Below are 72,089 nucleotides of genomic sequence, written 5' to 3'. Positions count from 1 at the left end.
AGAGCACAGCAGATACCAATAAAGGATTTCAAACCCATATGATACATGAGCTTTATGAATTCTGTCATTGACCCTGAAAGCTCCATGTTATTCTCGCATTGTCGTTGAAATTGAGGGTCAGCAGTAGTTAGTAGTTTGTCACGGTTTAAGTTGTTCAAATAACACCAATAAGCTTTTAAGGTTTATCTCTGATTGTTCAAAAGTTTCACTTTATATTATGCCAAAAGATGTAAGTCCCTCTGGTACATTTCTTCAAATGTGAAAACTATAGGACACATCTAATCAGAGAGTCTACGTAAAGAAGGTCCAGAGTCTCACCTTTTCCATCTGAAGGGGGTCCTTCCTTTAACCTCATCTCCTGGGGCAAGATATCACCAAGGGTCCCCTGTACTTGGGATTAACTCCAGAATAAGGGGGCAGTGGGGAGAGAGAGCACACCAGGGACCAGTCCTGTCACTTGGGAATTGTCTATACTGTCTCTCAGCTTTGATGCTCCTTTAGTGAGTGTGACCGACTGGGCAGACTCCAGGGGGGATTATATGCACTAACAGGCATACAATTCCTGGCACCTGGTAGACACTTAGAAAACCTAAGGTCCATCACCCGATACAATCTATTTCATTTCATCACCATCTCAAAAGTTTGCTGCAAAGTAAAGTAAATATTCATTTATATGTATTTACATATCAAGCATAAATATTAAGAAATACCATGTATTTCTTAAAAGTACAGGTATTTTAAAAATAAACTTTATAAATAATAATTGCCTAGAATCAAGCTATATGCTGCCAGAAACCTTTAGAGTTTTAAGTTGATTTTTTTTTAATCTAGAATAAACAAAGAAAAAATATCCTGAAATACTGAAATTGGAGAGGCAAGTGTTGCTTTTCCGTTCTTTGGACAATAATTGTTTCTTAGTAAAACCCTTAAGGTTTATTCTTAATGGACAGATAAAAATGCCTTGTAATTAAATACATTGTATTAAATGCTTTCTTGAAAATGCTTTTTCTAAATCAGTTTTTTCTTAAATAATATTAGAAGTTCTCTCAATTCTATTTTCTTTGCTACACAAATATTTTTTACATAGAGCAAAAAATATGTAAATATATTTAAATGGGAATTTAATATGGCTTATTTTGCTTCTATTGCCTGCTAAAGACATATTACACCACATGAAAATTCTTTCTTAAATACAGTGTGCTTTTCCATAGAACGAAATTGTAACGTGAATGAGGTTAGAACAATTGCTTATGATTTTACAATAAAAACATAGATTTAATTTTATGGTTAAATTTGAAATTTGAAACCACTATGACATAACTGTGTGTATTTTCCAGTTTTATTGTTTTGAGGGCCTAGTGAGTATATCTCTATGTGCAGATGTATACAGAGAGATATAATCTCAGAACACAAGAAGTTCTCAGCAGATACAGATGTGCACCTCAGTTTCATAATCAAATAGAAATATTTAAGCACTAGGAATCAATTTAACCACCTTCTCTGGGAAAGAAAACTGTCAAAATTGGTAAAACTCTTTGAGACTGTCTTTAAAGCTCATTGATGCTGTAAAATCTTCCGTAATCACTTATTTGATCTCTAAGAACTTTGATAATCTCTGCATCACTTTTTTCCCCCTCAAGAAGGCAATAATTTACAATTGTCAGTTTTTAAACAGGCTTTAATGAAGGTAAATGTCTTTACTAAAATAAAGGCATTAAATTAAAACTTCTATCTTAAACCACATGCTTCACTTGAAGATGTCCATGATTTCTAATTTGTTAGGACTTCTGCTTGATTATATAACTACCCTCCTAGAGAGTAAAATCTCCTTGCATCTTTTGACAGTTTCTAGCCTGTGACACAAAATGAAGAGTTAAGTGCATTCTGTTTATTGTTATTGTTAGCATTATTACTCAGGGTGTTTTTCTTCCTGATTAGCGATGGCTCCTGACAGAATCTGACGTATCACGCTGTCAGGAAAGGGGTAAACAGGTGCTCAGGGGACAAGTCGCAGACTCACTGAGGCAAATTGGCAGAGGGAGGCCTGTCAGAAGCAATCACGCTAACGCCCGCGTCTCTATTCACTGTGAGCGGAGACGTTCGGCAGACAGGGCTGGAGACTTCTGGTGACACTGCTCGTGCAGGGGACAGTGGCAGAATTCAGCCACACACACACCAACATCCCTGATCATGATGTGGGTTGGAAGATTTCACCCAACTGGACCTATCCCAAGGTCACATTCCAACGAGGCGGCTTCCGTTCATGCAAAACCCAGAGCCCTCAGCTACACACCTTCTAAGGGAACCGTGCTGTCCAAGACACCAGAGCCCCGAAAACACTTTCTGAACCAGCACTTGCTTTATAAAGCCTGTAAAGACAGCTCGTGAGCACAGTTTTTGTTTCTTCGGGTGGAGCATTCCCACCTGTCAAGACAAGCACTTCTCGGCCAAGATTTGAGCCCCGTGCTCTCAGACTGATGTAAAACCATCGTGAGGGTCAAGAGGGTGGCTGTCTGGCAACAGCCATGCATTGAAGACCCCAGAGCCGCGTGCCACGGGCTGCAACCTGGTCAGAAGCACTTGAATGCGAGGAATGTGACAACAAGGATGCCTGCTTGTTGGATTGGAAGAAGATGGTTTATCGGTCCCCGAGCCCCTGCCCTGCTTACGTCCTGCCCTCCTCTCTTCTCCAGTGCTCACTGGGCCCCCAGCGCTGGGTGTGTGAGGTGTGTGAAGGGGGACACGGGTACCCAGGTCTGCGTGTAGACAGAATTGGGTTCCTGACGTGGTATTAAATTTATGCAGCCATACAATTACTACAGTGAATAATAACAACATTATTTTGAAGTGTATTACATTCTGAAATAGTCTTTAAAAAAATTCCCTAGAAAAAAATAAAATTCCATTTCCCACTTGCTAATACAATTCCAACACATAATTTGCTCCGTGATAAATATAAGCTATGTTACACCAAGGGTCCTCCACTTGCAATAATTCACAAATTATTTATAATTTACACAAGATAGGCTCTTCCTGTAAAACTTAAATGCCTCATTTTTAGCTAAAGAACATAAAATCATTTATTTATAGTTTACATTTACCCATCCCCTTTTCCAGAAATAGATGATACGTCTTTCTTGTGATGCAATGTTTCCCATATGCATAAATGGTTTAGTAGCAACAGTAAATCAGAAAAGGATTAATAAAATATTTGGGAAGGGGGCAAGAAAATCGATCTCCTTATCACTCGTGGTTGCATTCATCTGATGTAACTGCTGTTATCCAAGACACAGGGCACTCCTTGGAGAGGATGGGAAATGCTTGCTTCCCTTCACTGTAGGAGCAGGGGCACGACCAGGGCACCTCCATCAGCCACAGGACCTGGCTCGCCCACCCTTCTCGGGAAACATGGGGGTCAGGGTGTGTCCTCCATGCAGCAGGACAGAGCCAGGCTGAGTCCACCCATGCGAAATAGTTCAAATAGTCCAAAAACCTATTGAAATAGGTTTTTCTTTGTTTTTAAGCTTTGGGATTCATGTTAAAAAAAAACAAAACAAAACAAACAAAAACAAAAAGACACTTGGGATGGACCAAGAAACTAAAACATATCAACCAGTTACTACACTGAGTGCAGGGCTGCAGGATCTGTTCACACTTTTTACGTCTGTGAGCACTAAGGGAAAAGACAACACTTGAAATGCTTCCATTTCTTTCCACACCACATGTGCATCTCATTGTATAAGAAAATTCGTGCTGACAAGTAGCATAATAGTTTAAGAAAACAACACTTTTGACCTATATTCCAATGGTTTTCCCTTTTTCTTGGTGAATTTTTTAAACAGGCTAAAAACTCCTAGCTTCCTGAACTTCAAATATTTTCTTCTCTAGTTCTCTTATTAAATTAAATTGAAGGAGCTCACTATTTAAAACAAAATCCTTCTTTTCATTAAAGAAATCATACTTTTGTTCAGCCACATTTTAAGTTTTATTTTGAATACATGAAGCTTTTTGTGAAATGCCTCTTAAATATGTGATAAAAATTTTTAATCATGATGATCAAAGGATGGAAGCTATTGTTTTATACCTTTAGCTTTTTCAAAGTGCATTGAGAATCACAAACCCTGTAGATGGACCACCGTCTTGGAAAAGAGACAGAGAAATTGGATTGTAAGAACAAAGAATAGAAGCTTTCTTGTAAAAGGAGAAATTTCCATGCACAGCCCTGTCCCTAGTGAATCAATGTGTTAGACTCTGGAAGGCAAGTACATCTTATTGGGAGATGTTCTGCAGCCCCAGTTATAACCCCAGAGCTGCTTGGAGGGAAACAGTGTTTATAGAGTAGACATGAATTAAAAGTAAAACTTATCTGTAATGAAGAAAAGAAAACTTTCTATTAGAAAAAAAAGGAAAAATTAATTCAAAAATAACGTTCCATTCTAGAACAGGAAGATGTTGTTGTGATTCTAAGGGAAGCTTTTTGGGCTAATGTAGTATGGACAGTTTCTCAAATGCAACAGGACAGCAGCTAATTGTATAATTAGTCTTTGTTCATTATACCTGTGTGGTATAATCAGATTTAGGGATAATATGAAACTATGGAACTGCAGGTCTTGTCACATTAAATTGATGAGAAAAATTATTGCTTAAAGAGACCTTATGACATGTTAATAAATGGGTATAGTCTGTAAGGAATATTAACAAAACCTGTCTGAACGAGATTATAAATCTCCAATGAGTTTTCAAATTACTCATGCCTCCAGGACACAGAAACACAAACTACTGGATTGGAGCCATGTCAGATTTGCAGCTACAAGGCTGAAAAAAAAAAAGCAAGATAAAAGGCAATGCTTAATTAAATGTGTCTACAAATAAATTCCAGGTTAGGTTAATTTAATTGTGTCTGTGTAATGCAGTGCACCTCTGGACATTTCAGAATGTCGTTGGCTCAGTCCTAAAGCATCGGGAAAGCCCGGTATGCCCTCAAAGAGTGTACTCTAAGAACAAATGCGTCTATTCTTTATTTAATATCTTATTGGACATTTTTTTGCAGGAAGAGCAAGCTTATTGAGACATGGGTGATTTATAATTTAGGTTAGAAACTATTTGCTCAGGAACTTTGTTGATCCTTCAAACACCAATTGCAGTGAACAAAGAGCAAATAGTAAGATGTTCCACATACCTTGGATTCATTAAATCAGTTTGTTTTCACAAATGAAGAAGCTCAAGCCCACAGAGATTAAATCCCTTGGACTAAGTTACTTATGTGGCAGATGCTTCTTGGACCACGGGTCTGAGCCCAGGCAGGAAATTGACTCTAATTCAGTTTTACACGCATAACCATGCTGGTGTCTACGGCCTCCCAACAGTTTCTAAGAAAACCTGTTTCATTAAACAGGAGGCGACTTAAACATAAGGTTAGCAATGAGAACATCAGCAGATCATCTAAGAATGTGAGGCGTAACTTAACACCTATTTATTTTAAGTCTTTCACTGTATCATTTTCCTTGGCTCTGCTGAGAAATAGTTAAGTCTAGATTCACATGTATGAATGAGATTCCTGAGAAAATGGCTGTTCTTCTCAACTTCCATCACTTAAGGGTGAGGTTAAGAAGACGTGCAATTGACAAATGTGTGGAGAGCAACGATGACAGCTGTTTCAAGTGGTATTTCCAGAAAGTTGCGCTAAGGCCCATGAATCCACTCCTACTCGGAAGGCAGCACTGCTTTGGCTTTCGTGGGTGTTCTGGTTTTGGTGCTAGATCAGGTATATTGAGTGACCTTGGATGGTGTTTCATCAGCATGGTTGTCGAGGAACAATGGCTGTGATCCATCCGCCGTCTTCTAGGAGAAAGCCTTGGATACCCTTGGGCGGAAACTGGACTCACATCGCCCTTGTGTGCATCCAGCAGAGGGATGCACATGGGGTTAAGTCCAGCCTGCAGACCAGACTGCTGACCTCTGACTCGAAATCCCTTCTTGGAAGCCTCATGAAATAAAGTTCAAAGACACCATTGGCAACTCAAATATTCTTTCATCTCGATTTGTTTAACGTACCAAAAAATATACCAGCATTTCCATTCCTTCACTCATTCATTCATTCCCTCTAAGTTTACAATATTTGGAAAAAGATTTCCTATGTTTTTTCCAAAATGCACAGCAGATTAGAGGTGTTCAGTTTAACTACATTTTCTTAGAATGGGTGGGCAGGTCCTTAAATCTCCATCCAGAGCTCCCATTTCCATTTTAACTGATGTTTTATCTAATGATACTGCTTGGAAGAAGCCAGGACAGGACCCCTTTGCTTAAATAAAAGTTTTTGCTTAGGGATTTTAAACAACTGACCCAGATCCTTCCAACCTCAAATCCAGGTTTAAGCATGACAATACCAAATTGGTATAAGTAAGCATACAGCTGCCAATATTAGTAAAAGTGTTAGGATAAAACATTTTTTCACAGAAATGTATTACCTTGAGTATTATTTAAAATTATTCGCTTTTGTTATTTCCCTCGGAGATCTATTGTGTTTTATTTTGTCATATCTAATTACTCCTCTTCTGTTTATGTTTTTAATTGAGGAAATAATAGTCAAAATTGAAGCAATTAAAATTATTTAAAGTCACCAATAAGTTTTATTGTGAAAAAACTGCTAATCTCTTTCTCCAGGAGGTATCGGGAGAAAGAATTGGTGAGGGAGTTGAATACAGTGGTGTATAGAGTTGGGGATGTTTGAAAATAGCAAGAGGAAAGAATTGGTTCATGCTTCAAATAATTAGGAAAAAATGTCTAGCGCTAATCAGTTTCAAACTGGGTAGAAGTACTTATCTCCTGGCTTCAATAAATATTTAAAATGCTATCCATCATATTATTTTGAGCTCCTTACTCAATTTAACTCTACCCTCTTCCATCCAATTCTGCTTCCTTACTTTAAATATTTTCTTCATGGACCAGCTGTGTAGTTTTAGAGCATCATCCGGGCCCCATAGCCAAGAGTAAGGAAATAGGTGGGCTATGGAGATAAATAAAAATTAAATTCATGTATTTACTCTCAGTCCATTCCATCACAAACGTATTTCTTAAGTATTTCAACTACCTATATTAATGCTCTTTTCTTTTATTATTGAGGTATAGTTGACATGTAACATCATATCAGTTTCAGATGTACAACATAATGATTCAATATTTGTGTATATTGTGAAATGATCACAAGTCTAGTTAACACCCATCACCATACACAGTTACAGTTTTTTTCCTTGTGATGAGACCTTTTAAGATCTATAAGATCAATATTCTGTGCTTAATGAAGAACTCTACATATTTTTTCTAAATATTCCTGTTTACATAATTTTGACACTTCATTTTACTTGTGCTTAGAAGTTAGAGGATAAGGTCTCCCTATATTGTAATACTGGGGTTCTCTGCACCTTAGTTGTGAGATTTCTAAGCAAGGTAGTGAGGGATTTACTACCTAATCAAGACTAAATTTTCAGGTCCAAGAAACTAATTAACCAGAAACCATTGCCCTCTATCTTTTACACCCAAAGCAGGTAAATGTGCACTTATAGGTACATCAGTTTACTTCCTATCTTTCCTCACTAGAAGATAAAGCCCAAGATAGCAAAGACTTTGTTGTTTCCTTCACTAACACATCCCCAGAATGTAGAACAGTGCCTAGAGCATAGTAGCTGCTCAGCAAATATTTTTGGAATGAACCAGCGGATGGAAGGGGGGTGTAGATGCACAGAGGATGGGAGGGCACAGATGTGTAGGTAGATGGAAGTGTAGATGGGTGAACAGACAGATGAAAGGGTGGTGGGTGGATAGGAGGGTAGATGGATGACTAGCATAGCTTGTTCCAGTTCCAAGGCCATCTGCAGGAGAATTCCCCCTTTCTCGGAAGAGGATCAGGCTTTTTCTTGTATGCAGGGCTTCAACTGATTGGACGAGGCCCACCCACATTATGGAGAGCAATTGCTTTACTCTACAGCTTAAACTATTAATCTCATGCAGAAGCACCCTCACAAAAACACCCAGAATAATGTTTGGCCAAATATCTGGGTACCTTATAGCCAGTGAAGTTGACACATAAAATTAGCCATCAGAGTTGTTCTTATCAATGCTATGAATTTCTGTCCTTTAGTAAGATTTTAATTTTTTTTACATTATGACTAAGGGTAAATTTATGATCCATAAAGTAACAGCTTATTAATAGTTTATTGCTGTCATCTTATGACCACTATGGTTTATTCATTTTCTCTTCTCTGTTTATTGTCTCTTCCCTTCCTTCATTTGAATGCTCCAGATGCCTTTACTTGCCATCTTTCTTCCCTATGGTTTCAGTACAATCATTCTCCTTTGTAGTCCCCTATCATGAGTTTTTATATGCATGCTTTTAAAAGTATCTTTTTGCATTTACTCTTACATATCAATATTCATCCTTATCTAAATAATGGCTAAAGTTAAATAATATATGTATCATTTTCCTGAGTAACACAAGATAGACCACTTTTATGTCAATCATTTCAATCTCGTTTTACATGTTACTTTAGTCAGATATTTTAATGCCACTTCATTATAGAGACATCAAATTATTCATTGCTATTATTGTTGAATTTCATAGTCCATGCTTATTCAGAATTATTATCATAGTTACAAATTTATTTGCTCTCTTTTTCTTGTTAGTGATATATTAGAGCCTCTCAATGTATCCATCACATCTTTTGTCTCTTGGTCATGTTTTTGTGGTTTTTTTTGTGTGTGTGTCTTTTTGAATCTCTGTGCTGTATTTTAGCCAAGGGTCACTATTTTGTTTTTTCCTATAAAGGACCAAATAGTAAATATTTTAGGCTTTTTAGGTCACACAGGTCTCTGCCACAACTATTCAACTCTGCCATTGTAGAGTGAAAACAACCATAAGTAATGCATAAATGAGTGGAGTTGGTTGTGCTTTGATAAAACTTTATTTATAAAAACTGCTGTCAGTGGCCATAAGCTTTGGTTTCTGATACATGTTCTAGATGAATTTGTCAGTTTTCTTCCAGTTTCTGTTTAATCATGTCCCTTAGATGGATTCTAGAGTTCATCCTACATATATTGTGTCACATGACAAAATTTTTGAAATTCAAGACTCAATTGAAAATAATATGAAATATTGAAGGCTCTTTTGTTAATTAAGTCGTACATTGTGTATGTGATATTTATACCACATCCATGGTAACATCTCAATGAACTGTTGCCACATTAACAAAAATGCTGATGTTTCCTTAGATGGATTCTGTAGCCTAGTGTTGGTTTATAAAACATCTTCCTCTACTTGGAATTTTGGGTAATATCTGGAAATCTAACATATTTTTATTTGTTTCTTCTTTTTTTCTGGTAGAACCTAATAGTAAAGGTTTTGATGTTGGTTACGCCAAAGGAGGGCAAATGGCAGATGATAATACATTTAAAAACTTAGGCCATGATTGATGGACAATTTTCTTTAAAAGTAAATAAAATGACTAGTCTGAGACATTATTGAAAACAAAAAACTAAAATAGTTATGAATAAGAGGAATGTCAGTGTACTTTAATCCAGCTTTAGTTAAACCAACTTTTCTTCCTCACAGTGTGGATACAACGTGCACTCTTTTGATAATTGTATCCTTTTTACTCTCAAATTTCTAGTGCCAAGAAAAGATCTTGATTGCCCCAAGCTTCTCCTTTAATGACATGATCTGTGCCAAATCGGACATGTCTCTCAGCCCTGCTTGGGCTTATGTCTAAGTACATACTGGAAAACCTTGTTCAGCCCCTCCTTAGCTTTTCACAATAATAATCCCATTTACTGAAAACCCATTTTAGAGAGTGGAGTTTGATAATGTCATGAAGCCGCCGGTCATTAGGGTGCCTCTAGTGGTGCCTTTGTGCAATTTGGTGAGTAACGATGTGTTTGCCTTGTGTTATTCTCTTTAGCCTAGTTGAATTATGAATGATTAAGAAAAGCTTTGGCCATCATAGGAAATGTTGGATACAGACATGCACTCAGACAGAAGGCTCAGAATCAATCAGTAGATCATGTTATTTGTTCATTCATTTTAAAATTTATTGTTTCAAAAGTATTCATTGAGCATCTACTACATACTAGGCACTGAGAATAGGTCAGTCAAGTTTCTTGTTCTCACGGAATTTTGGATATTTTTTTTTGCATTGAATCTACAATAATTACATATCCTAAACAAATAGTTACCATATGGGTTTTTTTCTGAGTACCTGATTTTTCTCAGGAAATAAAGAATAAAATGGAGCAAAGTGAGTATTTTTATTCATTTCAAGCAGGAATTAGTATATTTCCTCAGATGTACATTTAATCAGTTGATTTTTGATCCACACATGAATGCGTAAAATATTGTTAATGCTCTCTGAAAGTTGAATAAAAACAAAGATAAAGCATTAAAAAGGCAGACAGTCTCAATGTATTTAGAATAAATAAATGAATCATATATGCTCTACAAAAGCTCATTTGCAGGAACAAACCAACTTATTTTCTGGGATTAAAAAAAAAGTCTTTTCTGAGGACAGTTGATAAAATTTCATTGCTTTTGAGTTTTCCATCGTTGTTTCATCCCTTTTGAAGGCTACTGTAAACTTACAATTGTATTTTCAACTTTATAGGTAAGTAATACCTAACAAGTATATTTGCATGAAAGTGCATATTTTTGCTCGCTTTGACAAAAAAATATATATATATGAACTAAAAAAAAAACCAAGAAACTTCCCTTCTATTTTGGCTTTAAATATGATATTCTTCATATGTGGAGCTTTGGACCCACCATCACCAGGGTTTGAATCACTCTCTTCATTAGTTGTGATGAATGCGCGCCTGTCCCTTCTCGTCAGGTGATCCCAAAGAATTTATAGGATGTTTCTGGCAAAAGGAGTCTGTGATTAAGGAACGTAGCATAGCTTGCTACCCAAGGAAGCTGTCAAAAATCATGATTTTTCATACCTTCGGTAGGAGCTTTGTAACCCAGTTAATCAGCCAGAGTCAGTTTTAGTTACGCACTTAAAATAATACACTGAATTTTCCGCACATGGAGGAGGAGGATTTGTAGTCAGATATACCCTGTTTGCTCCCATTTACATGTGAAGCCTGCCCCATGTCCCCACCAAGCCTTTACTTCTGGTGCTTAAAAGTGTGCTCTCCCCACTGCCCAGCATTTGGTAACCCTTTGCCTACAGCTGTTGTCTTTGTACCTTTCCCACTTGGGAAGTATATGCACGCTCATTGCTTCAACTACCATTTGAGTGAAATCTCTAATCCGGATCATCCACCCACACTGAGTGTCGATATTTTAGTGTCAATTTAGTATTTCTATAAGAATGTCTCACTTTCATGTCTCACACGTTCAAATTCTGCACAGCATTTTCCTAACCAAGCTAGAGACCCTTTCTGCTTCCTTTTGGCACAAACATCACAGTGGCCCCCTGGGAAGTTGCCCTTCCTTCCCTCCTTCTTCCCTCCCTCCCTCCCTTCCTTCCTTCCTGCCTTTCTTCCTTCCTTCCTTCCTTCCTTCCTTCCTCTCAACTTTTCTGTTAACCTGCCATGGTCTGTATATAATCCTATATTACTTCACCTTGGCCCCTGGGTTTCTACATCTGTCCCAATGACCAGTAGGTGGACTCCTTAATATTAGGGACTTAGTTCTCTCTTTCTCTTTTTATTTTTCAGAACCTAACATAGTGCAGGATACCAAGTAAGCCCTCAATAATCTCTTCCTGAACAGATAAAGAAGGAAATAAACATCTGCAATCACAACCTCTGTTCACTCTTCCTGTATATTTTTTTTACCTGGTTTCTCACTCTTCCTTGCCCACACTTCTCTAAAATGACTCCTGTTTGAATGACGGTAAGTAGCATCATTACCTGTCTCTTTCCCACCAAAATCAACGCCTTGCAGTCCTGTTCCATATGCTAATTTTTTTTTTTTTTTTTTTAGCGGTACACGGGCCTCTCACTGTTGTGGCCTCTCCCGTTGCAGAGCACAGGCTCCGGATGCGCAGGCTCAGTGGCCATGGCTCACGGACCCAGCCGCTCCGCGGCATGTGGGATCTTCCCGGACCGGGGCATGAACCCGTGTCCCCTGCATCGGCAGGCGGACTCTCAACCACTGCACCAGCAGGGAAGCCCCCATATGCTATTTTATAACCAATGATGGCTGTTGCTGTTTAGAGACCTCACAGTAATACGAGCTGATATATAACAATACAGTTTGTTGTATTAAACTAAAGCTTCTAAACAGGCAGCATTTTACCCGTACATTCACTGGGGGCACATATTAATTAAGATACTCAGTGGGTCCAAGAGGAAGGAGAGAGGCACTGGTTTCACTCAACTTTTCTGAGTTAGTTGTTAAGGAAAGCTTACATCCCTGTCATTTTCCCTGGAAAAATTCTCCCAGGAAAGTACACAGTTTGTATGAGCTTCTCTCTTCTCCAAGAAGCCTAGAAAGTTGCCCTCTTAAAAGAGGGAGGGAGTTCACACTGACTTTCAATACTTCCAACAAACAAGAGTGAAAGATTACGTCTCCCATTGGGATTACAACAAAACTGCCTACAAATATGGGTTTGTGTGTCTCCAGTAGACACCTGTAAAGTGTCAATTGAAAACATCTTAAAGATAATCATGCATAATAATTGAGGCATGCTTAGTGTTCAAATGGATATCTTATCTTTGAATATCTTTACAAATATTAACTAAATAATTCTTACAACATCAGCCTTATGATTAAATATCAGTCCCCTCCATATTATGTTTCAGGGAAAAATGGATCAATAGAAGAAGTAATATTCTTATAGAGAGACGGAGGAAAAATATAGGGTTTTTGAGAACAATTTAAAATGGAAAATCTAAGTAAAAGTGAACTTGAAGGCTTAAAGATATTAATTCATTGCTGCCAGACCCTTTGGGGGTTATCAAGATCGAAACAAAGCTGGTTTCGTTTCATATCTGATAAAATTCAGTTTCAATCTCCGCACGACATGCCAAGCAATAAGGGTCTTTTTGGAAGCAACCAAGTGGACAGTGGCCTTGGACTGAAGGCAGTGACTGCATGGGCACCTCACAGCCACCGGACCTGTGAGGCTCTCCTGAGCGGCCAGCTGCTTGGCCTGGGGACCCAGGCAAGGCCGGAACGTGTGAGCGTAGGACTGTCTCACCCGGAGATGTGTGTGGCGGGCAAATGAGAGAGGGAGGTAGAGTACTAACAAACAGTCCTCTTCCACTGCTTTTTTTTAAAGATAGAAATCATGTATATATATTTTTTTCTTTGTTTATTGATATGTAATTGACAAACGTCACTGTATAAACTTACAGTGTACAGCATAATGATTTGATTTACATATATTGTGAAATGTTTACTACAAGAAGTTTAGTTAACATCCATCACCTTGTACAGTTATTAAAAACAGAAAGAAAAAGACAAAATGTATTTTCCCTCATGGTGAGAACTTTTAGCACTGCTTTACTCTCACCGCGGGCACCGATGGTCCGTGTGGAGACATTCAAGGGCCTCCCTCCTTCTTGTTGATGGAGCCCCCAGTAGAAGAAAGCACAGGTGAGCTCCCTCACGTCCTTCCTAAGCTGGGAGGTCCTGGTGTTTACCCTGAACTCCAGCACGGGCATCAGGACAAGGGTAGCACCAGCTGCAGACCTCTGTCTCCGATTCACAAATGGGCTCGGCACAGATCCACAGAAGCATCCAGCTCAAGGCCTCAACTGCATAAACAAAAACATCAGACTTAAATCGCATGCTTAAAACTCCAAAGGTTAACCAGGAAGCCATCATTTCTCTCTCGACCCGGAGGACAATATAAATAAATCACCTGATATTGGTAACAAAGTTCCTCTCCATCACAATTGCACAGACTCACGGGTCAAGGGTCAGAAAATAATGACCCAGGAAAGCTTGTAATGATGGAGCACAGTTGAAGGGGCCTGATCTCTGATGGCCAAGGTGCTTCCAAGTCAATGAGATGTGTTTGACCCAGAAAAGCTAATGACTTAGAGAATGTCAGCTGGCGGCACTGAATAGAGAAGCTTCTGATTGTCTGTAAGACAGAGCCTGGTTTTGTGCACGAAGGCCCCTGAGCATGACGCGGAACATGCCCCCACGAAAATTGCAGCTGGCTGTGCATCAGAAACATGTGCACTTAGGCAGGGATTCCTCCAGAAGACGTTTTCCGTAAATGTTTGAGGAAAGATTCAGTCGTGGATTTATTGTCGGTTTGCTGCATAATATTGGCAAGTTGCCTTCCCCTACGACTGTCTCCACTCATGAAGCACGGAGAACACCCTGCTGAATTCAGGCATCCCCGCACTCCCAGCATCAAAGTGAAATACTAGGAAATTACAAGTGAATCAACACAACTTCTAAAATTTGGCAAATTCAAGCACTACATTTTTTTTTTTGAATCTTTAAAATCACCCATGTTTGGAAGATGGTTATTTTGATCGTGAAAAATGTGAAATGTCGTGTTTAAAACATAGAATGAAAACGTATCTTATGCCTATTTGGTTCTCCTTTCTTAGGGAGGGCAAAATATAAAACCTCACAAAGATTCATCTTAGGGAGAAAGATGGATGAGTTTTTTTTTTCTTTTGCAGACACTGTCCATTTTATCAACATGAAAAAAAAGCGAAAATGCATATTTAAAGATTGGGCAAAACCGTAAAGTTGATTAAGAGCACCTCTAACTGTTATTTTTCCCTTCCTTCTTCTTGGTCCAATGCCAACAATCGTCAGTTATTCCAGACGGAGTTGTTGAGTAGAGCAGCTGGACCCCACTGTGCAGGATGGCATTTTTGTCCTTTCTGTGTGAGCTGACTTAGGCTGGAGGAGGAGTAAGGGATAAAACGCTTCCTTGAATTCTGACTGTGGTGTGCACTAGCTTGAGAGGATTTTCATGACACTTTCTAGTGGAATGGACCATTCAGTTGGCTATCAAGATGTGTGTTCTTGACTCTTTCTTGAGCTAACCCGTGTATTTGCATATCTAAAATTGCATTCATTTAAAAGATGTATGTTAATGAATAACATCATTAACATGAAATTTTAGATTCTAATGGGTGCTGTTTAGGGGCTTACCAGTAGACAAAGGACAGACACAGTTTACATCCTATTCAAGAAGAGAACATTAGATTATTAAATCTGACCATCCACAACTGCCTGTAACTTTAGAGGGAAACATTAAAATAACCATGTTTAATGAGATTATTAGTTAAGGATATGCAATTAGATCTGTTTTGTATCCAGTGAACCACTCTTAAATATGTCAACATTTTTATTACAAAATACACTATTATGATAATCCTTTAAAATAATTCTAATTCATATCTATATGAAGTTCCCATTTTGTGAGTCACTGCAATTAAGTTGGTAATTGGAATAAGATGGTTGCTCCCATTGGAAGGAGACTGTACATTAGAATAAATCAACTGCTTCTTATGAGCTTGTAAGAAGTATGTGATCCATTTTGCTTCCTGTTCCACTCTGTGCAAACAATGAAGATAGTTATGAATACAGTGAATTCTGTTGAGTAACTGAATTGCATGTAATCAGATAAGATATGATTGAGAAAAAAAAAGGTAGGAAGAATAAGGAAACGACCTGGGTGAATATGTGATATGGACACATGGGTGGGGCAGGGGCAGGATAAAAGTCCAAATTATAACCAACTAAAGGATGGTGCTAAGGCGGCGCTGTCTTTTTAGTTCAGGATCGCTTATGTGAAACCTATTAATAGGATCTCAGGGCTGTGAATCTGGCTGGAAAAAGCAGCTCAGTCTGTGGAAGGCAGGTTTGCTCAAGTCCATTGTCTCAATGTCTGTCTCCGGGTTTGAGAATATGAATGAGAGAAACAGTTGATGGTGGAAAGATTTCATCTCCCCTCAGCGGCTGGAAAAATGAAGGACTTGAGACCAGCACAGCAAATGCTCACGCTGAGATTTGAAATCAGAAGCTTTCCTGCAATGCCTCTCATGCTGATCTCTGGGACTGTCTTTGTATCCCTCAAAATAGCTCTGTAATTTGTCTCTGGTATCTAATAGAGATGGAATGGGTGGCTCTCACCACACAGTCTAAAAATAGAATCTCCCATTTTAGAGAACATCCAACAGAACGCAGGCTATAGGTACCCTGGTTTATTTGCAAAACAAAGCCTGCTTGCTTCCTCAGACAAGCTTTGCATCATTGCAGAATAGCTCAGAGTGGGTAAGATGTGCTTAAAATGCAGTAAAAGACAAGGAGGTCACAGAAAAGGGGAAAAATGGAAATCACTCCGAGGATTGGCAGGAAGTCGGTTTCTTCTTGACCCTGTGGACCGACCGTGGATTACTGAATGAGACTCAGAACAACATATAAAAAAACAAAAAGACTCAGGAAGAGTCAACAGGCTCTTTCTTCTCCTTGGGAATGATAGACACAGCAGGAGAATTTATCCCTAACATCAGTTGTTTGAAAGGCACACAGAGTACGGCTTCTCATGCACAACTTGAAAGACACTCCCTAGTGTTTCTCATTGTTTCATTTTTTCCTGTGTTTATCCCAAGTTGGCATAAATAAACTAGTGAAACAGCAAATTTGTGCATCTGGTAATTATGTCTAAGCCCCAGAACTAGAATATATGAAATTGGCCCGACTCTTACATTTTAAGATACTCTAGAAAGAAATAAAGAAAAAACGAGAGGAGGGAGGGAGAGACAGAGAGAGAGAGGGAGAGACCACAGCCTTATTACTGAGACGATATTCAATTCTATAAGAAATCTTAAGTCATACACAAACCCAGAATAGGAATCCCTATTCAAATTTAACCATTTTAAAGTAGCTACTATGGGGTACAGTAAGAGAACATAAAAATAATATTAAATGAGACCAATGTTTCATTAAGTTCAAAATCTTCAAACAGCCTCAGCTTATTTTCTCTAACTTTGATCTCAAAAGATGAGAAATTTAGCTAGGATAAACCTTTTCTCTCTTGGCCAATTTTCTAAAATCCTAATCCCTGGACCAACAGGGAGTTTGGAGAGAGTAGTACTCAGTGTACAATTTAGCTGGATTGGTGGACAGGCTCTGCCACTTCATTATCTGTTAACTGGGGAAAGTTGCATAACTTCTCTGTGCCTCAGTTTCCACATCTGTAAACTGGGAACAATTTTAGAATTTATATCATAATGTTTGTTATGGGTTGAATTGTGTCCCCCGCAAAAAATTCATATGTCAATGTCCTCAGAATGTGACCTTATTTGGAGACAGGGTCTTTGCAGAGGTCATCAAGTTAAAATGAGGTCAGTAGGGTGGCCCCTGATCCAATATGACCAGTGTCCTTATAAAAGGGGGAAATTTGGAAACAGACACAGACAGAAGACCCCAAATGAAGATGGAGGGGAAGATTGGGATGATGTGTCTACAAGCCAAGGCACACAAGAGTTGCCAGCAAACCACCAGAAGTTGGGGGAGAGGCCAGGAACAGGTTCCCCCTGGCAGCCTCAGAAGGACCCCACCCTGCTGACGCCATGATCTCAGACTTCAAGCCTCGGAACTCGGAGATGATAAGTTTCTGTTAAGTCATCCAGTCTGTGGTATTTTGTTACAGCAGCCTTGAAAAACTAATATCGGGTCATTGAGAGGTTGACGGACTGATAAATGTAAGAAGCTTGGAAACATGCCAGAAGCAAGATAAAAGCTCAGTAGAAGTGAGCTAGGATTATTGTTATTATTACTGCTACGACTCGGGTCATTTTAAATTTTAATGAAATATATTCTGTGACTATTTCCTCTAAATAGCGTAACTACCTTGAGTCGATGACCACGGGTGGCTCCTTACCGACTTGTTTGATTGACACAACTGGCCAGTGGATTTGGTGAGGAAAGACACGTGGAGCTGTTTGGGGGACATTCATAGTCGGCCTGACTCCGTGTTCTGTGCCTTCCAGCAGCTGAGTCCAGGCTCTCCCCATTGCCCTGCACGTGTAGGAGGGCACCACCCAGACTGCTCCGTACACATGTGCAAACACACAAGCATGCCCACCCCTACATAAAGCCAATGCCCTCTCCTCCTTTTCAAGGAGAGACCATCAAATGGGGAGACGAAATGGAACAGAGCAGAAAAGCAGCTTCTGAGCCCTCACTACACAAGCGCTGTGCAGCTCCAGGTTAAAAACAGATGGTCCGGCCCGATAGTTTTCACTCTCAACTGCAGAGCATAAGTGGGAAAGCTCATTTCTAGATTTGCCCAAGAACGGAGATCACTTTGGAAAGGTTGTTCCATGGGTCGTGGTCCCAGCAACACTTCCCATTGGTGCTGAGTCTTAGAATATTCTGCGGCTTCCTGTCTCTATCCAGGGTTCACACCTTTCGTAAGCAGCATGGCCGTTATCTCTGAGTCACTTCCTGACACTCAGCTACGCATACCTTACATGCCAATACTTGTCTCAAAACTTGGGCCAAATTGCTCTGTCTTGGGGATTCTCTCTTTTCACGTCTCCCAGACTTTAACTTGAAGATGAACTCTCCGGGGCTCGCAGCTCACACATAACAGATGCCTTCTGTAGGAGTGAATGGAGGCTACTTGCCAGCTAGGCCCAGGAGGAATTCTGCACAGCCAGGAGGTGCTAGCTCTCCTACCCCTCTGCGTCCCCACCCAAAGGAACGTGAGCCCCTCTTTCCTGAAGAGGGGGGTGCAGTGACTGACGGGCACCAGTCTCCCTGCAGGACCATCTGCGGGGCTTGGAAGGAGGGTCCAATTTCCCAGATTCTTGAATACCTTGTTTAGAACTTTCCCAAGCAGTTTTCTTCTTGAAATACGTCTTTAGGCAAAATGCAGTCTAAACATCTCTCAGGTGATTTAACACAGATATCCAGATAACCCGTTGGCTTTTGAGGAATTTCAACCTGACATACAGGTGGCATGCAAGTGAGTTTTGTTACTAGAACCTTGAAATAATGCAGTTACTGTGACCAGTCTCATAGAATCCCCCCAAATACACCTATATTATTGAAGTACATGGAAGGCTCTTACATTTGCACATTTGTGTGTGTGTGTGTGTGTGTGGTACGCGGGCCTCTCACTGCTGTGACCTCTCCCGTTGCGGAGCACAGGCTCTGGACACGCAGGTCCAGCGGCCATGGCTCACGGGCCCAGCCGCTCCGCGGCATGTGGGATCCTCCCGGACCGGGGCACGAGCCCGTGTCCCCTGCATCGGCAGGCGGACTCCCAACCACTGTGCCACCAGGGAAGCCCGACATTTGCACGTTTTAGAGGGTAAGTCACCATTTAGCTTTTTAATCTTAATAGCAGTACTAAATAATTGGTGTATATATATATATATATAGAGAGAGAGAGAGAGAGAGAGACAGAGAGAGAGATTTAAGACACTATCAAACAGTATTTCAAGGGATGTGGAAAATTGCTTTTGCTATCAAACAAAGGAGGGCATTTCACGGACAGCCAAATAACTCCTGGGTTGTCTTAGGTCAAGCTGAGTTCTCAGATCCGCAAATGATCTTCAAGTTTTCGTGGTGCATGTCAAACACCTGGGGCACTCACTGTATGCCAGGCTTCTTGAAGCTAGAAAGTGAATAAAATAACATTTGCTTTTCAATCTGTCCAAAAATATACAAAATACAGCACCATATAATGACTGTTTAATGGTGGTTACCTAATGAATTTAAAACGAGTTACATAGACACAGGCGATTTGAGGTTTTCCAGGAACACGCACATGTAATGCACAGAGGCAGTTGTGTCGTTAAGCTGGTACCCAGAGAACAGGTGTGGGCAAGATGATCAAAGGCAGCATATCATACCTATTAAATCGTTAACCTAATATTGTGCTTCATTCAGTACATCTCCTAAAGATATAAAATTTAATTTATAATTGTAAGTGAATATTTAATGTATGCTCATTGCCGTGATAGAAATATTTGCAGAGGATTATGGAGCAGAAAAAAGATAAATAATTTTGCTTGCAGGTGAAGAGAAAGACTTGTATTGAGCTGGGTCTTGAAGAACGAGGAGACTGTAAAATGTGAAGTTCAGGGAACCAGTGAAAGGGCAAGGCGTTCTGGGAAAAGGAAGGACAGGGGTCAGGCACAGAATTGTAAATATACAGGAGACGTGCAAAGAGAGGTGAGAATTTCCACTTGGAGGATGATAGTGCAGGCGGGTGTCTGACATCCTTGTAGGTCCTTTATGTTCTACCTACCTACCCACTTACCTACCTATCCATCTATGCCTGTCTATCTATCTATCTCATCTATCTATCATCTATACATCCAGTCCGTTCGTCCAACCATCCATCCATCCAACCATCCATCCGTCCTCTGTATGTATGTATTTACCTATCCATCCTATTTATCATCTCTCTCATTATTGGACATGATTCCTGAAAGCCTCTCCAGGTTTTTGTGTTTTTTTTAAGTATTTTATAAATTTAGTTATTTATTTTTGGCTGCATTGGGTCTTCACTGCTGCGCGCTGGCCCTCTCTAGTTGTGGTGAGCGGGGGCTACTCTTCACTGCGGTGCGCGCACTTCTCATTGTGGTGGCCTCTCTTGTTGTGGAGCACAGGCTGTAGGTGCGTGGGCTTCAGTAGTTGTGGCACTTGGGCTCTAGAGAGCAGACTCAGCAGTTGCTGCCCACGGGCCTAGTTGCTCCGTGACAAGTGGGATCCTCCCTGACCAGGGCTCAAACCCGTGTCCCCTGCATCGGCAGGCAGATTCCTAACCACTTCACCACCAGGGAAGTCCGGAGGTTTGTATAATCTCTTAAGGATTCAGTCTACCTTTGAACTGGTAGCTATAGTGGAATATTAAATCATAAATGATATGAAGGAAGTATTTTAAAACATTTCTAAAGATCAGTAATTTCAGAATCTGGTCAGCTTCTTTTGGATTCAAGCAGCGCACTGGACAATATTAATTCTGTTTGTGTGGGAGCGCTACGCCCAAACTGTTCTGAGAGCTGAAGCTGCCATTCTGTTTTGCGCCATTTTCTCTCAATCCAAGGGTGTGGCTACACACACAAACGGGTCTCACCAAATTAAGCATTTCATGGGATTTTAAAGGTTGGATTCAGTTGAGAGATTAGGTTGCTTTCTTCCAGCTGCAACATTTCAGATGGAGGCGGCTTGGAGACTTCACTTTCTAATGCTTGTTTAAGTTTGTGGACGTCTGGTTTGTTCTGGTGGAGGTTGCCTAGGTGATGGGACCCCAGGTCACGTGAAGTCAGAGGAGTGGAGGGCAGGGAGGGTGGGCGCCTTTCTGCTCTGAGGCCCAGGCTCGGTGTGAGAGGCGGCCTTCTCCGTGTTGGCCTAGTGTCTTCATTTTGACTCTGTACGCCATTCCCGTGCCTCTGCCTGATGGTGCTATCAACGTGCCTTCAGTGTGCTAGTGTAGGCCCTGTAGGGTCACTGCTAAAAGGCCATTTCCTTTTACAGTCCAACCATATTTAGTGTCTCTGTCTCTCTAGAACAACTGGGCTTCCTTCAGTCGTATAAGGATGCCCAGCTGTCCTCTGACAGGCAGGCCTTACTAAACTCACTGCTGATTTTTATGTGTTAAAGCCAGTGGCACCACAGCCTGTAACAGGCACCCATGCACTGAAGAGTGATCTATAATCTTGCCCGGCAGGGGGGACGGATAATTGGTTCCTCCCTTTCCTTGTGGGCAAGCTTCCAGCACGTTTAGTCATTGAGGGTAGATAAACACAACTGCGTTTCAGAGATTTTTGCAGTTACCCCCAATATATGCCTTTATGCAGAGGACCTTTACCTTAAAAAGTCATAAATTAATTCCAATGTTTTAAGCAGATGGCATCTATACTCCTCTTTCATTTCTTTGAAAAGAGTTTCACAGTGTTTTTAATTTTGAGTTTTTTAAAGGATGCATGGGTTAAAAATCTTTTTGAATCATTTAGTGTTCCATAAGCCAGTCCTGTCTTGTGGTAGCTTGGTTTAATAATAAATGAACTTTTAAAATCTAATCCTGGGTAATTCAGGAAACAGAATGTCCTCCTCCTAATGTCTTTTTCTGATAATGATGGAGATTTACGTTGATAAAATTGCTTGCATGGAAGATGAAGTGGTCCTGATGGCTGCTTTCAATCGTAGACGGGCCATGCGAGGCCATGAGGTTCCTTGGGTGGACAGAGCGGACGCATTCCTCAAGGGCGCAGGACCAGGCTGCATCCACGTGGAGGCTTCTGCCAGAGGGAGACCCAGGTACACGGACAGGAACTGGGGGGCTGGCCCACAGGGAAAAGGGCCGAGAGCTTGGCTTTGCTGGCCCTTTCATTCAACCAGTTGGTTGATAAATAGTCACTGAATGTTGACTCAGTATCACATATTTTCCTGGGCAGTGGGGATAAAGCAGTGCAAAACACCCAGAAATCCTTGCCTTTCTAGGGTTCTCATTTTGGTACCTAAAGTCAGAAATGATGTAGATGAATGGAATGTATAATAAATTAGATGAAGGTAAGCGCTGCGGGGGGAAATAAAAGCAGAAGGAGGACAGAGGCTGCTGCCGGGTTCCTGCTGGGCGGAGGGGCCCCTTTTAAACAAGGAGGAGGAGGAAGACCCAGAGAGGAAATAACATTTGAGCAAAGTCCTGAGCAGAGTGAATCCCAGGAGAAAACGTTCCAGGTGGACAGAGAGAAGAGCAAGTGCAAAGGGCGGGAGCCAGTGAGGATGTCGGTGGAAATGCAGTCTTAGGGGAAACAGGGGGCTTGCAGCCATGGGGTATTTCGGGTAGAGAACTGGCATGATCTGAACTCACTGGTTAGACCGTGGGGACCAAGGGCATAGCCAGAGCCCAGCTGGGAGGCCGTGCAGTGATCCTGACAAGACATTGCGGTGGCATGGACCAGAGCAGTGCCGGCAGAGATGAGGAGAAGTAGGCAGACCGTGAACGTGTTCTGGAAGTTAGGCAGAATTTGCTGTGGATTAGACACAGGTGTGAGAGGGGGAAGTGAGGACTCCAGTGTGTGCTGTCTGCATAAATGAAGGGGAGCTTGGAGTGGAGCTGGAGGGCATCAGACTGAGCCCAGCCACCCTGCGGGTGAAGTCCTGCCACAGGGGACACCAAACAGGGTCTCTCCCCTTCACTCATGGATGGTGCAAAAGCAAGAGAACGGCTGCTGTGATGTGGATGCCCTTTGGGGCAGAGCTGAGGGAAAGGGTTCCACCCTAACCATTTGTAGGGAAGGAAAAAAGTCTTTTTCTTTTTACCCTTCTTGGTAAAAAGTAACAAAATTACTTTGGGAGGAGTAAGTCATTAACCGGCTCTCAAGTAGCCCTTCCATAGCTTCATTAACAAAACACACATGAACAAGAGAAAAGCCTACACATTTATTGAATATGTTTTACTTGACACAGGAGCCTTCACAAGGAAATGAAGACCCAAAGAAGCAGTCAGAGCTGAACGCTTATATGCCAGCTTGGATGAAGAATAGTAATTGTGAAAACCTGACAAGGGAAATGGGTCCGGGCCAGGGCAGTTGACGGTGACTTAGTCATTACGAAGATGTGGTTCGTTTTCCAAGCTTGGCTGTTTCTCTGGGCTTTCTTCCTCCCGGTACAGGGGGTGCCCTTTCACTCGGCAGTTTCAGCTCCTGCTTTCAGGAAGGAGGAGGAGGTCAGAGGGCCCTACTTGCACCTGCTGTTTTTCAAGAACCTTTAACTCAAAATAATACGTCAAATCAGCGTATTTGGGGGGTGGTTGGCGTGTTCTGGATCCCTCCACGTGCAGGGCTGCTGGCTCAGGACCACGGCTGGTGGGGAAGCGTGCCCTGCCTGAGAGCTGCTTAGGAACAGTGAGGGGGAAAATATCGTTGTTGATGATGACCTCAGGACATGGCTCTTTTCCCACGGGGGGTGAAAGCCACGCCTTCTGAAAGGGCACTGGCAGAAGCTATACTTAGGCATCAGCTCCAAGGGCAGAGCAGGGCTGTACACGCATTGACCCCTGGGCGGTGCACCTGGGGCCCCGGCAGCAGGACGCTCTCTTGATGGGCACCTGCTACACGGCTGCGTGACAGCAGTCTCGTGCGGGGCTGCACGACACGGGACTTCTTGGGACAATACGCCGACCTTGAGAAGAGGCCCTGTGGAAGCTAGCTGTTCCCCAAATCTCTCTTTCTCTCCCTTCACAGACGGTCTCACTGGGGGAAATTATAGACTTATTCTTTTGCAGGTCTGAAAGGATTTATGGTTTTTGGAAAACTTCTTATGCGAATGAAAATTACTTTGGGAGGAGTAAGTCATTAACCGGCTCTCAAGTAGCCCTTCCATAGGAATTGACTTCCAAGGTCAGTCTGAGATAAATTCGGATTTGGGCAAAGGCTGTGTCCCCGCAGGGGGCTGGGATCAGCTGCCAGCAGCAGAGGAGACAGACAGCTGATGGGGCAGGGAACAGGGCCCGTCAGGCCTGTTTAGGTACTTTTTTTGGCCACCTCCTTCCCCGTTGCAGGCCCAGGTGGACCCTCCAGCCCTACCTTGCTTACTTGTCTCTAAAGCTGACCCAAGGAAACATCTTTAAAATTGGATCTATCCCCTCCTAGATTTTAAAAGACACCAAGAGGAGGAAAAGTCCTCTGTAACAGATAGAGCTGAAGGGGCGGCCCCAGGACAAGCAAAAGAAAACCGTCAGCCGTTACACATCTGCAGCTGTGCTTACAGCAGTTCAACACTTGAAGCAAAATATTTCTGTTACAGAACACAGAGCTTTCTTCATCTGTGCTCCATAGTATGCCCCTGGCTACCTATTAACATCTGGGGCCAATTAAAGCTGTTGATTTTACTCTAAAATCCGCATGCAAAAGAGGGTTTCTGATTATCTTGGAGTTTTCCTCTCCCTAGTTGCTCTCCATGATTCCCTGCTTTTCACTGAAAGTCCTTGAGACATTGTATTTTTCTCTAAATAGGCCAGAACAGGATTTTACTTTGCATTGGGTTCAATTTTTCTCTTGGTGAACTTTGGATGGTTATTTTCACCTGCCAGCTACTGTACCCCAGTGCCTGGCAGTGCTGAGGGCTTCCTGTAGCAGCGGAAGGCCCACTAGGTGTCCTCCTGGTAGGGCCCAGTCCACCGTTCTGTTGAGTGGCCCTGAGACTGAGGGGCACTTTTTATCTCAGTGTCCGTGGTTGCCTCCAGGGGATTTCGCCGTTGGAGAAATGCTTAGCACATCACGCTTTCCTCTTTTTTTTTTTTAACTAGAAGCTCAAAAATCTGTAAACCAAACTGATCTCAAACATATTATTATTATTATCATTATTTTGCGGTACGCGGGCCTCTCACTGTTGTGGCCTCTCCCGTTGCAGAGCACAGGCTCTGAACGCGCAGGCTCAGCAACCACGGCTCACAGGCCCAGCCGCTCCGCGGCATGTGGGATCTTCCCGGACCGGGACACGAACCCGTGTCCCCTGCGTTGGCAGGCGGACTCTCAACCACTGCGCCACCAGGGAAGCCCTCAAACGTATTTTTAATGAATCGTGTACCATCTTAGTGTGGTGGCAAGAGCATCAGCCCCGAAGTCTCCCTCCACAGCTGGAAGCAATCCCAGGAGCCTTTCTGACCTTGTCTCCCCACATGGAAAGTGTGAGTTTGGGGAGAAGTCAATAGTTTTCACATGAATTGTGCTGCAGACCCTTTTCCATTTGTAAACTGAGGCCTCAGGCTTCCGCACTCATAGTTTGAAAACCTCATGACTAAGTGATTTCTGAGATCCCCCGTTTCCCCAAACCCCAGTTTCCAGAATCCTACTGTAACTCCGCATCTCCCAGTAACTCAGAGTGCACAGTGTTGGCAGCTGCCCTTCAGAAGCACTGCTTCTGTCCCTGGACGACAGCCTCTTGTCTTATTTGCTGGGTGGCCCTGAGCACCTTGAGTCGCATTTCACATCCTCCATTTTCTCTTCTGTAAAATGGGACTATTCCAGAATGGTTGGGAGAATTGATGAAGTGTAGTGTGTAAACCACTCAGCACATCGGCGGGGAGGGACCAAAACCGAACAGGAAGCTCACTGCCTTCTCCAGCCTGACTTATCTAGGGTCCTTAAGTTGCATAAGATCTGCTTTAAAAACCCTTTGAGGCAAATTGCTTTAGTCACCAAAAGATTTAAACCCGAGGGAGTTTTCTCCTGATGATTTTGGGTTTTTCAGTGCCTTTTCTGCAACAAATGTATTTTAAAAGTATTATTTTTAAATGTAGCTATTTTGGAAATTTCTCACTTGGAAGCAATTTTCTGCTGTAGGTCAAAGGATTAAGAGGGGAAAAAAACAGGTTAGTCCACCACAGGATATATTGTATATGCTTTCTAGCAAAATTTTTTAAGGAAGCAGGAGAAGTGTAAGCTAAAGGCAGAATTTAAATTTGAAGCATTCATTCAGCAGCTGTCTTTAGAAGGAGGGAAGACTGAATTGTGTCCAAATCAAGCATCGGATCCAGGGGAAGCAGGCGAGAAACTAGAAAGTGTGCAGAAAACAGCAGAAATGGCTGTTAAAAGGTCATAGCCTTTTAAAATTGGCAAGACTTTTTGCTCAGATAACAGACCCAAGAGCTGGAGGTCTTAATTCAGGCATGAAGATGGGGGGAGGAAGAGGGGGACTCGCAGGAACGATGGGTTTGAACCTACTCGGAGTTGTCCGAAATCTACTTTGGGTAGAAGATTAAAAGTTAGAAAAAAAAAGTGCAAAGCAGTTAGGGGTCATCCGGAGAGTTCTTTGGGTGAGGAGTCCCTTGGCCCAGTATTATTATCAGGGACTCAAGTTCTGGGGACTTTTCAGTTTTTTCAGCATCAGGAGGGCAGCCTGGGACCTCCGGGTCAAGTTTTCATCCCAAGCTTGGGCATGATACAGACCCTCTCCTAGACCAAAGGAGAGGAGAGTCAGGGCCTCTGGGCCTCTTCTCAGCTGGGCCTCCACCTTGGCCCCCATCCCTGCTGGGCCTTAGCAAGAATTCTGCTAAGTCACTTTATCAAGAATCCCTCCACCCCCGGCATCTGATCACCCCCTGTATCTAATCATATTCTTCATCCCCCGCCCTGGATGCCTGGTCCCTATGGCCTGCCTTCAGCGAGAATCCTGTTGAGCTGGTTTAACAAGACTCCTCCCCCCACCATGTCTCCTCTTATTCCCATCCATCCACCGGCCCCCTCACTCTGCTTGTCAGTATAAACCCCCAGCTTTGTCTTTGCCATAAAGAGTTGAACCCTGGGCTTCCCTGGTGGCGCAGTGGTTGAGAGTCCACCTGCTGATGCAGGGGACGTGGTTTCGTGTCCCGGTCCGGGAAGATCCCACATGCCGCGGAGCGGCTGGGCCCGTGAGCCGTGGCCACTGAGCCTGCGCGTCCGGAGCCTGTGCTCCGCAACAGGAGAGGCCACAACAGTGAGAGGCCCGCGTACCACAAAAAACAAAACAAAAAAAAAAGAGTTGAACCCCCGTCCTTGGTATCGTGCCAGGGCGGCCCGAGCTAAGACAACATCCCGTAGCCCAAAGCCCCAACCTCAGCGAATCTGAAGTGTGCACAACGATTCCATCTTTGTGCTTTGGTTGTCGTTATGGTTGCCTGCTTGCTTCTGGTGCAGCATGCTAGATTCTAGCCTCTGTCATTAGATGACAGAACACAGAATGTGGGCCGGAATATTCCTCCATGAGAACCAGGAGCCTATCTGACTTTCGTTACATCCTGCGAACATCTGTGGCTCTCTCAAGGCACTGTTACATCATCTTTTGACCAAAAAATCAAAAATAATGTGACTTTGGGGAGTGTTTTTAAGACTTTCTCTTTACCTAGTGTAACATCCATCATGTAATGTCTCCTTCTGCCAATTCAAGGCAAATGTCTTTCCTGCTTTTTCAAACTGTCTGACATGCTACAGTTAATAAAACCTATCCAGATCTTTATTCCGTTGGATCTTTGTGTGATCTTTTTAGGGTCATGTCACTGCTCCTTAAACCTCCCCAGCTATCAGCACAATCTCTCTAAGAGCAGTTCGACTGCCCTGGACGCTCTACCACCCCACCCCTGGGGGGCAGTTCCTGCTCCCAAAATAGGCCAAGGCTCCTGAACTATGTCTTTCACCACCCCGCCCCCCAGAGCTTGGAGCAGCTATAAATTGACAATGGGTGTAAACGCTACCCCCAAAATATGTGGAATTGGCATATTGATTATTTTGCGTTGAAGGCATTTGAGAATCAGCAGGTGCAGGGAGTGCTGTCTGACCTTCTTTTTCTACCATAAAGCAGGTCATCAAATTTCCCATGAGAAGGGTGTCCTCCCTGGACCAGGACGACCAGAACACTCTTGTCCGTGCCAGATGGATCTGTGCAACCTATGAAAATAAGCCCAATCTTTCATTCAACCCCCCGCCATATCTCCTAATCCTTGTCCCACAGTTTACTGGCCCTACCCCAAGTCTCTTTGTCTTGTGACATCCCCATGATTTATCATTCTTTGTGTAAAAGTCACATAAGTTTGGGGGCCTAATGGCTTCTGTGTTCATTTTCCTTCTGAGGACTCCCATGTACTTGTAAAAATATTAGCTAAATTTGTATGCTTTTCTCTTGTTAATCTGTCATATATCAGTTTCATTTTTAGGCCAATCACAAGGGCTAAGAGGGTAGAAGGAAGTTTGTTTTCTCCCCTACAGGTGTTAATAACTAATGTCACCTGAAACTCTTCTCAGATCCTACAAATGCTTTAACTCAGACGGAAATGGTTCATTACACCCTTGGAGAGGAATATTAATCTTGGCATTTATAAGGAACTGCAGCCAGTTAGTAAGAAAGAGACATTTCTGTCCAAAGGGCATTCATGGCACAATATGCCAGCCTCTTTGTGAGATGGTCCCGGGCCAGGCGAGATTCAGCTCTCAAGGAGCATAGGGAAGGATCCCATCTGTCATCTTCTGTGTATACAGGTGGCAGGTGTCAGGGGACAATTGAGTGGGCATCCCTATTTCCGAAAGAAAGACAAACAAGCCAGCGCCTAGTTTTAAACTATGAACTCTAAGCGTACTCGAATGTGAATTACAATCTAGCAGCTAGAAGAACACAGGTGAGGGTATTTGGACTCTCTCCTTGGCTGTGACATGTGGGGACAATGGGGGCGAGAAGGAACCGGCACCTGATGGCAAACTGTGCGCTCCAGGAACTGTTTTGAGTGCCTTATGCACCAACACAATCATGTCACTGTCACTGCTGTATGGGGAGAAAACTTGGGTTAGCAGAAGCTAAATAATTTGCCAAAGACCACATTCATATGGAAAAGCCAGGCTTCCAATCCGTGTATCTGATCGTCCTGGGCTTGGGTAATACATTTAGTTCCTTTTTCTTAAAAATGAGGAGTTTGGATTAAACCATCTCATCAGCTCCCTCCAGCTGACGAGGTGTATGATTGTAGGAGCTATGATCCTGACTTTAAAGCAGTGTTTATCAAAGCTTGTATGAATCATTATTCCCAAGAGGCGTTAATATAATTTGAAAAACAGTGTTGGTTGGTTAACTATCTTAGAGGAACAATGAAAACTTCTTCCTTCCTTTAAAAGATTAATGATGTAATTAACATATGAAGGACTCTGAGAAATCTTACTGTAAGGAAAACAGTTTAACTTTGTTCTGAAGTAATTAGAAAAAGAACTTTAACGTAGTATTTATTACTTTTTTTTCAATGAATGTTCCATAAAACATATTTCCCAAAACCTGTATCAAACTTTTATTTTTATTCATAATATGAAACAAGTGATTGAGACACATGACATTAAGAAAGCCAAAGATATTTGGTATTTGATCAGTCGTCTTATTTCATCTACTTTACCGTAGTAATCTCGTGCTCATGGGGATATGGTCTTTGGGTGTTAGTGGTCTATGCTAAGAGAGTTCTTTTGGACCAGACTTGGTGGTCTTGGTGGCTGTTGACAAAGAGTTGTAATTATGATTACTTTATGATCATTCACTGCTCCAGGTCCAAATAGTCTATTTTTGAACTCTCAGACTTAACCAGCATCTGATGATATAAATACTTCCTATTCTTTGGCACTTTTTGCATTGTCTTTTTTTGTTTTGTTTTGTTTTTGTTTTTTTCTTTGCGGTACGCGGGCCTCTCACTGTTGTGGCCTCTCCCATTGTGGAGCACAGGCTCTGGACGCGCAGGCTCAGCGGCCATGGCTCACGAATTGTCTTTTAATATCTCTTGTGTGGCAAGCTCTTCCATGGCTTCAGTTCCTCCTGCAGTGCTACCTTGTGGACTGTCACTAGGAGTATAATACCAACCCCTGGGTGAGTCAACGCACCTCATCTAAGCAAATGGTACAAACGTGCACGAGGGAGGAAGCACACCGGTCAACTCTCCCAGTCACTCCAGGACCTGGTGATGTTATTTCCCTGTATGTAATGCCTCCAAGGTCATGGGCAGAATCTTCTGTATCTTTACTGCAGATGACTATAACGGGGGGAAATGGATGTGAGTGAAGTGAGTCGGCCGGCACATGAAAGAGAATTCCACCAGAGTACACAATATTCTCACTATTCTGAATGCAGTCTCCATTTTTTGATGCGTGGGGAACCATCAATGTGATCCACACATGGAACCCCAAAACTTCACACCCTGTTGTTTCTAGGTGTCTAAACTAAACTTCAGGATGAAACTATATAATGATTTCTATGCCTTATGCTTCGGAGGACATCTAACACACTGTCTGAGACAGTTATTATATTTCCATTTCTTTCATTTTGGATTAGGCCCCCAACCTTTAATTTGATGCTCCCCAAAATTGCAGTATGTATTTGAACACGTGTGATCGTGTATGTAAGACTTTAAAATTGTGGAGTATTTGCTTTTCTCTGATTGGTGGAACAGACATGGAAGAATGAAAAATATATAGTAAATGTATACAAATCTATCTACCTGACATATCCATCTATCAGCCATATCCATCCTTCCTCCCTCCATCCCCCACTTCCTTCCTTCCTTTCATCTCAGAAAAATATTTAAATGACCAGCAGCCTTTCCCGTGATCTCTATTTTCAAACGTTAAGCCTGTATCATTTGGTTTTATCTTCTCTTAATTTGGAATTTGGGGAATGCCATAGGGTGGTTGTGTCAGTTGTCATTACGGCTAGGTGTCTGGTTAATTTTTTTCTGTTCGACTTAAACTCAGCCATCCATATAAGTAAAGAAAAGTGGGTTCAGAAAAGTCTCAATTCAGTTTCAATGGTGAAATACATAGCAAATACCACTGGCGGTTTATTATATCACTGAATATATTATTATTAATATATAAATAATAAAATAGTACAATAATAAAAATTAAATAATATTCACAAGTATATAGTAATATAAAATAAATTCGTTATTTTATATTATCATTTATTATATATTATTTGTATGTATACAAATAACATTTTATGTATTAATTAAATCAAGCGCAGTGTTTCATAACAAATTTAAGATAAAAATATATGCATTATATAAGGATTAAATGTTATTTTTAAAAGTGAGTGATGCTATTTGGACAATGGAGAATAAGGTTTGGAGAGAAAATGTTGAAAGAAGTCCATAAGATGTATGCCATAATGGCCTAAGTCCAGCCTGTGCTATTGGAGAGCCACAGATTGGACTAGAAATCGTAATGAAGACAAATAAGAAGCATGATCAGTCACATGATTTGGAGATTACATGACGGAAAAGAGACACTTTTTCACTTAGGAGAGACGCATCTATTTCTAGTTCACTGGAACATTTTCCCAACTGGTCTCCCTAGAAAGGACAGCGCACAATCTAGAAAACATCATTCACAAGAACAGCCTCCCCAGAAACACAGCAGGGATTTTACCCCTCAAGGTACGGCAAGGGCAGGATGCCAAAGCACAGTTTTATAGGAAAAGCTGTGGGTGGAGGTCAGGGGTGCAGAGCCGCTGGCAGGCTGAAGGGTCCTGTCCTGTAATGCGGCTCCCTCCCAGTCTAACATGGAGCACCCTGGATTTCAGGATGGACTAGATGCCTGAGGCCATTTTCCATGAATTTCTTTCAGTGAATCTTTCTTAGGTGAACCTCTTAATAAATAATGTACATCAGTCAGCTACAGGTTAGAGTCCATGAAAATACCCAGAATGCAGCTATTCTCTGGCCTTGGCTTAATGTAGAAGCATGTGCCTTAATTGGATTTACAGTCTCTTAAGAAAGCAGAGGTGCCTGACAGGACTACAGGGCTCTGTAGGTAGCTGAATGCCTGACTCATGCAAGGGGGCAAAGGGAGGGAGGCCTGAGTCCTGGAGAAGCAACATGGGGACCCCTCTTGCTTACAGACTAATGGACCCCCAAGGATGCAGAGTTCTAGTTCATAGCCAAGCAAAGGGGCAGTGATTATTTTAAGGGGGGTGTGACTGAGAGTCATCCTCAGTTTTACAATGCAAACAAAAATTGACAAGGAAGCCCGTAGGAATTCACGGTAGACACTATTTTAAGAACTCATACCTTCCAGGATCCACCGGTTGCAAAATGCATGTCAGAATCACTCAGTGGCCGTGTCCCTATATAAAGCTGCTAACTATACTCATTCGGTTAAATGTTGGGTAACACTGGCCAGATTTGATAAAGGTACTTCGAATGATTGATCCTTTCACTGTGATAATGGTGAAGATTTCAGAGCCAATAGTCTGTGAAGTCTACTCCCCGTCTATGTCAATACAGCCATCTGGTCTACACATACAAATTCCTTAAACTCTCTTTTTTCTGGTCGATGCAAGGGAAAGACCGGGGGAAGTTGTCTTCACCCGAAAATAATATCAAGTCACCAGGAAACATTCACAAAAGGCGGGGGAATCAAGCACTTGTCTTTAACCTTCTGGAAAGTATTCTCAGATCTGTCAGTGAACATCACTATGGACTCCAATTATGGACTGCCATATTGATAAATGGCAGGTATATCTAGAAATAAATGACTGTGGACTCTCACTAGGAGAGTAAGCTCTATATTGTCTCTACCTAAATTCCTTATAAGTATGATCTGACTGGCCATTATTCTGTACCTCCCGTTTCATCTCCACCCTCCCGTACACCTTGTACTCTGATAATATCAAACTATTTTCAGTTCTGGGACCCAGCCTGCTGCTTCCCACACCCATGGCTTCACGCAAGCTACTCCCTCTTGTCCAGACTAGCCGCCCTCTCCTTGATCACCTGGCAAACCCACCATTCGTGTTTCGAGTCACGTCCAGACCCCTCCCGTTCTGGAAATACCCTTCCCCCCCCCTCTACTCTCTGAAGAAGTATTACTTCTGTGTTCTAAGCAAAAATTTGCAAAGAACTCTTTAATATTCCTAACAGAAAAATCAATAGATGCCTTGTACCAAGGAGTCCTCCCATTCAGTACGAGAGCCTCTCTGATTATAACGACACTGCGCTGTATTGTTTCAGTAACAGTCACATTTAAAGCAAATCGTATTTTCTCAATGCAGTATAAACCAATCCTAAATTTGGACCCAAACCTCATCACTTTATATCAAGATAATGTAAAGTTCTCAAGGTCTAAATCGTGGGCATTTTAAGTACAAGGAACAATGCAAATTCAAGAAAAGCGTGCTTTTCCTGTCTTTTGGTAATCTGTTATGCTTAATTGTGCCATAATTTTTTGTATAGTCGGCCTGGTAATATTCAGCAATTTGTAGTATAATTTCATCTCTTCATGTTTTAATTGTATTCATCCCAAAGGCTCATTTCCTTGAGTGTCCTCCAGCTGGAATTCAGAATTTTAAATGAAAGTTGAGCAAGCAACTGAAGGGGTACTGAAGAAATAAGTCAGTTTTTGTTTTTGTTTTTTAATGAGTGGAGGGCTGCTAGGCAAATTCCCAGAATCCAGTTACACAGATACGAGTTGTTAATAGTGGTTTGGCACTTGGTCTGCCCTGTGTCATTTTATCACGCACCGGCTTTGATTGATGGGCTACACGGTGCCTAATATGATGTGCATTGAACATTTTCCTTAAAGGATTAAAACACTGACATCTGGTGAATGAGAAAGAGCTTTGTATTTCACCAAGGGTGTCTCCACAGTGATTCATTACAGGTAAAGCATCATTTTCATAATAGTGGCATTAAAACTATGTGCTATTCTGTTTTATATGTTCTGTCATCTATACCTCCTTCACAGTACTTCTTATACAAGCATATCCTGAACTATTATTAAAAAAATAATTATTTGATGTACCCAAGAGCCAACAAATGTGGTGAAAATACGCCCGTGAGCATTTCTGCTTAGCAAAGACGGTTCCGTCAATGGTGACGTTTCCTTTGGAAATGGCTGTAACTGACTTATTCTGTTCTGGGGATAGGAAGGTCTGGGAAACAATGTGTCATGATTAGTATGCACTTAGTTCACCAAAAAAGATAAGAGGCTGAAATATAAAATAGGTCCCACCAGGCTTAAGTTAATTCTAGGATGACAGGTCTATTACACCAGTACAGTTAGACAAACAATCTTAATAGAGAACATCTATTAGGAGGGAAAGCATCCCCAGAAGCACAAAGTAATGCTTCTATGTTTGGTTAACTCTTTTCGAATTACTGGAGCAGGGCTGTACCCCTGTTTTGGCTCATCTGACTTAGGGTGAGTGAGGATAAGTTGGGAAAGAGGAGAATTATGATCATGATTGAAATTTTAAAATAGTAAAGTGTTAGGCATACAGGCAGAGGAAAAAAACACACAGAATGTCAGAGCTGCAAATGAAATTAGAAAGAATGTTATTCCACATTTTTTTTTCTATTTCACAGTTGAAGGAATTACAGCCAGAAGAGTCAAGTTGCTTATTTATTGCCCCACAGTTAGCTAAATTCAGAAATGGGATGACTGTGCTTTCTTGTACTAGAACAGTGCTTTTTCTATGGCGGCAAGGATCCATCTGCAAATATCAATGGGAGTGGAAACAGTCAGACTGGAGAAAAGGACCAAGAAAACAATACCTAGTTACATAATTCCTGTGAAGAGCAAGGAATTTAACAATGAGTCTATGGGAAAAGTCAGTCATTGTGATTAATATAATTGTTATGAACAGCTGGTTTGACAAATTTCCAGGGGAGAAAGTTTTTAAGAAACCACCGTATGGCTTTGTTTTCTACTCACTCAACCCAGGTGGACTGAATTCAATCTATAAAACAGGGAGGACATACAGAGATGGACCACTTCAAGATGGGTAAAACCCCAGGCACGTTTCCTAGACTACGGAATCCACCCCTCATCGCATGAGGCACGTTAAAATGCATCCACATTCTACATCCTCAGAGGGAAACTACTGTGCAAATACGAGTGCTTGAAAAACTATGGCTGCTGTCAACTCATTCAGTTGACAGTTGGCTCTGATTTCCAAGAAAGCCAAGGAATGCATTCTGCCTCTGACTCCACCGTTATGCTGCTGTGTTTGGATGCTGTGATGGGAAGACGCAGGAAGTACCAGCACAATCAGCAGATCCCTGCGTGACTCAGGATGACACCCACACAGGCTCCATGGAGAGCATCAGCCTCCTGGCTGGCCCTGACACCCTGACCAGGCAGAGGTGCTGAGGCTGCTATGGATCCTCACTCCTCCCCTTGGCATGTAGCACGTTGGGGCAGGCTCTGTCCATCTATCCTTGTCACAGCCGAACACCTGCTGTCCTGTGTATGGAAGCCAGACTTAGTGCTTTTGATACAAATAAGGTTGTGTCTTGGGCTGTTCGGGCTGTGATAACAAAGTACCACAGACTGGGTGCCTTACAAACAATAGACATGTATTTCTCCCAGTTCTGGAGGCTGGAAGTCCAAGATCAAGCAGACTCCATGTCTGGTGAGAACCCACTTGGTTCAGAGAAGGCATCTTCTCGCTGTGTCCTCGTGGGGTGGAACGTACCAGACTATTGGAAGGCGTTGTCTTTCCGCATATGTGTCTAAGGTGAGATGTTAACCTATGAGCTTTTAGTAAGGGTCATTAAGTTAGTTGGCTGTCACAGTGGAACGGAACTGGGCACACACAGAATTGTTAACTAAGGATGGGGCTGAGGCGGAGATGGCATTGGAGGTAGAAATGGTGATGGGGAGATTTTCATCTCACTCACAGCTTCGCTTTGTGGAAACCTCTGCGTTCAAGTCCTGTGACTTCTCGTCCTTCGAATCTAACATCTTTCCAATGTGCTTGTGCTCGGCACCCTTGCTTCTCACAGAGCAAATTCTGAGTAATGTGAAAAAAAAAAACTAGACACATGAAAATATAAGGAAATATCAGCCAATGCAGAGAAAAATATTCCCAGGTCCAGAGGTGGGAGTGAGCTTGATATCCTCTCAAAATATGAAAGCACAAGGAAATGTGAAGTCAGAGAGGCAGGCGGGGGAGCCAGACCCACTGGGTGCCTTAGGCTGTGGAAAGGAATTTGGATTTTATTCTTAGTGTATGTGAAACCATGAGAGAATTTTACATGGGAATGGGATATTCTGGTTCATGTTTTAAAAGAACTCTCTGACGGCTGCGAGGAGAACATGGCCAGAGGGAAGCTACAGTCCTGACAAGAGGTTGGGGGATACATTCAAACGTACATGGATATAAGCACAGTGTATGTGCTATGTGGTCATATCTATTGGGGGAATGTATTCAAAGTATAGTTTGAATGAGGGCCCAACAAGATTTGCTGATATGCGGTATGAGGATGCAGGGAATGAGAAAGAGAAAAATGTGGACCAACAGCAGGTTTGAGGCTGAGGAACTGTGTGAACGATTGTAATCTTTCCTCTGTAGTGATGGCCTGCAGGACCACGCCTGTGGGTAGACAGGGAAGTGGTTGGGGAGAATCAGCTCTGTTAGCATCTTTTATACCCCAAAGGGCTATTAAACAACCAAAGGAGATCTTGAGTTGGCAGAAACAATAACGTCTGGAGAACGCAGGTTTGTTCCAGTGCAATTGATACATCAGGGAATAATTTGGGCACAACAGGAATTCTCAGATTTCACGTTTGCTTATGGACAATTTTGTCCACCAAAAATAGGACGCGATCTCGGAAAACTGCAGGCAGCCGAACTGAACCACCCAGGATACACACAGTGCAGACTTCACTCCCCCCACCTCACCTTAAGTCGTGGCTGCAGCCTCGAGATTCCCACTTCCAAAAGCAGAAGATGTGTCTTCTTCAGAATAAAGCTCCTGATTCACTGTAGGCGTTGTGCATCCTCGGCCATTTAGCCTGTGCAAAACCGCTAACATTTGATGAGTTTGCTAGCTTCTTTATGCGTCACTGATGACTCGTTTGAGAGTTGGGCCTCACCCCATTGCCCCAGAAGCCTTGTGTTTTGCCTGCCCGATTTGACACGTGCCGCAAGGGTTAGGACACATATGTCGTGTGACAGCAGAACTGACTGCGTCAGTGGCTGGAGTTCAAGTGAAAAGACAGAGCTGGAGAGGGAAATGTGGCGTCTTGGACTTGGGGTTACGGAAGGGGATGTGGTTCCCGTGACCTCCTCACATAAGCTCCCAGGCTGTCCGTTCTCCTGTGCCCGCTCCTCTATTGCAAGCAACTTTATATCCCAACTTCCAGCAAAGGGCCTGGATTTTAAGAGCTGCTTCATAATTTGCCAACCTAGCTGTTCCCAGAACAATATATGCCATCCTTCAAAATCTTAATCATTGTGAACAAAATGGTGTTTGCTGCAAGTTTGTCACAGCTGAGTTACATGCAGGCATTAAGTTCATTTTGTTCTTAAAACATGTGTACAAATGCTGGCCCTCCTCTCTCTCTCCCTCTCTTATTTTATTGTGTCATTTTATTTAGATGTGCATTTTTGTCTCATTTTATCCTGAGACGTTCTCCAGAATCCTTCCCATCTCCCCAGTTGGCCCAGCAGGTATGGTCTACCCACACCCTGTCAGGGGCCTGAATGACAGCTTACATTCTAGCTATCATCCATGGCATGTACAGGACCCACGAGAAACTTGGTATGGTCTGAACGTTCGTGCCCCCCAAAAGTTCATGGTGAAACCTAACCCCCAAAGTGTTGGTGTCAGGAGATGATGAGGTCGTGAGGGTGGAGCTCCCACGATGGGATTAGTGCCCTTATAATGGAGACCCCAGAGAGCCCCTCAGCCCTTCCTCCAGGTGAGGACACACAGAGAAGGCGCCATCTGTGAACCAGGAATCGGGTCCTTGGCAGATACTGAAACTACCGGAGCCTTGATCTGAGAATAAATGTCTGTTGTTCATAAGCCACCCAGTCTATGGTGTTCTGTTAGTGCAGCTTGAACGAACTACAACAAAACTGAAATATCTTTTCTACTCAAGGAGGCAGTGTTCTGGCCCCCTGGGCACTGTGCCCAGTTTCCCCCCAAGGCCTGGGAGCAGCAGCGTCTATGGCAGTTCAGGGGCTGCACCAGTTTAGAGGGTGGAATGGTTTGGGCAGGACAAGCGAGGCAGAACCGATTGTGACAGCCCCAACATTATAGTCCCTCTCTAGTCACCTTGATATAAAAGGAAGGAAAATGGGGAGTCACTCAGTTGGTTTTGTTAGAATTCTCCCTTTTAGAAACACAGCAATAAAGTGGCTGGCGCACCAGCAGGAGATTTCAAATCCTGAAAGATGGGACTTTAGGGCTCCTGTTCTGGCCGAGGGCCAGGAAAGCAACAGGCACCATACGCCCTCCTGCCACGAGCTGGGGGATGTGGGGTGTGGAGGCAGGTATGGATGGCCTTTCCTGGTGATCCTTAATGACTCCCACCTATTTTCCTCCTAACAAACTACCTCATTCCAGTCACCTTCTCTCCTCCATGGTTTCATAAAACACCCGGCTTTCTCTGAGTTATGAAACTGGCAAATGCCAATAAAGAAGTTCCACCCTTTTCTGCCTCATAATCCATTGATAAAGACTGCTCACCCCTGCTACCCTCAGTACCCTTAACAGACTGCCAGCAAGCACTGGACGCCCGGCTGTCAGGAAGACCCACCTGAGTCTGACATCCTTAGCAGGTGGGCTGCCTTCCTGCTTTGGGACTAAACTTCCATGTGTATAAATAATCACACTCCCGTCCGTTCACTGGAGGAAGGTTATTGTATTTCACAAGCTGCTAAAAACCCGGAGTGTCAAAGGCATGCTATATAGCATCACCCGAGGCAAACAGATCATTGTCAGAGGCTTACCTCAATAACCCCTCTTTATGGGTGATGGATTTTATCTGTGAGTTTATGACAAACATCTGAAACATCAGGTATTCGTGTTGTAATCACCTTTTATGGGCTTTCGTCTTCTACCAGGCTCAGGAGGGACATGCACACCTATGCCTGGAATTTAGAGAGGCTGAGACTTGCATGATGATTCCCGGGCATGCTGTGGGCGTGTCTCTCAATTTTTCTGCTTGGCATCTTTATAAAACCTACCTTGCGTGAATCTGATGAGAATTAATTGGGCATTAATTCTAATGTTCTTTGAAGATTTGAAAGTGCTCTTTGTGGCCATCATTTCAGCAGCTTTATGAGTCTGGGTCCTTTTAATTGGTTTTCACCGATTGCTCTTTTTTTTTTTTTCATTAATTCATGAAAATTAACCCTTATGTGAGAATGTTCCTGTTACGTTTTTCAGTTTTGGAGAGCACCGTTTCCGTCTGGCAGTGGAAATTGATGTGCCACTGTGCCAGCATTGCCCTAGTGGGACTTGCTGCCCCTCTTTCTTCTCCGTTCCTGGAGGATGAGAATTCTGCCTGCACCGACCAGGTTGACACATATTCCACAAAAGGGTGGTTCTCAGAAGTACTGATCGATGCGTGTGTGACAGGGTGGTCATTACGCTAGAGTACAACCTGGGTTGTCGAGGAATTGGTCCATTTTCATCGGGATGCAGTGAAGGACCGTCCAGTCGGCTGTGAGATCATGCTGCAGTCTTTTGGGGGCGGGGAGGGGGATGTTCATGTTGGGGACAGTCTTTCTGTGGTGGGAGGAGCTTGGGGGTCAGAGAGCACAGTTCAGTGCCTGTGGCTTTTCCTTCACTTTCCCTCTGGAAGGGCAGGCCAGTGCACAGCCCACCAGACAGTCACAAATGCCACTGGGTTTCTGCAAATCGAGCCTCATAGGATGGGAGCCCTTGGTTCTCTCTGTGTCCACACAGCAGGGGGATGAGCCAGACATGAGCCATAGTCAGGCAGGTTTCTAGAAAATGTGGCAACGGTTCTGGAATCTAGTTCTACCTACGCATCTGCTATATATAGTCCTGAGTAACTTTTAAAAATTGCCTTACTACCCAATGTCCTCACCAGTTGAATAGAGAAAATAATATCTCTCCCGGCTTTGACATGAGGATGGAGTGCATTTACATTCCAAATTATGTATTATTAAGTACAGGCAGGTAGAAAGTTAATTGTTTAAAAGTTGAACCATGCAATGTGATAAGGGATATTTAAAAGGCATAGACACTGCCTGAAGGCACGTTAATCATTAAATTAGATTTTGATGTGGCTCCAAATCCCAGGTCTCTGGAAAATGCCCGCACGGTTATCTGCTGTAACCACCTCTTCACTAAGCACATTGACGTCCTCAGCTCAAAACTTCCTGATTCCATTCCAGAAAAAGCACAGCCCGACCCAGCCGATTACGCTCTGCATTCCGCACCATTCATTTCTGAATTTGATATTTACAGTGTATCTTTAAGTGGTCCAAATGTGACAACCAAGAGAAGCAATGATGACAAATCACTGCTCCTACATTTCACATGCATTCAAAGGTAAACCTCATTTGGTTGAACTCATTCCAATAGCAAAACTCAAATGAATTTTCAATGTTTAATCAGGAGCCTGCAGCTATTGTAAAACCTGTCATCATTGCCAAAATTAAAAGTGTTACATATTCAGACATGAGGTAATAAAGGCATCAGTATAGGGCTAAAATGTCTACGAAAAATGAAAACTCACCTCCGCTACTTAAATCCCATAACATTCTGGCAGTGCAGTAGGAATTGAATTTTTAAAGGCCTAAAACATTTTCATTATATTTGCCTCTACCTTTTTTCCTTGCTGATGTTATAGCAATTGAGCTATATTATTTATTCTCTGAGTTTTTACTCTCTATATGGGTTTTACTAAATGAAATGTACACATTGACACTACTAACCAATTAATTCCTTAAGACCCATTATTTGTGTCCAACAAGTGAAATAAAAAGATCTAAAACATGGTTCTAGCTTACAAGGAGCTCTACAATATATTTAGGGAATGAAATAAGCCCATGATTAATAATAAGTGGACAGCAATATGCATACTGGCAATTTAGGTTTACAAATAAAATAAAGTGCTGATGGTGCTGTCCAGACTGCTGTCAAATGGAAATTCATTTTATAAAATCCAAAGGGTGATAAGTTACAGATGAAATGAGCTGAGTCTGATCACAATAGGCTCGTGCTGTTAGGATTGATGCTCATGGCCAAGGAAGGAGGGGCCGGAGTGAAGCCTGAGGCTGTGATATGAACACGAAGAAGGACAGTCATGAACCCTGCCGCCCTCGGCACCTCATCCCACCATTAACCCATGATCCCAGCTCCCCTGTTCCTGGAACGTGACTGTGAGATCATGGGAAATGGTTGTTGGTTTCTGTGCCCGGTTCCTGACACAGGACTCCTGAAACCCTTGGAATTCCTTTTGCCTGTGTCATTATGCTCACCTCAGCCGGGTGCCTCAGCTCCTGAAATGGAGGGACAGGATATTTTATTACCTCATGTCTGATGGGAGTGTATTTTGTTCTAATGAGGTGACTTCGGGTGGGTTCCTGGATGAGGGCTGGTCACCAAAAAGACCGAGCTATGATTAGAAGCTTGGAATTTCCAGCCCTGCCTCCATTCTCTTGAGAAGGGAGAAGGGCTGAAAATGGAGTTAATGATGGATTGTGCCTATGTGATGAAACCTCCATAAAATCCCCAAAGTAAGGAGTTCAGAGAGCTCCCAAGTTGGGTGAACATGTGGAGGTGCTGGGAGGGTGGCACCTGGAGAGCATGGAAGCCCCACCCCTTCCCGCACACCTCTGTGTATCTCTTCCATCTGGATGTTCATCCGTATCCTTTACTATGTTCTTTGATGAACTGGTAAGCATAGGTGCTTCCCTGAGTTCTGTGAGCTGCTCTAGCAAATTAATCACATCTGGGGAGGGTGTCATTGGAACCTCCGATCTATAGCCAGTTGGTCAGAAGGACAGGGGACAACATGGACTTGCAACTGGCATTTGAAGACTCTGTGTGTGTGTGTGTGTGTGTGTGTGTGTGTGTGTGTGTGTGGTGGGGATAGTCCTGTGGGACTGAGCCCTTAACCTGGGGGATCTGACATTATCTCCAGATAAAAGTTGTCAGAACTGGTCTGACACCCAGCTGTGGAGAGAAGCCTTCACATACACATTTGGTGACCAGAAATATCAGAAGTGTTGTGAGTGTTCTGTGTAAAGAGTAAAGGAGCCTCACAGGAAAGAAAGACACATTGGAAGAGCCGGGTTTTACCTACATGGGAAGGAAAAAGCTGTAGGTTTTTCCTTTGCAATAACAAAACACAGAGTATGGAATGGGCAACGTGGCCTCGGTTTCCTGATGCTAATTACATAAAATATCCTTTTGCCCAAGCTTAGTGGAAAAGAAAAGAAGAGAATTAACAATGAGGAAGAAACTCGGGTTGAATTTCAGAGAATCAAAGAAAACATGCTCCATCTCGCCGTTCCATTTTGAGGTTCACAGAATGCTTTGGGGCTGGGGGTGGCATCACACCAAGCCTAGGAAACTTACTCTATGGGCCCTAAGGTGGATCTTTTCTGCTCTTTCTTTCCCTCTGTGAACATGTCATTTTTTTTGCCTCAAGAGTTCTCCATCCACCACCCTGCACATCAACAACCCTCACCGGAGCCCTATTTTCCCCACTGCAATATCAGCCTAAACATCACACTCACGTGGTATCTTCTCTGAGCCCTTCAGCCCATGCGAGGGCTCCTGGTCACGTACTGTGAGCCCTGGTTCCTCCAAGTGTGGTCTGGGGGCTTGTTAGAGATGCAGACTCTCAGACCCCATCCCAGACTGACCGAATCAGAATCTGTGTTGCGACAAGCCCCCCCAGAGAACTACGTGCACAGTAAGGGTTGAGAGGCACTGGTTTCAAGCACCTGGACCTCTTCCTCATAGCATCTTTCATTATTACTAGCTGGACAGTGTGCGTGAGGCCTGTCTGCTTCCCCTTGGCACTCTCAGAGATGCAGCTGCATCCCTGCAGGGGAAGTGGTGTCTCACTTCCCCTCGGACAGCAAGTTCTATGGTGGAAGGAACCTTATTTGCCTTTGTTGTCTTTGCAGTACCTGGCCTGATGCCTGGCTAAGTGTGCTGTGCAGCGAATGAATGAATGAGCAAAAAGCACTGGGAGAAATATCCTGTCCCTCCATTTCAGGAGCTGAGGCACCCGGCTGAGGTGAGCATAATGACACAGGCAAAAGAAAGGAGCAGGTAAAGCAAAACCCACTGAGATGGACAGATGACCCCAGGAGCTGGAGAAAAAGACTTGAGAGTCCTCAGGACCCTCAGTCAAAGGAAGGGACTGACAGTCTTAGGACCTGAATACTCAGATCCCTGACCGTTTCCCAACCAAATAAAGGTTATGCTCATAAGATTACAGCTCAAATTAACCACCCTTGGGTAGAATTCCACTCCTGGGTGGATCACTGCCAGGAAGCTCTCTTGGTGGTTTCTGGCTGAAAAAAAAAAAAAATGTAATCTCTCAGCTTTCTATAACAGCTCCCAGTGTGATTCCAGCTGCTCTTCCAACCACGTACTCCCACTGCGTCCTTTGTCCCATCTACCATACATTTCAGATGCACGGGGATCACTGTTGCCCTTTAGCAAAATGGCCCTGCCCGTCTTTCTTTGTGCCTTTGCCTAAGAGTTCCTCCGCTGAACTTTGTTTCCTCACCACGCACAACTGCCCCAGTCCTACTCTACCTTCTAAGTAGACTTTCCATCTCCATCCACCCCAAGACTCCTTCCCTAAGCAGCTGGACAGAACATACCCACCTTCCCCATGCTTTTACCAAAACCACTTGCTATCATGATGTTTGCACTTACCAGAGTGAATGTGATTTGTAATTGTTTAAATCTATTAGAATCAAATGATGATCTTCCAGAAAAGTTTGAATCATTTTTATAACTTCACAATGTCTATTGGAGTGTTTTATATAGGTTTATGCCTCAAGATACTTCCCAAATTAGATTGACTAGATTGGCTTAGGGATAAAGGTTGAGATGGATTGTGCTCCAGCGAAAACTTGAGACTTCAGTCACTTTGGCGAAATTCACATATACTATAAAGGAAAACATTAACTTCATACGAGCAAGACATACAAAGATTTTTAAAGTCATCACAAGATAAATGTACGTGAAGATACTCACAAATAAAATTCCAATACAAATATGCCTCATACTGACCTTACATCGCTCTGCTTCTCCTTGGAGCCCACCTCCAGGCAACTTTTTTTCATTTCATCAAAATACTAATGGGAGGGGTGCCCTTTCAGTAAAAGAAAACTTTCTCTTCCCTGCTTGAGGAATTCAGAAGCTATTTATACTCAATGCTTTGGACCATCCAAAGAGTTAGAAGCAAGGTTTGTTTGATCAAGTAATTCACAGTGATATTGCAAGGATATAATATAAGCAGAGACAACAGGACAATCAATAAGGTTGCAATCCCTTAACAGAAATCAGTGTTTGCACACTGGGCTTGTTAATGAATGCTTAATCTCAAAGGCAAAGTAAGAAAAACAAAGGCAGAAGTCCAGGTTGAAAAAAAACACACTTTTGAGAGCATTAGGATGAATGAAATAAAGAAATTAAGAAAGGTACCTTCTTGGGCTGTAGCTAAACCAAAGAATTGTTTTCAAAAAGACCAATTCTTGTGCGGTTGAAATAATATGAGAGATGTGGTCTGGAATTGAAAAATATTACTGATTAAACATGGCCCTATCTTTTACATCTTAGAGGTGTTAAATGTGAAAAATCTGCTATAATCTAGTTTTAAACTGGAAATTGAACCCACGGTTTGCTAAACAAATTCACAACCAGTTGGGGATATTTCACGTCTAAATAGCTAACAGTTGAAGACCTTGCAGCTCATAAGTCCCCTCTCTTTGCCTCTGAAATCTGTGAGAAGATTTCACAGTCTACTCTGTGTTCGTCTTTGTTTGGTCCTTTCAGTATCACAATAGCTCTTGAGGGCATGGCTGGATCACATCTGCTCATGGGTGTTTGGCTAAATGAAATCATAATCTTCCAAAAAGCAAATACTGAAAACATGCCATTGTAACCAGACCTTTTCGGTTTCCTCTGACTTAGCAGAGATGAGTTTTCATCCCTAGTCACATGCTGAGTCTCTGACACTAAAGGTGCACATGGTACAGAGGGCTGGGGTGTGTGTGGTAGAGATGGGGACCCGCATGTGGTCACCACAGAAGGAGCTTCAAAGTTTATTTTTGCAGCTTTCTAGAGGTAGAGTCCCATGGTGCCATCATGAAAGAGGAAATTCTATTCTCTCCATTAAAATTTTTTAAAAATTCTAAAAGAACTAAACTGCAGCTCTACTTTTAAAGGAAATATGGACCTGCAGTCAGGCAGGCATGCATTGCGATGGATTGGAACTAGGAAAGATCACCGGGGGGAAAATTTTGTAAAGAGATATTTCATAAACAAATGCCCTTTTGTTCGGTGAGCTATTCAGATGCTGGGAGCTAGCACAGTTTTAGATCTTTTACTTTGCTCAAAATCCTATCAGAAATTCGGCAAGAAAAACTAGCAAGAAATTCAATCCTGTTTTTCTCAAGAATCACAGATTCCATCAGTTTGGGCCTGAAGCCATGCTCACCCTGGGTTATCCCCCCAAAGTAGCCTTTAAAGGCATACAGTTGTACACACTGGCATACATGTTAGACCAAAAAGGCAGCAATGGAGCATCCATCTTCCATCACTGGGGAGAAAAGAGAACCTGGTAATGAGGGAGATTTGGTGGTAGAATTATGACTTGGCAGAAGTATTGGATTGAGAAATAAAGAGCTATTAGGAAAGAAATCAACGAGTCTTATTGAGAGTTACTCTGCGTGGTATTTGGCCTCACCAGCGTTTTAGTCTCTTTGTTATACTCTTTGTTATACTCTTACACCACAGTATAACTGTGGTGTAGCTTCTTTGCCAAAGAATGCAGTCCAGAAGTAATAAAACACACCTCTTCTTTGCTAGGCTGGAGGCAAACACCCTATTCCATTTTTTTCAAGAGGTCAATATGGGTATCATCTATTGATTGTGGCTTAAGGCAGCAGTTTGAAAAGTTCTAGCCTGTTTGTGAAATGATTAGACAGCAAAACGAGACAAAGTGAAATGGCTATGTCCAGTCAACTCCCTAAATTATCAAGAGACTTAGTCTGTGTTTGCAAAGAAGCGATTACTAGGGTTTACTTTGGTACGTACACATGGGTGTTTGCAAATAAACCTTCAAGGTTGTATCCTTAGGAGGCCAAGTTTCACCTCAGAAAGAGCATGGGGTTCAGAGTTGGAGACCACTTTCTTCATTCCAGGGTCACCTACATTGAGAGAAGCCAAACCCAGGATTGCTGTGAATGGTCAACCAGCAGCCTCCTTGCTTTTGTGCAATGCAGTCGCACCATTTTCTTCCGGGAAGCAGAGCATAACTATTCTATAGCCCCATTCCTTAAAAATCACCAAAAGACTTCCTAGTCTGAGTAACTAAACTGGATAACTTCATTGAGTCAATAGATGTTGACTGGAGTACATATAGCATATATACTCAGATAATTTATGACAGAAATGCTTTTATTTGCAAAACTCCAAGCTCCCAACCCGGGTTCAGCTCTGTGGCCATGGTTAATACCGTCACAAGCTTTCAGTGGAATTTGATTTGGAAATTCTTACAGTATAATCAGGAATTTACAACTGTTCTGCAATCCCCTAACCATGTGATCTGGTGTGATTGGCGGGGAGAGGGCAGGACAGCGTTTCGGATGCTGTATAGTTTTCTTTAATTCCCCAGTTAACTTCAGCAGTAGAGTTGCTTGTACACACAGAGGTGACATATTGTAATTCATTTATTTAGTGGGTAAAAGAGAGCGAGAACAAGAAAAAAGCCAAACAAATATATTAGCTAATATACTAGTTTATTATGTATTTATATATAAAATATATTATTAATATATTAATTACCTAGGAGAAAGGTAAATCTACATAAGCATAGGAATGAAGACCATCATTGTGAAAAATCTCAGTGTGATAAGTTGCCCCCTTTTTAATCAAAAAGTAAAGTATTTGAATCATTAAAATGTTATTGAAGTGGAATAGGAAGAGAATGTTGGATTTTAGAAATTGACTGAAATCTCAGAAGCAAAATACAAATGACTCAAATTGCAAAAATTCTCTAGATGAAATTATTATAGAAATGTTCCTGGTGATTCAGCAATATTTTCACTAACCAATAACTTTAAAACGTTATTTAGCTTGATAAAGCTTCTTACATCCTGCTTGGGAAACCATTTGCTCAACAAGTCCAGAAAATAACACTGTAGCTTTTTACAAAGTAAGGAAAATTCAAAACAAGAACTGAAGGAAAAAATGGAAGAAGCTACTGAATTTCTTTAGGTAGCAATACTTAAAAGAAAACCATTATGAGCTCCTCAGAAAAATTATCTTGTAGATCGTGGATTTTCTGCACAAGACGAGAATTGGGCAAAGCAGTCCTCGCTGAGCGCTGAAATGGTCTCCTCTCGGTCACGCCCATGATCTGGGATTGTTTTCTCAGAATAACAGGAAAGGGAGGAGAGTTGAGCTGAAAAACCCATCTGGTTCTAATTCAACACTCCCAATAGACTCTTACACACCAGCTCCAAAGAACGAAAGCCAAATTAAAATGGTACTAATTTGAGGGAGCAAGTGGAATGAACCCCGCTTCTCATCGCTATGGACGTCCTATTGTGATGGGTCTGGCTAGTGTGCCAGTCCAAGCGGGGAGAGACTGTTTGTCCATTGTACGTTCCAGTTGGCCTGAGAATTAAAGCACGCCACTCATAATATCTTGTCAAACTTATATCTAACCTGAAGTCAATAAAATCCTCTCTGGATGTGGTTTGTGGGTCTGCCTTCTTCATGGCCAGATGCTCTCTGGTCCAGGCCTGAGAGCATACAAGGCTGCCCCTGTACCTGAGCTGTTTCCTCATTTTACTGGGGTTCAGGAGAAACAAGATGAACTCAGAAACATATCAGAAGATTAAGGTCTCTGGTTGCTAATTCTTTCCTCCCATCCACTTAGACGCTGGCTTTATGCAATACTCCAAGGGAGACCCAGTGAAGGAAGAGATGCGTTTCTACAGGACAGTGTCTAAGTTTTCTGAGCCTGACATAATCAGCTATGTGTCTTGGCAGATGTATGGGACTTCAAAAGGCATGTGTTCCAGCATGATATACAGAGTATATCTACGTATCTATGTATCTTGCAGATTATGTACATATATTCTGTATTGAATTGTCATGGATTTGTACAGAAGCAGAGAAGACAGACAAGATTTAAGGTAAGTGAAAAGGAAGCATTCAAGATTAAAAAAAAAAAAAAAGACAGAACTTGAGTTACACTAGCACAAGGGTATTGAATTTCTTTAGATTCTGGTATCTAAATTGGCAAAGTAAAGGGATTTGACCTCGAGTCCTTCAGTGAATTGTGCTTTAAGTTATAACTGGAAAATGAATATTTAGACTATATGTTTGAAGAGCATAAATGCATGTGGAAGGGCAAAGACAGCGATGAACAGAGCGTAATACAGACTGGCCCTCTGGGGGTCAAGTTTATTTATTTATTTATTTATTTTTGGTCAAGTTTATTTGATGTCACTTCCTACATAACGGTATTGGGAAGGCTCACTTCTGACATGGGCCATCGTTGATAAAGGCCCAAATGCCACCATCCAGGGCACAGGATCCCAAACAGAACTACATCCAGGAAGGCCCTGATACAGTAAGGCACAATTAAAGCCAGACTTCCCCATTACTTTCTGAGTTTTACTGTCACCTAAGATAATATTCTAATATTGTTCTGATTGTAAGAATAAAAGATTTACTATAGAAAAATGTGAGAAGAAAGAAAATAGTACAAAGATGAAAAAAGTTACCCATAATTTACCATAACTACTGTTCATATTTAGATATATTCCTTTCAATTTTTATATCTATTTCTAAAAACATACAGATATATACATGGATGTATTTTAAAGAAAATTCTATCTGTACTGTATCACAGTTTGGTTTTCTACTTTATTTTTACTTAATGGTATATCATCAGTTTCCCATGTTAATTTGGCTTAAAACAATGGCTATATAATATACCATTGTTTGATTATTATTGCATTATAAATTCCTTAATAAATCCACTGCCTTAAAAAGATTACAGTATTTAATATTTGTCAGTATAAATTGTACTACAGTGAATACCCTTTTAAATATAGGTGTAGGTGTAAAAATAGGTATAAGTGTAGGTAGATAATTATGGGTATAGATAAATATATAGGTATAGATATAGATATATAGGTATAGATATAATCTGTGGTAAATGTCACAAAGAGAACTTGGTAGAAATGAACTATGGGTAAATTATAACAGTCTGGTGTTTGAATGACGTACACATGTACAGTGAGAGTTTGATTAGAAATGATGGATAACGTAAGAAAAATAGTTGAAGGAGCACTTAGAGAAAAAATAATTCACTGACTGACTTTGCTCTGACCCTACCCTTGAGTTATTTAACTCCCATTTGTTGCCTAGGCTGTAACGTAAGGATAGATCTTTGTACAAATGCTTTTTGACCATAAAGTGAAATATCAGTGATCATGTTTCAGAAATTGACCCAGGGATTAGAAGTCATTTACACATGCATTAAAAAAGTCAGCAAGAACGCAAAGTATTAATACAGTGAGTATTTTTCCTTCTTACTTAACTTATCAAGTTGGTGCCACTTTTTAACTTATAAAATATAATTTATAAACACTCCAATTTCCTTCAAGAAAAGTTGTACACAAATTCCCCAATGCATAAATTCTTATTTTTATTGTCAAATGACGCTATAATTTTATGTTGTCCTGTTTTTAATTTGTTCATAATGAAATTATTTTTTGCTTTTCCTTCTGAATTATTTTTAAATTTGCACAAAGCATTGAACAGTTCTGAATCAAGGTAGACTCTATTTTTATAACGTAGGATGCTTTGTGTACATTTATATAAAACATGAGTAAACTACAGAATTTTATCTTGTGTATGATACAAAAATGTTTTTATAACACAAATAATGTCATGTGAAGTAGCATCCTTAGTATAAAAAAGTGTTATAAAGATTTCTGGCATTTACATCATATTTGCAAAAGATATTGCTAAATTCCATGTTTCATTTTTTCTTTCTAAAATTTAAATAACACATAATCCTATTTCCAATATACAGCATATTTCTTTCATCAGGAAAGCAGTACTCATCTTTTAAAGAATTGAACTTCAGTTAATTAGAACCATCAGATTATTATTACTTTAATATATTTCTAAAATCTAAGAAAAAACATTCCTTTTACTCCAAAATAGGCAGTACAGAGAGATTTTCTAATTTTCTTTTTTTTTAAATCAGTTACATATTTGAAAGCAATTCATAAACCCCACTGAGTTTGTTTTGGAAAGTGCTTTTCTGATTGTGTAAGAAAATGTTATCTATGTCAGTAATAAATGGCAGTCATGGAATTTTGGCATCAAATGCTTCAGCCGTCCACATGAAATGGATGGCTGAAATGGATGAAATGAAATGGATGGCCAGTCCCCACTTAGATTAGCTCATGTATACAATGTCACTGCAGAGAAAGAGAAAAGAATGACTCTTGTGGGCCTGTCCTGTATAAATATTATATCCATTCTGTAACGTTAAGTGGGGGAGTGAGATCAGACAGTATTTTAAAAGAATGGCTTCAGAAACAGTGTCTTCAGAGAAAAGTGTCGTGCTGACTGTGATCTCTTTGTAAAGATCCTCTTATTTCAAGCCCAGCTCTGCTGAGCGTCTCAGGGCATCTGTTTTCACAGTAGACGTGGAGATGTTTGGTTTCAAATGTCAAAATGTAGAATAATGTGCCATAGATCCGGGCAAATCCTTCCTAAACAAGAAAATAACATATTATACCTACAGAGACAAGCATAACCATAAGATTAACATGCAATGATTCTGAGGGTATTTTTTTACAAAATGGGATTAATTGTACTCGGCTCGTGATGCTGACACGTGCCTCCAACCACAGGGCACAGGGCAAGCTTGTGCCCCAGCCTGGCCCCCTCTCCTTGTAGGAGCACGCTCTACCAGCCCTGATCTGCCCACACTGCATGGGGCCACCTGAACTGCACCTCTGGGGGCAGATGACACTCGGGTGTACACGTGTATACGTGCACACACATGCACATACTCATGCACGCATGCACATACACACGTGCACACACAGAGAGTCCAAGGCAAGGCCTTTTATTACAGTTACTTCCAGGTCTTTAAGGACACAGTCCTTTTTCTTCCACCCAGTTTGGCTTCTTCATCAAAATATTTTTAATGGAAAATTCATGATGCGCCCTTTTTTTTTAAGTCTCTTTTTTCAAAGGTTCCACTCCCCGTTGACTTTAATCTGGGGGTTCCTCAGAAACAAACACCCCAGCCACTGTGCCTCCTCTCTTGCCAGTGGGTCCCAGAGGCCTGTGTCCTTGCACCAAAGAACCTGAAGAGCAACAGTGTTCTCTCCCTTGAGAAGGAGAATTCTCTGCTCCACGGGCATCTGTGTGGTCCTGCGGCCTCGGAGAACACGTGGGAAGGACAGCAATGAAAGGTACCAGCAGGCTCTTTGAATGTGGGCACAACAGGGCCCTGGTGGATGTTCATGGTGTTCAATTTCCTCCGGCGTTGAGATTTCTGCTTACGAGTCTCCAAAATATCCATCAGTACTTTGGGTTCCAAGACCCAGCGACACTGTCCCTTCAAGGTTGCCTTATTGTTTTCTTGTTCTATGTCTCCTTCACTCCATCCTGCTGGACTAGAGTCCCCGTGGACATTCATTTCTGACACCAAGTCACGTTTGCTGGCTGAGGCTGTGGTCACTTATTCCCATCACAGACCAGGGCCTCCTCGGCCCTGCCCTTCTTTCTTAGGTGGCAAGTTGCACCTCCATTTCACATTGACATCTGTGGAGCGATCATGTTCTCCTCTTAAACCAGACCCTATGCTTTCAGATGGCCTGAGAAGCTTCAGGGCAGTCGTTCTCAAACTCCACCAGGTATAGGAACCCCACTGTCCAAGGCCACGCCCAGAAGGAAGATAGAAGAAATGCATCCCTATCTCATTTCTCATTCTCAACATCTACAAGCATGTACGGGCTGGAGACACACACATCTGGATTTGAATTCCTGCTCTGCCACTTCTGAGCATGGGGACTTTGTCATGATATGATTATCCTCTTTGAGAATGGTCCTTCCTCCTTGAAAATGGTCTAATAGCCTCATGAGATAAATAAGAAGCTTTAAAAAATATCCAAAATGAGGAAGAACAGGTAGGGGGACATATTTTAAAACACCAGTGTATATAAACAGAGTTTCCACTAAATTTAGTTTAACTATGGGGGTGACATGGACCTAGGAAAATATTGCAGGAAACAGGAGGCCTGTCTTTTATGACAGCTTTTATGCTAGAAGAACCAAACAGACTTTATTTTTGTTGTCACTAGGTTCGTGGCCAGACCACTTTGGAAAAGATGTGTGACACGTGACAGAGAGAAAACAAAAGACTGAAAAGGTTTTCAGTCTTCTCCCCCAAAGAGAATACTCTCCAAATTGGAAAACGTAAATTGTTAGGATGGGCAAGAGCCAGGGTGCATATTTCTTATGTGTGAGAAGCGCAAGGTCCTGGTGGCCAAAAACTGATGTTAAGATCCTCCCAGTATGACGGAAAACCACTGAGGACTCTTCGTGAATGGAAGGCCTGTTGCAGACTGGCTGGTCCCCTGACTTTCCAGGAGAAATAATCGTGTTCGTTCCTGATACATCGCTACAGCAGTTTATTAGGGCACATAAAACTATTTATCGGAGTTTGTAAAAAAACAGCAGGTTTTGCTAAAAATATGCACCAAGCTATATCACTGCTTTCTGACAGCAAAGCCAGAAACACAACAGTGACCTCCTGAGAATATTGTTTAAGATTTGGTTCTGATGCTTAGCTCAGAGCCAGCCAGTGTGGAGCATGGCTGTGGGTCCTACTCCATTGTGTGGGTTGACTCCCAGCAACGGTCTCAGGACACTGGGGTCTCCCTCTCCCCAGCTGAAAATCACTACTAGACAATGGCGGCGTTGGTGGCAGGAGAGGAGAGGCAGGTTCTGTTACAGTGACATGAACGTCAGGATCTGAGGCTGACCCCGGGGCTGGGGTGCTGCCATACGTGAAAGCACTTGGATTTGGTGAGCGGGATAGGTGGCCACAGCGACTAGGGTGGTGATGACCAGGCAATCACAGCTGAGTGATCTCTAGAGGAATGTGTTTCAAGAAGAAGGGAGTGGCTACACTCTAGAAGCTGGTGAAAGTAGAGGTGTCCACTGGATGTGGCAGTATGGAAACTCAGTGAATTTGGGAAGAGCCATTTCACGGGATGAATGAAGGAGCCTTCCAGGTGATGGTGGGAAAGGACACAGACTTCTACCCCTCCTCCCATCAGAAACAAATTATACAGCTGTAAAGGGATTTTATTAGGCACAAACCCATAACTAAAGGAATAATGTAATTTACATGTGGCATCTTTAAAAAAAGAAAAAAATGGACTCATATATATTATACAAAGAATAGATTGATGGTTGCTGGGGGTGAAGTGGTTGAACAAAATGGGTGAAGGGGTCAAAAGATACAAACTTCCAGTTATAAAATAAGTCCTAAAGTTGTAACATACAGCATAATGACTACAGTTAGGAATACTGTACTGCATATTTGAAAGTTGCTAAGAGAATGGATCTTAAAAGTCCTCATCACAAGAAAAGTATTTGTAGCTGTGCGTGGTGATGGATTTAACTAGACGTATTGTGGCATTCATTTCACAATATATAAAAATACTGAATCTCTGTGTTGTACACCTAAAACTAATATAAAGTTATGTGTCAATTATTACTTTAAAAAAAAGGATAATGTGAAAGGCAAGAACGGAAGCACACTTTTAGGAGCTTTGGAGCAAGTGGATGGGGGAAACTACCATTCCAAGAAAACAGAATCTAAAATCATTTGGCTAATAATTTATTTAGGGCTTCCCTGGTGGCGCAGTGGTTGAGAGTCCGCCTGCCAATGCAGGGGACACGGGTTTGTGCCCCGGTCCGGGAAGATCCCACATGCCGCGGAGCGGCTGGGCCTGTGAGCCATGGCCTCTAAGCCTGCGCGTCCGGAGCCTGTGCTCCGCAATGGGAGAGGCCACAACAGTGAGAGGCCCGCGTACCACAAAATAATAATAATAATAATAATAATTTATTTAACTATGATCAGACAACAATCACCAGACATCTGAGAAAAGCCTCTAACACAAAAATAATAGAGACCCAAACAAAAATAAATTACAAGAAAAAAGGAGAAAATAAAATAAAATCAACAACAAACAAAAAAGGAAAGCCACTTGGAAGAAGCAGAGGTTATGAAGGAAGAGGGAAACTCACAAACATTAAACAAACAAAAATAAATCAGCAGTATCCTCAGGGATTAGAAAATGTGCATCTATGAACCAAGAATATGTGATATTTATACATATGAAATATTCAGAGACCAGGAAAAGGGCACTTGGGAATTAAAATCATGATATAAAATAGATAATGGAGAGAATGTTTGGAAGTTATGTTGAAGAAATTCACCAAAAAAAGAGCAGCTGAACCGAAGAAAGGGACAAGAAGATTAAAAAAAAAAAAAGAAAAAAAAGCTGGAGATCCAGTTTAGGGTGTGGTGCTCAAGTGTAGTTAATAAGTATACCAGGAAATTAATAAACCATAATGGAAAAGAATATGAAAAAGCATGATATATATATATGTATATATATATATATATAATATGTATAACAGAATCACTTTGCTGTACAGCAGAAATTAACACAATATTGTAAATGAACTATACTTCAATAAAAGAAATTTTTAAAAAATAATAATACCAGGCAAAAGGAAAAGAATGCAGAGTAAATAAATATTAATGGAGTATTTCAGTAATCTCTCTGAGAATAGGAGGATTTCTAGAGCAAAAGAACACAACGAAAGCCACAGTAAAGATGCAAATAGACTTATACCAAAGAATTCTGTTGTGAAATTTCAGCAAAGAGAGAACTCACCAAACTTCCAAAGGAAAAAACGAAACTAAAAATAGATTGTATATAGAAGACCAATGACCAGAGGACTTCGGGCTTCTTCACAATGCCTCTGAAAGCCAGGAAACAATGGATAAATCCCTTTACTACCCTAAACACAAAACAAAACAAAGATATTTCTAAGATAGAGCCCATACTCAACTATTACTTGTGAATGCTAAAAGGTCTCAAAAAAATTGATTCTCTAAGCATTTGTCTCTGGGTAGTGCTTACAGAATCTACTCTAGAAGGTATAAACTAGGAAAGAGGCAGCTCTGGAAATGAGAAACCATGGTCCAAGACAGGAGACAGATGAAGGGACCTACTGAGTAGGATGCTAAAGGGAGATCTCAGGCCGAGGACTGCAGACCACAAACAGAGGCACCAGCCCAGACTGAACCAGTCCAGAAGCTCCAACAGAGGCTCACCCACCAGGCACCCCGATTATCTGAATACACTGAGAGGAGAAGTACGACCTCGGAGATGAGTTTGAAATTAACCTGTAAGGAGAATTTAGGAAACTAAGCATCACAGGACCAAAAATAATCACAGAACAATCATGAACTCCAGGGGAAAAGGAGAGAGTGAGGAAATGGAAGGAACAGCTGTGAACAAAATTTCAAGGAGATTTTCAGAGAAGGGAGTGGAGAAATGGGGCAGGACCTGGAGGAGATGGAGTTTGTTGGCTTTTGCTTTGTTTTGTTCGAAAAACAGTAAGTTGTGGTTCCCGTATGTGAGAAGGATCCGTTCATTGTTGAGGCTGGCATTTCAGGAGAGACAGGTCCCTGGAGCCATGGCTCCTTGAGAGGACAGGAGGGGATAAGGTCTGGGGGAGGGGCTGTCCCTTGAGGGTCATCACATGAAAGCAGGGCAACAACCTGGAAGATGCAACTCGATTTAGAGAGTTCGTGGAGGGAAGATTGAAGGTGGAACGTTTCCTTCACTGGGCAATAAGGAATGCCTATCATTTCTTTTCTTCTCACGACACAATTTTTACAAGACCCTGAGAGGTGAACATCATAAACGCCCCCTCTTGTAAAAGAGGAAACTGAGGCTCACAGACGTTATGCAACTTTCCTAAAGTCACAGAGGCAGTGAGGGGAAGAGCAGGAAACGAAGGGCAAGGCCTCTCTGACTCCAATGGCCTTACTCTTGAGGATCCTTCAGTAACGTCTCTCCTGGAAGGAGCTTTCCCCCGCTCCAAGGATCTCGGGGCCCTGGGGGAGACGAACTGTGAGGCTGCTTTCATGAGAGCCAGGCAACGTACACACACGATGGGATCGAATTTTACTGTTCTCTCTACCTCTCCAGCCAGGACAGGCATGAAAGGAAACCAGTTCTATTTTTAGTAGAATGAGATTTCTAACAGCTGTCCAGATCCTTGAGGTCCCTTGAAGATCCTGTTTCTTATCTGTACAACTCATCCCATCTGAGTTATCTGGTTAAAAATTGGCAACAGGATGTGACGAAACCCAGAACAGACATCACAACATATTTGTCGTATCTGAACAGCAGACCCCTGTGTGGCAATTACCTCATTGGAAATAATGGCATAAATATTAAGATGCTCGACTGATTTTACCGATGAGGCATATCGAGAAGAAAAATTGTACATGTTTCAAATTCTGAAAAATCTTTGGCGCTTGTAAAGTTACTTCCAGGGAGGGCAAAGCAGGTTCATGCCCCCTGAGCCATTCCTAACTGAGGAGCACTCAAAACAGACTTTCAACAGAACTGGGGTGAATGAGGTGAGTCTGAGATGGAGACTGGAGAATCCCAAGAGAGAGACAATCACAACACATTATTTTCAAGTCTTTGGGGTAAGATAATAAATAGCAGAGTATGTTCCTAAAAACGAGGTTTTCGGTTAATGCACATATTTGGAAAGAGAAGCTTATTCAATCTTTCACCAATAATAACAATAAATGAGTGAGATTAATAAACATGACAGACTCCTAGAATCATCTAGAACAAACAGAACTGAGTCTGGATAAGGACAGATTCTATGCACATAGCAGAATAGGAAGAAAGGCTAGCTTCTACCCTGCTTCTGCTTTGCCTCTGTCTCTGCTTCCTAACCAGTGATGGAAACACATTTTAACCACTGACCTCAGTGGCTTTTGGAATCTAAGAAATGTACTGCTTTAAATTGTTCTGCAAGTTCCAGTAGGATCTCTGACTTCTGTCTCACTCCACGGCCACACCTCTTTGACATACTCTCTGACCTTCTAACTCACCCACTTAACCTGAGACTAGTCGGATCATTGTCACACTTTACCACTCTTCTAGTTTCAGGAGGAAAAAAAAAAAAAAGGTTTCATTGAAAACCTGGTCTTTATTTTAGCAACAAGGCCCAACCTCACTCTTCTTGCAAATTAGCAAAACCTAAAACACTAAGTTCTGGTTTCTGGGCAAAGCCCCAACATTTCCTCACCAAGGACATTTGGTTAACTGCTCTCCATTAGGTCATTTGTCACTTTGCTAAGTTCTCACTTCCCTGCAGGCAGATTCCTGCCCTTTTTTCTCAGCGCGCCCATAAAACTTGCAGCCTCTCCCAGCACATAGCCAGAAGTGATGTGCATTCAGAAGCAGGCAAGGAGAGCTGGACTTGCTGCCTCTGCCACCTCAGCCTCGCTGATGGGATGCGCAGTGGATTAAATCAAGCCGTACAGGAAAATCGCAAGCTCGGTATCGAAAAAAAAAATTGTTTATGACTCATTCTATTTTTGCTGCCTAAAGAGAACTTAAAGATTTCTTTAATAAGACTCTGCTAGTGCCAGTGGCAAATTACAAAGGAAATAATTAAACTGTTCCTTGCTTTCACCGGTCTTCCCTCTAGAGGGACTCAAAGACACAGACACCTGCAAACACGGGAAAAGTTCTCACATTCATGTTAGCACCACCTGGGGAATCGCCCATCCAGGGACATCCCCACGTGAGGACGGGGATCCCAGAGGCTGTATCCAACCCCATGTCACGGCCACTGCCTCGGGGTCTCACGTCCCCCCTTTTCACAAGTGCCGTCGGTGAATCCACTTCCTAATCACTGTAGCTCACGTCAATCAAACATTCCAAGCACTATGGGGTCATGCACGTCCCCCTGTTTTCTCTTTACAATACTGTGAGGTAGGTACCTTCCTGATTGCCGCATCCATGGGAGGCTCTTGAAGATAATTTAAATAGACCATCCAGGGTCCAACTTCAGGCAGCAAGACAGGAAACCCAGAGCTGTCGGAGCCCCACGTCTCATTGTTAACACGCTTTCAGGACAGTCACCCCTTACGCTCATGTGGTTGAAGACGTCAACAGGGAAGGAAGGCAGAGAATTCCAGGTGAAGAGCACATTATGCACAAAGGCACAGGGATCACAGATGAGTCTTTATAATTCTGCTTCTGCATGAAATGTTGCCCTGCCTCAGTTTGGTAGATAAAATACAAGAGTCGTGAGGTAACATGCTATGTCCCGATGGGAGAGATTATTCTGTGCTGTGAACCCCAAAGTGGAGAGGCTTAATAATCAGGGCTTATCTCCCACCCACCCCACCTGGACATCACGCCCCAGAGGATGGCTTTGGTCCTCACCATGACTAGAGAACCATGTCTGATGGAAGCTCCCACGTCCTGTTGCTCCACCTCCTGGACCACAAGTCCCTGAAAGCAGGGTGGACAGGCTGGCAAAGAAAGTGCACGGCCAACACAAACCCACCATCCGTGGCTGCAGGCTACAGGTGACTCACGCCTTGTCTTTCCCAGCACATTGACCAGAAATGGCCACCTGTCCCCACCAAGGGGCAAGGTGTCTGGTAAGTGTCAGGAAGCACGTGGATCTCCAGAGGCAGTGAAGTTCACTGATCCACTTCCTATGGCCAGGATCCCAAGGGCTTTCAAATATTAGCTCCTTTATTTCCCATTTCCACCTCCATGGGGTTCTTCTGGAATCTTTAAGCGCATATATGACAAATGGATGAAATTTCTTTCTCATGACTGGAGCAGAGAAGGAAAACTGAAAGCAAGGTCAATCTGAACTAATTCAAAGCCTAAAACATACAACACTATAAGTAGGAAAAAGTAACGCCTGGGTGCTGCCAGCCAGCGGCGGCCAGGGCTCTGGATAAGGATGCCCGAGTTCTGTTGTCGCAGGAGAGTGAGGGCTGTGGGCCTGACGTCCGCCTCAGCTGACGTCCGCCCACATCTGCACGCCTGGCGGGCGGAGTGACGGCAAACTCCCGCAGACCGTGTCCTAATCATTGTGGGTTCCAAGTCAGGAGGAGAAAGTTAACGACTGCGCTTTACTGCATAAAGGTGTTTTGCTTGGGCTTCCCTGGTGGTGCAGTGGTTGGGAGTCCGCCTGCCGATGCAGAGAACACGGGTTCGTACTCCGGTCCGGGGGGATCCCGCATGCCGTGGAGTGGCTCGGCCTGTGAACCATGGCCGCTGAGCCTGCGCGTCTGGAGCCTGTGCTCCGCAACGGGAGAGGCCATAACAGTGAGAGGGCCGCGTACCGCAAAAAAAAAAAAAAAAAAAAAGGGGTTTGCTTTTAGTTTTTCCCCCTGTTCTAATGTATCCCTAAACTGTTATCAGATTATCATGTTACACAGAGCTCAGGCATATTGCTTCGCTGTTGTGTTGGTAGGAGTCTTTAGTTGCAGACAACAGAAACAGACCTTTAGCTTAAAGTGGGAGTTTGCTGTAAGGACACAGGACGCCTCGTGGAACCAATGAATCTGAACACAGATAAGCTTGAGGAACAGACTGGCTCTGGGCTTCCGGCTCTCATTCTCCTTCTCTCCGCACAGCTGGCTCTCTCCACACGTCTCGTCTCTGTCTCTCTCTCCTGTCCCATTTCACTGCTCTCTACACAAGAGGACCTGGCTGCCTCCTGGTTCCCGACTTGCTTACCTGCTATAGTTCTAACCCTTCGAGATTGACTGAATTCTGTTGGCTTCGGTTCCAAAACAGCAGGGAGTAGGAGAGCGATGGCCCCACTTGGGTGAGGTGTTCATCCCTGATGTGACCAGACTGGCCAAGACTGTGGGACTCCAAGTCACAAGGAAGGGGGAAGGGGCCATTTCCAGGGAAGTAGCTGTGGGCGGGTCATGTACCCCAAGATGTTTATTACTGTAATGAAGAGCACAGAGGCCCTGAGGGAGTGCAACGCGTGGTAAACTCACAGCTGTTACGTAGAAACGCGTTGTCTAATCAAGCAGGACAGTAAAACAGGGTTCTTTCCTGTACTTCTCTGAATCTTTTATGTATGGACTCCAACGATGCATCTCCAAAAATGGGGACATCAGACTCATCCAAACATATTTAACTGCATGACCTTTATTTAGCAATAAAGTAAGGATCTGAGGAGACAATGTTAGAAGCCCTCCGGCATGTAATGGTGCCTGGTGTCCTACCCACAGGTGTTCTGTTCTGGAATTGCAGTGCTTCCCCTCAATAACTGTCAAAATTCTGCCCTTTCTGCAAGACCAGTGGAGGTCACTTCCTCCCGGAAAACTTTTCCTCCCACCGCCCCCGTCCTCCTGTGTTCGCGGTCCCACCCTGCCCACACCCCTACTCACTGCATGTGATTGGCAAGATGAAATGTGAACACTCAGCACACTCGGCAAGCAGAGGTGACCTCTTTTCTTTCTTAAGGAATAAAAGCAGCCCTGGGACTCCTGAGAACATGGGCAGTGGTTCCACGCTCAGAGCTGGACTTGGTCTTACACTCTACTTTCTCCAGCATCATGGGGTCCAAATTGTCGCTGTCACCACCAGCAGCTGCGTGAGAGAGGACCCCAGAGACTTTCGATTCTGGAGCTCTTGAAACCGAGGGGTGGTCCTGCTGCCTCGCCTTTCTCTCTGCTCCTTACACCCCACCATGACGAAGGCTTCCCACGCCGTTGCCTTCCAGTCATTGGAGAGTGTGTGCAGCTCCTTCCAGGGTGAGCAGACCCCTGGGGGAGGGTCACCCCGCCCTCTGATCCACTGCTCACAGACCCAGCCTCACGGCTGACTTCTCAAAGTTAGATCAGGGGTTTAATGGCTTTGCCATCCAGGCACTGCTGTCTACATCACCAGCTCTAACCTCCCTCCTATTCTGAGGACACAATCGACATCCTTTGTAAGACATCACATCAGCCTGGGTCTCCTCACCTATCCAAGCCGCTCCTTTTCTTGTTTTTAAGTAGCAACCCTTCTTTTGAATGACTGAAAATTATAACATGAGCATAGCTTTCACACTGAATCTAAGAACAGGTGGAGAAGGATATTCTGCAGAAACTTTCAGCTGGGACCTCACAGCTCAACAGAGGAGATGCAAGACAGCAAGTGCTAAAGCAGAGAGAGAAGCATCCTTCCAGAGAACCCTCAAATGGACTGATTTATAATTCTTAGGAACCACAGAAGGGTTATGTCATGGGGCTGAATATTAGTGCATGGCCAGGGCTCTTAAGCCAAAGGAAACCAACTAAGAAATGCTTCCTCATGTCCTTGCTGTTAGCTGCTCAGGGGTGAGGAAGTGGGGGAGGAGGATAGGAAACTCGGGGGGATGGGGGTTGGCGGTGAGATAGTCCTCTGATCTGGCAGTCCTGGGAGCCCTCTTTCCTATAGGAGTGGAACACATTTCAAAATCCATCCTCTTTCCCATGAACATTTGTTTGCATTCCTCTGTCCCTTGCTCTACGCATTCTTTACTGATGCAGATTAGAGAGTTCATAAAAATGCATCATGGACCCATTTAAACTATATGATTAACTGCCAATATGTGATATTAACTCGTAGGATTTTATGGAGATTAGCATGTATAATTATATTTGATGGTATATGATAATTACCTGTTTGGTTGCATTTTAAAGTATGATGACTTGAGAACATTCATCAATCCATATATGGCTCAGAGACTGATAAAAATTGCAACTCATCTTAATTGTTTTTAAAGTAATCAGACTGACATCTTTGAAGCCTAAAGGAGACTGATTTCATGGAGACCATGTTAATAATACAGTGATTGGAACACTAATTGAAAATCCTTTTTTTTTTAAATGGAACATTCTGATCAATATTTTCCAAATGGCTAATGAAGTATGAATGGAATGTTTCTGCATTTCAGGTTAAACATACAAAAATTCAGCTGGGGTTCTGATTCATCTAGGAGGCCAGGGTACAGACACTCCCTTGGAAAAGGTTCTGGAGTCGTTGTTTTCATGATGGGGCAGGGAGAAGCTTCCCCAGTTCAGTAAGGAAATCTTCACGCTTTCCTTGTACCCTCATCTCCCTCTGCTTTTTCTTGGACTCTTCCTGGCCTTCGAGACGCTCTTCTGTCCCTCCTCCTGCACAGAGGGAGTGATTCAGTTACAGACATGTGATCCCTGTGTCACATGACAAAAGCTCTATTTCCCATTCTACCCATGCATAGTGTTAGTTGATATGTAAGCTGACCTTGGGCCTATTTTTACATTCCTTACTCCTGTGTTTTTGCCGTGTCCCCCAAATGACTCACCGCGGCCTGAATCCCAAGTGATATACACAGGCAACATGCAGCTTACCCTAAAGTTCAAGTCCCCTTCAGCTCTGAGTTATGCAGACTTAAATATTGACTCAGGCTGACTATGCACATTGGGCGAGACCAAACCCAGTGATGCAGAATCCTGTGTCTGGGATATCCCAGCATCCCATCACTTCACCTGTGCTATTCTAGCAGACAGGACTGAGCAAACAGAGTCAGGAGGCCCCCATGAGGACCCAAGCTGAGAGCAGGAGGAAGTGTGGGGTCGTGAAGGTCGAGGTTGTCTCTGCACCAACTTGGGAGAAATGGCCACTCAGATGTGGAGCTGGCAAGTAGAGGGTAGGCAAGGTAGGGCACGGAGGGCAGACACGCAGCTGCGTGCAGAGCACATCCAACAAGAAAGATGCTCTTCCCATATCTTTAATCGGGTCTCTTGAATTCTGGTGGCTTTATGTATGTTTCATATCAGCTGAGGGGAAAGCTCTAACAAGAAATGCTTGATGTTTCTGTAATGTTTGCTAGTCTTATTCTGAGGCTGGTCAATAAAATTATGATTTCAGTGTCTTTAAAAAAACTTTACTTTTTTTTGTGGGGGGGGGGTACGCAGGACTCTCACTGTTGTGGTCTCTCCCGTTGCAGAGCACAGGCTCCGGACGCGCAGGCTCAGTGGCCATGACTCACGGGCCCAGCCACTCCGCGGCATGTGGGATCTTCCCGGACCGGGGCACGAACCCGTGTCCCCTGCATCGGCAGGCAGACTCTCAACCACTGCGCCACCAGGGAAGCCCTACTTTTTTTATATCATAAGTCAGGCCACAAGCAAATGAATCATTTCCCATTTGCACGTACACTGCTTTGCTAAAATGAAGTGAAATATAATAGTATGAAGGCAATTCTGTTAACAATAGTAGCAGTTGTAAAGCCAAAAGTCTGGCTGTCCACTGTGGGTATGGATGTCAATTTCTCACATAGATGAGTTGAAGCACACTGAATTATCTAGATCAAATGATGTGTGTGTGTGTGTGAGTAAGTAAAATAAACTATTTTTTTCTCATCATAGAAAAAAATACTATGAAGAAAAGAAGAAAATAATAAATGAGAATGCAATGTAATAGAATTTCTATTCATTTATTACTTAAAATTTATAATTTGGTAGCTCAAAGAATAAGCTCCTGTCTTGCACAATATTGATCCACACTATCCAGGAGCCAGATAGGTGAAAATTAGGGTCACAATACAGAATTCAAGTGCATTTTCATTATTCACAAGCTAAAGTTCCTAAAGTGTATGAAATCTGTGATATAAAAGGCAAAATAAAAAGCATCCTTCTCGGGCTTCCCTGGTGGTACAGTGGTTAAGAATCTGCCTGCCAATGCAGGGGACATGGGTTCGAGACCTGGTCCAGGAAGATCCCACATGCCACGGAGCAACTAAGCCCATGCGCCACAACTACTGAGCCTGTGCACTAGAGCCCTTGAGCCACAACTACTGAATCCCACGCACCTAAAGCCTGTGCTCCACAGCAAGAGAAACCACCACAATGAGAAGCCCACGCACTGCAACAGAGAGTAGCCCCTGATCACCGTAACTAGAGAAAGTCCCGCGCAGCAGTGAAAACCCAATGCAGCCAAAAGTATACTACTAAAAAAAAAAGCATCCCTCTTTTAGAGTTCTTTGCTCAGAAATTATTCAAAGGCTTCAAAACAAAGACATTGTTCCTGAAAAATCTTGAAAAAAACCACAAGTTAAAGATGATATTAAATAGGATTATATTAAAGATTATATTAAATATTAGGGATTTTGGTTTAGTCTTGATGTTTTGTCATACATAAAGACCTAAACCTTCAGGCCTTACTTTAGTGAACCAAAATCTCAAAGACTCTGCTTGTAGGGCTTTTTGCAGATGTTTTTAGCAGCAGATAAAATTAAATTGATGCTACCACACTGAATAATAACTTCATATGTGATTCATATTTGACATCTTTTAGCATATTTCTAAATGGTCTTTTAAACAATAACAGTGTTTTCTGGTCTGACATGTAAAGAGCTTGGAAGTTGTCATCCTCATCCTCACAACAAGAAAAAAGATGAGATAAGTCAACAACTCTTCTTAAATCCATCAGAGAGTTGACGTCCCAGGGCAGACCACTGCCCTGAAAACTGGAAAGAAAGGTGAACAATAAGAATCATAGCTTACTGGGGATAAGCCCAGGAGCAGAAGCCCACCCACTGGAGCAGTATTGTTAGGGTCTGTGGTTTGGTATCAGACACTAATTTTAGAAAATTCTCAGTTGTTGTTACTTCAAATGAACAAATAGGATTTATCTCATGTATGCAAGGCTGGCTCAGCATTGAAAAATCAATTAATGTAATCCATCACATTAACAGGCTAGGAGCTTCAAGATGGTGGAAGAGTAAGACGCGGAGATCACCTTCCTCCCCACAAATACATCAGAAATACATCTACACATGGAACAACTTCTACAGAACACCTACTGAACACTGGCATAAGACCTCAGACCTCCCAAAAGGCAAGAAACTCCCCATGTACCTGGGTAGGGCAAAAGAAAAAACAGAGACAAAAGAATAGGGATGGGACCTGCACCAGTGGGAGGGAGCTGTGAAGGAGGAAAGGTTTCCACACACTAGGAGCCCCTTCGCGGGCGGAGACTGCGGGTGGTGGAGGGGGAAGCTTCGGAGCCGCGGAGGAGAGCGCAGCAACAGGGGTGCGGGGGGCAAAGCGGAGAGGTTCCCGCACGGAGGACTGGTGCCGACGAGCAGCCATCAGCCCTAGAGGCTTCTCTGCTCACCTGTTGGGGCAGGCGGGGCTGGGAGCTGAGGCTCGGGCTTCGGAGTTCGGATCGCAGGGAGAGGAATGGGGTTGGCGGCGTGAGCACAGCCTGAAGGGGGCTAGTGCGCCACAGCTAGCCAGGAGGGAGTCCGGGGAAAAGTCTGGAGCTGCCGAAGAGGCAAGAGACTTTTTCTTGCCTCTGTTTCCTGGTGCATGAGGAGAGGGGATTAAGAGAGCTGCTTAAAGGAGCTCCAGAGACGGGCGCGAGCCGCGGCTAACAGCGCGGACCACAGAGACTGGCATGAGACACTAAGGCTGCTGCTGCTGCCACCAAGAAGCCTGTGTGCAAGCACAGGTCACTCTCCACACCTCTCTCCCGGGAGCCTGTGCAGCCCACCACTGCCAGGGTCCCGAGATCCAGGCACAATTTCCCCAGAGAACGCACGGCACGCCTCAGGATGCTGCAACGTCACGGCAGCCGCTGCCGCTGCAGGCCCACCCCACACTCCGTACCCCTCCCTCCCCCCGGCCTGAGTGAGCCAGAGCCCCCAAATCAGCGGCTCCTTTAACCCCGTCCTGTCTGGGCGAAGAACAGATGCCCTCCGGCGACCTACACGCAGAGGCGGGGCCGAATCCAAAGCTGAAACCCAGGAGCTGTGCGAACAAAGAAGAGAAAGGGAAATTTCTCTCAGCAGCCTCAGGAGCAGCGGATTAAATCTCCACAATCGTCCTGATGTACCCTGCCTCTGTGGAATACCTGAATAGACAACGAATCATCCCAAATTGAGGAGGTGAACTTTGGAAGCAACGATATATATATTTTTCCCCCTTTTTCTCTTTTTGTGAGTGTGCATGTGTATGATTCTGTGTGTGATTTTATCTGTATAGCTTTGCTTTTACCATTTGTACTAGGGTTCTGTCTGTCCGGTTTTTTTTTTTTTTTCAGTATAGTTTTTAGCACTTGTTATCATTGGTGGATTTGTTTTTTGGTTTGGTTGCTCTCTTCTTTCTTTTTTTTTATTACTTAAAAAAATTTTTTTAATACTTTTTAAAAATTATTATCATTTTTTATTTTATCTTCTTCCTTCTTTTTTTTTCCTCCATTTTATTCTGAGCTGAGTGATGACAGACTCTTGGTGCTCCAACCAGGCATCAGGGCTGTGCCTCTGCGGTGGGAGAGCCAAGTTCAGGACACTGGTCCACAAGACACCCCCCAGCTCCATGTAATATCAAATGGCAAAAATCTCCCAGAGATCTCCATCTCAATGCCAAGACCCAGCTCCACTCAACAACCAGCAAGCTACAGTGCTGGACACCCTATGCCAAACAACTAGCAAGACAGGAACACAGCACCACCCATTAGCAGAGAGGCTGCCTAAAATCATAATAAGGCCACAGACACCCCAAAACACACCACCAGCCTTGGACCTACCCACCAGAAGGACAACATCCAGCCTTATCCACAGGCATTAATCCCCTCCACCAGGAAGCCTACACAACCCACTGAACCAAACTTAGCCACTGGGGACAGACACCAAAAACAATGGGAACTACGAACCAGCAGCCTGTGAAAAGGAGACCCCAAACACAGTAAGTTAAGCAAAATGAGAAGACAGAGAAACACACAGCAGATGAAGGAGCAAGATAAAAACCCACCAGATCTAACAAATGAAGAGGAAATAGGCAGTCTACCTGAAAAAGAATTTAGAATAATGATAGTAAAGATGATCCAAAATCTTGCAAATAGAATGGAGAAAATACAAGAAACGTTTAACAAGGACCTAGAAGAACTAAAGAGCAAACAAATAGTAATTAACAACACAATAAATGAAATTAAAAATTATCTAGAAGGGATCAATAGCAGAATAACTGAGGCAGAAGAACGGATAAGTGACCTGGAAGATAAAATAGTGGAAATAACTACTGCAGAGCAGAATAAAGAAATAAGAATGAAAAGGATTGAGGACAGTCTCAGAGACCACTGGGACAACATTCGAATTATAGGGGTCCCAGAAGAAGAAGAGAAAAAGTAAGGGACTGAGGAAATATTTGAAGAGATTATAGTTGAAAACTTCCCTAATATGGGAAAGGAAATAGTTAATCAAGTCCAGGAAGCACAGAGAGTCCCATACAGGATAAATCCAAGAAGAAATACACCAAGACACATATTAATCAAACTATCAAAAATTAAATACAAAGAAAAAATATTAACAGCAGCAAGGGAAAAACAACAAATAACACAAGGGAATCCCCATCAGGTTAACAGCTGGTCTTTCAGCAGAAACTCTGCAAGCCAGAAGGGAGTGGCAGGACATATTTAAAGTGATGAAGGAGAAAAACCTACAACCAAGATTACTCTACCAGCAAGGATCTCATTCAGATTTGATGGAGAAATTAAAACCTTTACAGACAAGCAAAAGCTGAAAGAGTTCAGCACCACCAAACCAGCTTTACAACAAATGCTAAAGGAAGTTCTCTAGGCAAGAAATATGAGAGAAGGAAAAGACCTACAATAACAAACCCAAAACAATTAAGAAAATGATACTAGGAACATACATATTGATAATTACCTTAAATGTAAATGGATTGAATGCTCCAACCAAAAGACATAGACTGGCTGAATGGATACAAAAACAAGGCCCGTATATATGCTGTCTACAAGAGACCCACTTCAGACCCAGGGACACATACAGACTGAAAGTGAGGGGATGGAAAACGATATTCCATGCAAATGGAAAGCAAAAGAAAGCTGGAGTAGCAATTCTCATATCAGACAAAATAGACTTTAAAATAAAGACTACTACAAGAGACAAAGAAGGACACTACATAATGATCAAGGGATCAATCCAAGAAGAAGATATAACAATTGTAAATATTTAGGCAGCCAACATAGAAGCACCTCAATACATAAGGCAAATGCTAACAGCCATAAAAGAGGAAATCAACAGGAACACAATCATAGTAGGGGACTTTAACACCCTACTTTCACCAATGGACAGATGATCCAAAATGAAAATAAATAAGGAAACACAAGCTTTAAGTGATACATTAAACAAGGTGGACTTAATTGATATTTATAGGACATTCCATCCAAAAACAACAGAATACACATTCTTCTCAAGGGCTCATGGAACATTCTCCAGGATAGATCATATCTTGGGTCACAGGCCTTGATAAATTAAAGAAAATTGAAATCATATCAAGTACCTTTTCTGACCACAATGCTATGAGACTAGATATCAATTACAGGAAAAATCTGTAAAAAATACAAACACATGGAGGCTAAACAATACACTACTTAATAACCAAGAGATCACTGAAGATATCAAAGAGGAAATCAAAAAATACCTAGAAACAAATGACAATGAAAACGTGACAACCCAAAACCTATGGGATGCAGCAAAAGCAGTTCTAAGAGGGAAGTTTATAGCAATAAAATCCTACCTCAAGCAACAAGAAACATCTCAAATAAACAACCTAACCTTACACCTAAAGCAATTAGAGAAAGAAGAACATCACATCAACAGGCTTAAGAAGAAAAATCATATAAGCAAATACAGGAAAAAAAAAAAACCTTGATAAAAAAACCTTGATCAAATTCAATGCCCAGGCATGATAAAATACCTCCATGAACCAGAGATAGAGGAGAACTTCCCTGACTTGATACAGGACACCTACCAAAACTGCACCTACTGTCATAAAAAAGGTGAGAAACTAGATGCCCTCCTGCTAACATCAGGAACAGGTGAGAGGTCTGCCCTTAATACTCCTTTTCAACATTGTACTGGAAATCCCTGATAACACAATAAAACCAGAAAATGGAATAAAGGGAAAACATATTGGAAAGGAAGAAATAAAATGTCTTTGTTCACAGGTGGCATGATTGCCTCTGTAAAAGGATCTCAAAGAATTAATAGAAAACTCCTGAAACTAATAACCAGTTATAGCAAGGCCGCAGGATACAAGGTTTAGATATACAAAAGGCAATGGCTTTCTATATACCCACAATGATAATTAGATTTGAAATTAAAAACACAACACCATTTATTTTAGCACCAAAAAATGATACTTAGGTATAAATCTAACAAAACGAGTACAAGATCTATATGAGGGAAACTATAATATTCCAATGAATGAAATCAAAGAACTAAATAAATGAAGATATCCCTCATTCATGGATAGGAAGGCTCAATATTGTTACAATGTCAGTTCTTCCCAACCTGATCTGTGGATTCAATATAATTCCAATCAAAATTCCACCAAGACACTTTGTGAATATTAACAAACTCATTCTTTGTTTTAAAAAATTTTTATTGGAGTATAGTTGATGTACAATGTTGTGTTAGTTTCAGGTGTACAGCAAAGTGAATCAGTTTACATATATACATATATCCACTCTTTTTTAGATTCTTTTCCCATATAGGCCATTACAGAGTATTGAGGAGAGTAACAAACTCATAAAGTCTGTATGGAAAGGAAAAAGAACCAGAATAGCCAACACATTATTGAAGAAGAACTTAACGCTACTCAACTTCAAGACCTACTACAAAGCTACAATGATCAAGACAGTGTGGTTTTGTTGAAAGAGTTGACAAATAAATCAATGGAACAGAACAGAGAGCCCAGAAATAAACCCACACAACTAATCTTTGACAAAGGAACAAAGGCAATTAAGTGGAGAAAGCTTAGTGTTTTCAACAATTGGTGTGGGAAAAACTGGACATCCACATGCAAAAAAGAAAAAAAAAAAAAAAACCAGACACAGACCCTTTCACAAATATCAACTCAAAACAGATCATAGACCTAAATGTAAGACATAAATATATAAAACTTCTGGAAGTTAATGTAGGAGAAAACCTAGGTAACCTTGGAAATGGTGATGACTTTTTAGATAAAACATCAAAAGCAAGATCCATGAAAGAAAAAATTGACAAGTGGGGCTTTATTAAAGTTATAAAGGTATCCTCTATAAGAGACACTGTTAAGTGAATGAAAAGCAAAGCCATAGACTGGGAGAAAATATTTCCAAAACATATATCTGATGAATAACTTTATCCAAAATATAAAAGAACTCCTAAAACTCAACAGAAAGAAAACATAAAACTCAATTAAAAATGGGCAAAAGATCTGAAGAGACACCTCAACAAAAACCCCCATGCAATTAAAAAGTCATGTCCAAGAAATAGACTCACAGACATAGAAAACAAACTTACAATTACCTAAGAGGGGAGGGAGGGAAGGGTAAATTAGGAGTTTGGGATTAACATATACACACTACTAGGGAATTCCCTGGTGATCCAGTGGTTAAGCCTCTGCACTTTTACTGCTGGGGCCCGAGTTCAATCCCTGGTCAGAGAACTAAGATCCTGCAAGCTGTGCGGCATGCCCCCACCAAAAAATAAAATCCGTATGGACACTACTAAATTTAAAATAGATAACCAACAAGGACCTACTGTATAGCACAGGGACTTATACTCAATATCTTGTAATAATCTGTATGGGAAAAGAATCTAAAAAAGTATATATATATATGTGTGTATATAACTGAATCACTTTGCTGTACACTTGAAACTAACATTTTTTTCAATTAAATAAAAAGTCATGTTTAAAAATGTTCACATCAACACAAAGTGAGTTGCAGTGGTGTTTTTGTGGTTATGGCTTGTGCAAAATAGAATAATGCAAAACATCCAGGCAGTTAGTTAGCAGGACAGATTCCCTCCTCCTGGCTTTGCCTTTGCAGGCTGAACACGTGGTTCACTCCATTACAGGCCTTCCCCTGCTTTTCTTCATCTTCTGACCTGCTGTTAATAGTGCAGCTTCTCATCTTCAGAACAGGATCTTGTTCCTGCCAGGGATGAATTCACTTACGGTTTATCTCCACTATTTCATTTCAGTCCCACCCACTTCAAAGTATGCTGACGATCTATGAGTCCTTTAAAAACGGATCGTTTCTTTGCCTTCAATCATTCCTGGCTCTTCAGAAGCTGTCCTGGCAGGTAATTCTAAGCCACGTTTCAGATAGTCTCTATAGAATGTCTCCTCTGCCATATTTTATTAAAAGATTGAGCTCCTTCTTCGAGGATAGTAACCGTGTAATCCACCTCTCTCGGTTGTCTGTTTCCTAGGAAAAGTCTTGGCAGCAGTGGCTCAGCCCCTGAGAAGTTCTCAAATCATCTCAGACTGGTTGCCCTCACTTAATTCTTCCTGCCTGTTCTGGTCAGAGGATGGAGATGTAACCCACTGAATCAGGTACAGTCTGAGCCGACCAGCATACTCAGAACATATGCTATTGCCTTAATATTTTTACATTTATTTTATTGAAGTATAGTTGATTTACAATGTTGTGATAATTTCTGGTGTACAGCAAG

The sequence above is a fragment of the Phocoena phocoena genome, chromosome 2 (assembly GCF_963924675.1).
Source record: "Phocoena phocoena chromosome 2, mPhoPho1.1, whole genome shotgun sequence".
Classification (NCBI taxonomy): domain Eukaryota; kingdom Metazoa; phylum Chordata; class Mammalia; order Artiodactyla; family Phocoenidae; genus Phocoena; species Phocoena phocoena.
The sequence above is the reverse complement of the archived record's forward strand: the minus strand, read 5'-3'. Positions refer to the sequence as shown.